This window comes from Coregonus lavaretus (assembly GCF_964263955.1).
Source record: "Coregonus lavaretus genome assembly, contig: HAP1_SCAFFOLD_716, whole genome shotgun sequence".
Classification (NCBI taxonomy): Eukaryota; Metazoa; Chordata; class Actinopteri; order Salmoniformes; family Salmonidae; genus Coregonus; species Coregonus lavaretus.
The window spans coordinates 115,550-186,881 of NW_028161759.1; the positions used below are offsets into that span (position 1 = coordinate 115,550).

The 71,332-nt window shown below is 44.7% G+C and overlaps 3 protein-coding genes across 3 annotated transcripts in view; 1 reads left to right on the top strand and 2 right to left on the bottom strand.

The window, feature by feature from the left end:
- LOC311120141 (histone-lysine N-methyltransferase SETDB1-B-like) overlaps positions 1–15,490 on the bottom strand; it is a 17,441-nt gene extending 1,951 nt beyond the window's left edge. The window contains exons 1-24 of the mRNA XM_084194757.1: positions 15,433–15,490; positions 13,738–13,941; positions 13,319–13,488; positions 13,127–13,170; positions 12,607–12,712; positions 12,294–12,467; positions 11,882–12,086; positions 11,712–11,785; positions 11,308–11,498; positions 10,904–11,033; positions 10,533–10,686; positions 10,215–10,358; positions 9,734–10,070; positions 9,342–9,603; positions 7,386–7,476; positions 7,106–7,222; positions 6,838–7,007; positions 5,719–5,976; positions 5,399–5,560; positions 4,582–4,754; positions 4,327–4,346; positions 4,029–4,156; positions 3,257–3,510; positions 1,776–1,864 (exon numbers count right to left, since the gene is read on the bottom strand). Coding sequence (XP_084050883.1) covers positions 1,776–1,864; positions 3,257–3,510; positions 4,029–4,156; positions 4,327–4,346; positions 4,582–4,754; positions 5,399–5,560; positions 5,719–5,976; positions 6,838–7,007; positions 7,106–7,222; positions 7,386–7,476; positions 9,342–9,603; positions 9,734–10,070; positions 10,215–10,358; positions 10,533–10,686; positions 10,904–11,033; positions 11,308–11,498; positions 11,712–11,785; positions 11,882–12,086; positions 12,294–12,467; positions 12,607–12,712; positions 13,127–13,170; positions 13,319–13,488; positions 13,738–13,941; positions 15,433–15,449 — 3,674 coding nt within the window. The 5' untranslated portion in view covers positions 15,450–15,490. The remainder of the gene's footprint in view (positions 1–1,775; positions 1,865–3,256; positions 3,511–4,028; positions 4,157–4,326; positions 4,347–4,581; positions 4,755–5,398; positions 5,561–5,718; positions 5,977–6,837; positions 7,008–7,105; positions 7,223–7,385; positions 7,477–9,341; positions 9,604–9,733; positions 10,071–10,214; positions 10,359–10,532; positions 10,687–10,903; positions 11,034–11,307; positions 11,499–11,711; positions 11,786–11,881; positions 12,087–12,293; positions 12,468–12,606; positions 12,713–13,126; positions 13,171–13,318; positions 13,489–13,737; positions 13,942–15,432) is intronic.
- A 7,813-nt stretch (positions 15,491–23,303) lies between these two features.
- On the bottom strand, positions 23,304–57,647 carry LOC311120142 (carbonic anhydrase 14-like; the record flags this gene model as incomplete). Its single annotated transcript, XM_084194758.1, has 12 exons — positions 23,304–23,400; positions 27,357–27,410; positions 28,449–28,533; positions 28,648–28,671; positions 30,133–30,256; positions 30,661–30,818; positions 31,072–31,138; positions 31,369–31,464; positions 32,965–33,110; positions 49,443–49,622; positions 56,295–56,315; positions 57,575–57,647. The coding sequence occupies 12 exons, from the start codon at positions 57,645–57,647 to the stop codon at positions 23,304–23,306; spliced, it is 1,125 nt and encodes a 374-aa protein (XP_084050884.1).
- A 9,729-nt stretch (positions 57,648–67,376) lies between these two features.
- LOC311120136 (uncharacterized protein) overlaps positions 67,377–71,332 on the top strand; it is a 7,230-nt gene continuing 3,274 nt past the window's right edge. Inside the window, exons 1-6 of the mRNA XM_084194754.1 lie at positions 67,377–67,520; positions 69,532–69,884; positions 70,062–70,137; positions 70,390–70,468; positions 70,759–70,939; positions 71,032–71,332. The exon at positions 71,032–71,332 is cut by the window's right edge and continues 3,274 nt beyond it. Of these exons, the coding sequence (XP_084050880.1) occupies positions 69,534–69,884; positions 70,062–70,137; positions 70,390–70,468; positions 70,759–70,939; positions 71,032–71,332 (988 nt within the window). The 5' untranslated portion in view covers positions 67,377–67,520; positions 69,532–69,533. The remainder of the gene's footprint in view (positions 67,521–69,531; positions 69,885–70,061; positions 70,138–70,389; positions 70,469–70,758; positions 70,940–71,031) is intronic.

Consider the following 71,332-nt stretch of genomic DNA (forward strand, 5'->3'; position numbering starts at 1 on the left):
ATAAGTATTTGATCACCTACCAACCAGTAAGAATTCCGGCTCTCACAGACCTGTTAGTTTTTCTTTAAGAAGCCCTCCTGTTCTCCACTCATTACCTGTATTAACTGCACCTGTTTGAACTCGTTACCTGTATAAAAGACACCTGTCCACACACTCAATCAAACAGACTCCAACCTCTCCACAATGGCCAAGACCAGAGAGCTGTGTAAGGACATCAGGGATAAAATTGTAGACCTGCACAAGGCTGGGATGGGCTACAGGACAATAGGCAAGCAGCTTGGTTAGAAGGCAACAACTGTTGGCGCAATTATTAGAAAATGGAAGAAGTTCAAGATGACGGTCAATCACCCTCGGTCTGGGGCTCCATGCAAGATCTCACCTCGTGGGGCATCAATGATCATGAGGAAGGTGAGGGATCAGCTCAGAACTACACGGCAGGACCTGGTCAATGACCTGAAGAGAGCTGGGACCACAGTCTCAAAGAAAACCATTAGTAACACACTACGTCGTCATGGATTAAAATCCTGCAGCGCACGCAAGGTCCCCCTGCTCAAGCCAGCGCATGTCCAGGCCCATCTGAAGTTTGCCAATGACCATCTGGATGATCCAGAGGAGGAATGGGAGAAGGTCATGGGGTCTGATGAGACAAAAATATAGCTTTTTGGTCTAAACTCCACTCGGCGTGTTTGGGGGAAGAAGAAGGATGAGTACAACCCCAAGAACACCATCTCAACCGTGAAGCATGAAGGTGGAAACATCATTATTTGGGGATGCTTTTCTGCAAAGGGGACAGGACGACTGCACCGTATTGAGGGGAGGATGGATGAGGCCATGTATCGCGAGATCTTGGCCAACAACCTCCTTCCCTCAGTAAGAGCATTGAAGATGGGTCGTGGCTGGGTCTTCCAGCATGACAACGACCCGAAACACACAGCCAGGGCAACTAAGGAGTGGCTCCGTAAGAAGCATCTCAAGGTCCTGGAGTGGCCTAGCCAGTCTCCAGACCTGAACCCAATAGAAAATCTTTGGAGGGAGCTGAAAGTCCGTATTGCCCAGCGACAGCCCCGAAACCTGAATGATCTAGAGAAGGTCTGTATGGAGGAGTGGGCCAAAATCCCTGCTGCAGTGTGTGCAAACCTGGTCAAGACCTACAGGAAACGTATGATCTCTGTAATTGCAAACAAAGGTTTCTGTACCAAATATTAAGTTCTGCTTTTCTGATGTATCAAATACTTATGTCATGCAATCAAAAGCAAATTAATTACTTAAAAATCATACAATGTGATTTTCTGGATTTTTGTTTTAGATTCCGTCTCTCACAGTTGAAGTGTACCTATGATAAAAATGACAGACCTCTACATGCTTTGTAAGTAGGAAAACCTGCAAAATCGGCAGTGTATCAAATACTTGTTCTCATTTTTACATTTACATTTTAGTAATTTAGCAGACGCTCTTATCCAGAGCAACTTACAGTTAGTGAGTGCATACATTATTATTATATAATTATTTGTTTCATACCCCCCGTGGGAATCGAACCCACAACCCTGGCGTTGCAAACGCCATGCTCTACCAACTGAGCTACATCCCTGCCGGCCATTCCCTCCCCTACCCTGGACGACGCTGGGCCAATTGTGCGCCACCCCATGGGTCTCCCGGTCGCGGCCGGCTATGACAGAGCCTGGATTCGAACCAGGATCTCTAGTGGCACAGCTATTAGACCACTGCACCACTCGGGAGGCCACTGTATGTAACCATGTCTAATACAGAACACTCACTTGCTGGCGAAGAAGGCCACCCAGGGGAAACGCAGGTCGTGTGTGTCTACAAACACATTCTGGACAAACAGGTTAGCACTGCAGCTATGCTGTAAGGAGGAGCGATGAGAGGGAGGGAGGGAGAGAGGAGAGAGAGCTTCATTCCCTTTGTCAAATTACATTTGACTCCACTTAATTAAACACATGCCAGGGTTTCCGTTAGGAAAATGTGTCGCCGTATGCATTGGGTGCGTAACCTGAGTAGGGCGTCCACCCACGGTGCTCAGAATCACAGAAATCACATTTAGAATATGATCATTCATATTAACAGAACATGAAAGTCCAGGATACAACGATATGCGGTCCTTCCCAAATTCTGATGTGCACTTTGAACACGTTAGAATACATTTCCACATTTTCTTTTCCTCAGCCAACAAGACTAGTAAAAAACAACACTATCCTATGTCAATCTACTATAGTAGAAAAGTTTAGGCTACCTATTCTATTGGTCAGCTTGTCGAGAAAGAAATAGCCTATTCCAAACAGACTCTGGGACAGTTGTGGGACGATAGTTGTGGAAAGTTTAGCTTCACATTATAAGCACAGCAATGCGTACAAGGCAGTAGGCTACGCGCAAATGTTCGTTCCATAATGCAATTAGTGGTAAAACACTTGTCAAAAGGGCACTGCATATGAGAGCGATTTCATGTGACAGAGATGAAAATATCAGTTAGAAATGTAGAAAGAGAGGAGATCTAACAGGCTTCTTCGAAGCAAGGTAAGACATGCCTCATATGTATTAAAACTTTCAGGTTTCAAACGATTAAGTATGTTTTTAAAATGCATACTGCCTCCAGTTCATTGCAAAGTGGTGTGTGGCGCACTGATGAAGCCTGCCTTCCGTTGCTGTTTGATACCGGTGTTCAAAACAACTGGGAACTCGGAAATCTCCGACCAGACTTCAGTGCGTTCAAAACAACTGGGAACTGGAGAAAAAAGTAGCTCCAACTGGGAAACATCGTTTTGAATGGTCATCCAACTCGGGCCTCTTTCTAGAGCTGCGACTTTCCGACCTGAAGATCACGGACGTCATGATTTAACCTCGTATTTTTCAGAGTTCACACTTGTCTTGAAAGCACCACAGGATGCTGCAGCAGCAGCTGTCTGACAGATTCTCCACTCAAAGGCTCTGTATCTGTATACTGTACACGTGTGAAAAATAAAATAAATAACGAATATACTGTACACGCGCCAATTTCATTTCACTAAATTATACAAATGTACCTATAGACCGATAAGCATGACCAGTCAAATGTATTTCCATCGACTGGTATTTCCATCAATGAATAGGCTAAAAAGCATTATTTCGCAATGGGATTATTTCTTCTCCCGGATAATTGGCCGGCGGCAATTTTATTTATCGGCTTTTCTATGTATTTAAAATCGGACAAAAGCCAGCTATTACCGGCTAATGGAAACTCTGACACACACGTAACACTCACGTTGAGGTAGCGTCCCAGGTTTCCCTCCAGCTTGGCGTCAATGATGTAGCAGGACTCCTCGCCATCGAAGAACTGCCGTGTGTTTTTAGGTCCACTGTCTCCCGCGTCCCCACCCTTACCCTGCGCCCCTCCGTGGCCCCCCGGGCCTCCCCCTGGCCCTATCCCAGCCCCTCCAGTCTTAACCATCAGGCCATGGGAGTTCTTCAGGGCAATGCCACGCGTGGACTTCACAGCCACCTGCCTCTTCACCGCACCTGAGACAGGAGGCAAGGAGAGGGAGGAGAGGAGGCAAGGAGAGGGAGGAGAGGAGGCAAGGAGAGGGAGGAGGAGAGGGGAGGAGAGGAGGCAAGGAGAGGGGAGGAGAGGAGGCAAGGAGAGGGGAGGAGAGGAGGCAAGGAGAGGGGAGGAGGCAAGGAGGCAAGGAGAGGGAGGAGGGGAGGCAAGGAGAGGGAGGAGGGGAGGCAAGGAGAGGGAGGAGAGGAGGATGAAGGGTCAATTCAGGGAAAAGCACCACAGGAACAGGTCTGGCAATACCTGATATAAAGCACAGAGATCTATGAACCCACCGCCCCAATTTCCCCCTCTCCTCACCTTGCATGCGTTTTCCCCTCCCCCCATTCTTCTTCTTCCCCCCTGCCCCCTCAACCCCTACCTCTTTCCCCACCCTGCGTGCCTTTCCCTCACCCCATTCTCCCCCCCTCCAATTTCCTCCTAAACCGATGCACGTTTCCCTTCCGCCTTCCTGTTCTCCCCCTACTTCCCCCCTCCTCACCCTGTGTGCGTTTCTCTCTCTCCTTGTTGTCGTCAGATCCAGAGCTGATGGTCTGGACGTCATCACTGTCCGACAGCGTCATCACATCCTGTCTCTTCACTCCCTCCGTCTTCACCGATTGGTTACCGCTGGGGGCGCAAAAACACACAATTACCTTACAGACTCACTCAACGTTATCTAATGTTATTCATATGGCACATTTTACCAAGTACATTTGACATTGTGCAACACAGGCCTAAAAGAGCCAAGCCAGGGTTAAATAGGTTGAAATTACATTTCACAATCTTTCATTACGTACCTTTTGTGGTCTCCGGGCTCCTAGAACAGAGAACACATGAGAAGGTGTATCAGTATCCAATCACAGCACCGGAACACAATCACTCCTTAATAAACATGAGAAGGAATCAATCATTACATGAGAGGGTGTCCAATCAGAACACCAGGAGATGAAAGCAAGAGATCGAAGCTGATCGATTTCTCCTAATATATGTAATAGGATCTACACAAAATAGCTGAGGTGGATATGGACTCCTCTCTTCCCCCTCTCTCTCACCTTCTTCTCTATCTTCAGTCCCTCCATCTTAACAGTGGCCTGGGAGGTAGAGGGTTGGTTGGTGAGCCAGGATGCTACTTTACTCTTCCCACTCTCCTCCGGCATGGGGGGCGGCTTCCTGTCCTCCTTTCCCCCCACTGACACACTCATCCCATCCTTACTGTCCTGGCTCCCTGGATGGGGGGAGGGAGACAGGATGAGGAGGGAGGAGGTGACAGAAAATATAAATATTATTTTAGATCACACTGCAACATGGAAAAATGTTAAATGCAGCTGTTTTTCTCAATATCAAATATATCTGGGTAACTATTAAGTACCTTACTGTGATTGTTTCCAATTGAAATAGTAAAAACATCTATATATTGTTTCTAGAAAATTGCAATTTCTCAAGCAAGAATCTTGCTAGGACTGTCTGGGAGTATTTGTATTTTTGTATTCATTAAGGATCCCCAGTAGCTCTTGCCGAGTGGGGAGGGGAAAACAGAAAACGAGCTGTTATTGGCAGAGACGTTTGGAACTCTTTCTTATTAACTAATTTACCGCCCAGTGATGTCACCAAGCAGGACAAAACTCCATCCCACCACAACAGGCTGACATTTCAGGCGGTCTTGTCAAATAGCTCTTACACTAAAAGGGCATTATCATTCTTTTCACAATTTCACAGTATTATTTCAACCTCTTAAGTGTGGAAATATATATAAAACACAGGAAAATCACATTTCTGACTGCACCGGGCCTTTAACATAATTTCTTACTGCCATGTCATTATTACAGTTCCAGCCTTACAACTGAGGGTTGAAGTTAAGTGCACACACACCTTCCTTGGCGCCCTTGGCCTGGCGGCGAGTGGTGTAGCTCCTCCACACAGAGCTGGAGCTGTAGTAGGGGTCCTTCACAAACGTGTCGTCTGAACTTTTGTCGTTGTTCGACTCCTCATCACTATCCCCATCCTTAGAGGAGTCACCACCAGCACCCCGCGCTGATGGAGAGAAGGAAGTCGTAAAACGGTAAATGGAGTTATTTGAGACTCTAGGTGAATCCTAAATGGCACCATAATCCCTATATAGTGCACTACTTTGGCTCTGGTCAAAAGTAAAAGCCAGACTCTTTCTAGACTATTAAACAGTGACCCCTCACCTTTGCCAGCGGGGTTGGCAGCATTGGTTCTCTGGGGGGGTTTGGGAAGGGGCTTGTTCTGCAAAGCCAGGGAGGAGGAGGGGGGGTTCTTCAGCCTGGACATGTCCACCCCGCTCCCGTCGCTGTCTGAGCAGTGGGCCTCACTCTCATACCCTTCCTTGAAGTTCTCCACACTCTCTATGTGGTCCAGGTTAGCAAAGTACTCATCACCCATCTCCAGACCCTCCTTGTCGGCAAAGTCATCTGTCAGAATCTTACCTGGGAGAGAGGAGAGGGAGAAGAGCGTAAGGGAGGAGAGAGAAGAGAGAGAGAAGAGAGTGAGGGAGGAGAGAGGGAAAAGAGAGTGAGGGAGGGAGAGAAGAGAGTGAGGGAGAAGAGGGATGAGAGGGGAGACAGAGTGCCATCACAGCAACAAGATTTGTGACCTGTTGCCACAAGAAAAGTGCAACCAGTGAAGAACAAACACCATTGTAAATACAACCTATATTTATGTTGATTTATTTTGTACTTTATACATCATTATAACACTGCACATAGCCATAATATGACCTTTGAAATGTCTATTCCTTTGAAACTTGAGTGTAATGTTTACTGTTCATTTTGATTGTTTATTTCACTTGCTTTGGCAATGTAAACATATGTTTCCCCATGCCAATAAAGTCCTTTGAATTGAGATGAGAGGAGAGAGGAGAGAGAGGAGAGAGGGAGAGAGGAGAGATAGAGAGAGGGAGAGAGGGAGAGAGGGAGAGAGGAGAGAGGAGAGAGGGAGAGAGAGGAGAGAGGGAGAGAGGAGAGAGGAGAGAGGAGAGAGGAGAGAGAGGGAGAGAGAAGAGAGGGGAGAGAGGGTAGAGAGGGGAGAGAGGAGAGAGGGAGAGAGGAGAAAACGGGAGGTAAAGGATGTAGGAAACTTGCTATGTTGTTTTTCATTCTGCATACATCTGTAGGCATGTAAACAATGACATACACTTATAAGGAGCCATGTGCTGTTATGAATGCTTATGACAAGTCTTAATATGCAGTCCACTTCCTACATGCAATGTGAATACCGGTACATACTGTTATCCATGTGTAAAGCCTGCTATAACACTGTTCTGTCCCCTCCTCCAGCTAGTGACGTACCGGCGTAGATGCAGACGAAGGATCCCTTGGCCACATCGTCCAGACAGCGGATGCCCCAGCCTTTGTTCTGGGTCTTAAAGAGCTGCAGCCTCACCTGCAGACCGTGCTGCACCAGACGGTTACTACACATCTGACTACAACACTTACACCGCTTATTACACTCATATATCCTGAGAGAGAGGAGAGGAGGAGAGAGAGAGAGAGAGATTAGTACGAGGGACGTCTGTATTTGTGACTGTGTGTGTGTTTGTGTGTGTCTGTCTCTCACCCGGTGGGCAAACACTCCTCCAGTCTCTTTTGTGTGTATCCAGCAGCGTGGTTGATCTGTGCTCCAGGAGTACAGGCTGTGGCCTGCAGGGTCAGCTGGTGACACGAACACTTGGACCTGCAGAACACATACACACAATCCCAATTTCAACACTTTAAATTGACTAAATGAGTTAATCACTGATTTAACAATTGGACAGGTGAAATCTATGTAGTGGAAGCCATGCAGAAGACAGAGCCCAGATGAGGGGTCACAGAAGGGTCAGAGTGATAGTACTGACCTGTCCCTGCAGCCGTCGGTACAGTCACAGCCCACCAGGAACTCTGGACTGGTGTTTATGAACACTCCGTCTTCAGGGATACGCTCCTTACCTGGTAACACACAGATACCCATCAGTTACTGACGTCTTCAGGAATTACACTTATTCCACATTGTTAGGTTACAGCCTTATTCTAAAATTGATTAAATTGTTTTTTTCCCCTCATCAATCTACACACAATACCCCATAGTGACAAAGCAAAAACTGTTTTTTATAAATTTTTGCTAATTTATAAAAATAAAATCATGAAATATGACATTTACATAATTATTCAGACCCTTTACTCAGTACTTTGTTGAAGCACCTTTGGCAGCAATTACAGCCTTGAGCCTTCTTGGGTATGACGCTACAAGCTTGGCACACCTGTATTTGGGGAGTTTCTCCCATTCTTCTCTGCATAACCGCTCAAGCTCTGTCAGGTTGGATGGGGAGCGTCGCTGCACAGCTATTTTCAGGTCTCTCCAGAGATGTTCGATCGGGTTCAAGTCCGGGCTCTGGCTAGGCCACTCAAGGACATTTAGAGACTTGTCCCGAAGCCACTCCTGCGTTGTCTTGGCTGTGTGCTTAGGGTCGTTGTCCTGTTGGAAGGTGAACCTTCGCCCCAGTCTGAGGTCCTGAGCGCTCCGGAGCAGGTTTTCATCAATGATCTCTCTGTACTTTGCTCCATTAATCTTTGCCTTGATCCTGACTAGTCTCCTAGTCCCTGCCACTGAAAAACATCCCCACAGCATGATGCTGCCACCACCATGCTTCACCGTAGGGATGGTGCCAGGTTTCCTCCAGACATGACCCTTGCATTCAGGCCAAAGAGTTCCATCTTGGTTTCATCAGACCAGAGAATCTTGTTTCTCATGGTCTGAGAGTCTTTAGGTGCCTTTTGGCAAACTCCAAGCGGGCTGTCATGTGCCTTTTACTGAGGAGTGGCTTCCGTCTGGCCACTCTACCATAAAGGCCTGATTGGTGGAGTGCTGCAGAAATGGTTTTCCTTCTGGAAGGTTATCCCATCTCCACAGAGGAACTCTAGAGCTCTGTCAGTGACCATCAGGTTCTTGGTCACCTCCCTGACCAAGGCCCTTCTCCCCCGATTGCTCAGTTTGGCTGGGCGGCCAGCTCTAGGAAGAGTCTTGGTGGTTCCAAGCTTCTTCCATTTAAGAATGATGGAGGCCACTATGTTCTTGGGGACTTTCAATGCTGCAGAAATGTTTTGCTACCCTTCCCCAGATCTGTGTATCGACACAATCCTGTCTCGGAGCTCTAAGGACAACTCCTTCGACCTCATGGCTTGGTTTTTGCTCTGACATGCACTGTCAACTGAGGAATCTTATGTAGACAGGCGTGCCTTTCCAAATCATGTACAATCAATTGAATTTACCACAGGTGGACTCCAATCAAGTTGTAGAAACAGCGCAAGGATTATCAATGGAAACAGGATGCACCTGTGCTCAATTTCGAGTCTCATAGCAAAGGGTCTGAATACTTACGTAAATGAGGTATCTGTTTTTTGTTTTTAATAAATTTGCAAAAATATGAAAAAAACTGTTCTCGCTTTGTCATTATGGGGTATTGTGTGTAGATTGCTGAGGAAATGGGTTTATTAAACCATTTTAGAATAAGGCTGTAACGTAAGAAAATGTGGAAAAAGTCAAGGGGTCTGAATAGTTTCCGAAGGCACTGTATTCACCATAGAATTAGAACTTCACTAATCCCATTCATCCCAATATTCTAGTTTTATGACTTCATCTCGACTGAATATCAAATGACTCCCTTTTGCTTAGTGTTGTGTAGCTAGCGCACCACCATTGGCTCGAACTATACAGGAAGACCTAGGGCTCTGATGGGTAATCATTTGATTGAGGCCTGTACAGTAACTCAAGGCCTATATACTGATTAAGTAATCCCCCCTCCCATCCTCCTCACTGTAGGCCACATCGGGCGGCGGTGTGACGTCGATCTCATTGACGCAGGACAGGGGAATGTCCTCGCGGCCGTTGGTGATGTCTCGGATGTAGTAGTAAGGCTTCTGGGGCTGGAAGCGCCGGTCGACCAGGACGTAGGGATCCAAGCAGAACATCTCCAGGAAGATAAAGTCACAGCGCGTCTGGAAGAGGTAGCGCTGGATCTCCGCCATGCTGCGCAGACACAGCCCACATGGAGACTTGTAGATCACATGGAACGACATCTGACGAGGGAGGAGGGGGGGATTTGGGGTGAGAGATAGTTAATACCAAAATCTGTCCCCCCTATAATGATCCCAACCGTGCTTCCTGAAAGATAAAATACTTCTCAAAGCTATTTTTCTCTGTCTTTACCTTGCGATTGACTCTCCGTCGCCCCGTCATGCGTCTGAACTCGTACAGTAGAGGGGTGAGCAGGGGGTTCCTGCCCCGGTGCATATCTGCTCTGGAGGGCCGGATACGGTTGAGACAGGCAGGCTGGCAGGTGTGAGGCAGGTAGAAGATGCGGTCTGTGGGGGCGCGGTACGAGGGCTCGTGGGGAATCCGGTCGTTACTGAAGGTGTATGGGGTCACTGTGGGTGCAGGGGCAGTCGGAGGGGCTTGGGGAGGAGGGGGCAGGGACTGCTGCTGGTGTTGCATAGGCTGTTGGGCCGTGAGAGTCTGGATGTTGCCAGTCTGAAGGACATACATTCTGGAGAGGAAGCGGGAGAGTGAAGATAGAGTTATGAATAGATTCCTATAAAACGTTGCATATTTGTGAGTGTGGCTGTTTAGTAAGAGATTCTGTTTATTTTTATTTTTATGATCATATATTTTCCTGTCCCCCCTCCCTCACCTGGATGAGTTTCCAGGAGAACCAGTTGAAGGCTGGGGCTGTATGGCTTTAGGGGCGTGGCTATTACTGGCCAGTCCAGAGCGAGAGCCTCCTTGAGGGGGAACGTACGGAGAAGTACTCTTCTTAGCCATCTGATACTTAGGACTGTTGAGGGGGTGGGGGGAGAGAGAAAGAAAGAGGAAGAGGAACAGGAGGGAGGGAGGAGCGATCAGGGAGAAAAAGGGGTAAATGTAGCAGCGAGGGGGGAGAGAGAATGTCGATTTTCAAGGAATGTCACAAGGTTTACACTGTGTGATTCTGTGTGTGTGTGTTACTCACTCTGTTCGTGCGGGCTGATTGGGCTGGGAGGGTGTAGGAGGGATGGAGGAGGGTGGGGAGAGGGGATGGAGGGATTTAGTGGGGGTCCCGCTGGGGGTTGTGCTGTTCCCCCCACTGTGATACTGGACCACTGGGCCCTTGGTCCTCAATGCTCCTACAGAGACACAGATAAAATGGTGAAGTAGAGATTAGAGTTATCCAATGAAGTAGAGATTAGAGTTATCCAATGAAGGACAGGCCAAGGTTCCATCAGGTACAGTATAATATGTGATCCCGCTGGGTTATTAAAGATGGATTGATTGGTGAAGTGATTGGTTTGTTTGTCCATATATTGATTGGTTAATTGATTGATTGACTAGAGGGAGTGTTACCCATGTTGGGGCGTGTCCTCTGCTGGCCAGCCATCTTCTTCTCCTGGGTGTTGGCACAGTTGGTCTTCAGGTTGAACATGGGCTCCAGCCTGGTTGAACCGCGGTAGATCCACTCACTACGCTTGTCATCCTGGAGGAGAGAAACAGTAGATAGATTACCACAGAGAATCACTTTCATTCATTCAATTGCTTTTTTATCTTATCCACCTTATTTTCATATTTTGTTGAGTGTCAAGTCTGCTGAAGTAGTATAAAAACGTGATTCAAAACAAGAAACTCAAATAAAATACTTTACAATGGTATCCCTGATAATAAAATATGGTGTGACCATCATGTTAAATCATCAGACTATAAATAACGTAACGTTTGGTGGTAATCAAATCCCAGTGATGATGTCATCATACCAGGAAGAGGATCTTGACGAGGCTGCCATCCACCTCCTCCACTCTGCTCCTCCACCACGTCCCCTCCCACTCTGTCTTGATGACCTGGCCTGCCTTCAGCAGCACCATGGGCCTGTTGGGGTACGAGGTTATATACTCCTCTATGAAGTCTTTACACGACGCATCCTCTATGTCCTCCCATGTACGCTTCACTGGGGGAGGAGAGAGAGAGTGAGGGGGGGAAGAGAAAAGATGATGGGGGAGAGATAGAGAAGATGATGGTGGGGAGAAAGAGGGGTAGGGGAGAGTGAGAAGATGTGAAGATTATAAGCTATGGTCACATCCCAAAACCAGATTGACAGGAAAGAGAGGAGATCAAGAGAAGGAAAGAGAGAGGACATGAAGACAGAAAGGAGGGTTCTTACTTGGTCTGCAGACAGGGTAGAGCTCAGGCAGGGTCACGTAGGAGGCATAACCGTCGTCAAAGAAGATCAGGAACCTGAAACACACATAGACAACTGTTGAAACACCTCCGCAACCCTTCACCAAACACACAGAGGATATTTGAAACATGCTCACACACACAGCTTCTCACCTCATGCGGTTCTTGTTGTTGGGCATCTCTGCTACGATGCCCGCGTAGAGCCAGACCTGGTTGCCGTCCTTGTACTTGGCGACCACCCTGGCTCCCACGTATAGCCTCTCCAGGGTGGGGTGGTAGTGAAACGCTATGTGGTTCCCAGACAGTAGACTCTTCCCCTTGTTCTCAAACTTCACCTTGTACTTACTGTAACCATTACCTACAAACACACACATTCTTAATGTCAAACTTCACCCTGTGCGTGTGTGTGTGGAGAGGTCTGTGTGTGTGTGGAGAGGTCTGTGTGTGTGTGTGTGTGGAGAGGTCTGTGTGTGTGTGTGGAGAGGTCTGTGTGTGTGTGTGTGGAGAGGTCTGTGTGTGTGTGTGTGGAGAGGTCTGTGTGTGTGTGTATGTATGTATGTCTCACCGACAGGGTTGATGGCGATGAGCATTCCGCTGTGCCAGGTCTTGGTGCGTTTCTTTCCCAGAAGACTCATCTCCAGTTTGATCTCATCATCCTTCAGGGAGGGGTTAGGCTGGGTGGGTGTGTTCCTGGGTGTGGCCTGGGACACAAACACCGCTGGCATGGGTACCGGGCCACCTACACACACACACAAAAAAACGCATGTGAACTTTTGTGCAGTATGTACACACACAAAGACAAGAGAGAACGCCACCTAGTGACCCGGAGGAATACATCAATCACACAGACATATAGAATGGCACATTTGTGCTATTACCTGGCTGTTGTATAGCAGGGCCGGAAGAAGGGTTTTTGTTGACTGTCTGGGCCAGCTTCAACACCTGCTGGGAGGAACGCTGGAGCGCTGCCGACGCCTCCTTAAACTGCAGGACACACGTACGCGCACACACAAACATAATTAACACATACATATGGATATTGTTCAAACTTAATTCTGGCTTTCACCTACCACCTGTGTATGTATGGGGGGGGGGGGTAGTGAGGAAGGGATAGAGAGAGAGAGAGAGAGAGAGACAGGGAAGGGAGAGAAAGCGAAAGAGAGACAGGGAGGAAGAGAGACAGAGAGGAAGAGAGACAGATAGGAAGAGAGGAAGAGAGACAGGGAGGAAGAGAGACAGATAGGAAGAGAGACAGATAGGAAGAGAGACAGGGAGGAAGAGAGAGAGGATGAGCTTCAACACCGGCTGGGAGGAACACTGGAAAGCTGTAGATAACAGGGTCAATTAATACACATTCAATTAACACGCGTGTGTGTGTGACTAATTCTCTGTTCTCACCATTGCATCCTGGACAGGTATCCCAGGTTTCTTGGGTGGAACCACTGTGAGAGGAAAGAGGTCAGAGAAGAGACAGGAAAGAAACAAGGTTAGACATTCGCTCCTGTGTTTTATACTGGAGCTGCCCTTCTGGACAGGTTTCCTTTGATAAACATATTGTTTATCTCACTGGGAGTAAATGTCAGTACGTACGTAAGCCCACAGCGATGACATCATCATCGTCATCATCATCGTCAATTTCTATTACATCAGAGGACAGAGCCCCTCCCACTCCGCCCTCATCCTCTGAAGAGCTCTCCTTGTAGACCAGCCCCATCTTACTGTAGGTGGACTTCACCAGAGCCTCACACTCCACTATGGACCTGACACACACACACACACACACAATGGAGAGAATCACACAGACGTTAACACGCACACACCAGTCCTATTTTACAGTAAGCCGGGCCTCACATTCTTCTATAGACCTGACACACACACACACACACACACACACAGGAGAAACACACAAACATCAACATCTTTCACATCTCCCTAAAGTCTTCCACTCTACTATGGACCTGAGAGAGAAACAAACAAAACATAATGATCATCCCCCCACACACACTCACTGGTTGGCGTTGTTGAAGAGTTTGTCCACCACCTCCTCTTCCTTCTCTTTGTTCTCCACCCATTCCTTGAGCTCAGCAAGCTGGGCCTTCCTCTGGCGGACTGCCTCGCTCCTCTCCACCTCCTCCTCTATCCACTTACTCAGCTCCTCCAGAGACACACCCAGCTCCTCCTCCAGACCAGAGTCCCAGCCCTCCACCTCCATCCTGGGGGTACAGAGAGGGAACGGGGGGGGGGCAGGCAGAGAGAACGACGATCACATGAAATTGAAAACACTTGCAATGCATGACCTTTGTTACAATATAAACTACCTAGGGTGATATTTCAAGAGATTGTTGAGACATGGGGAAGTATGGGGAGAGACACACAGGGAGGGAGAGTAAGAAAGCAATGGGAGTAGTGGAGAAGGGGAGGAGGCAGCGAGAGAACAGACTGAGTGAAGACGAGGCAAAGAAAGTGAGAGAGATTTTGTGGTCCTCTGTAGCTCAGCTGGTAGAGCACGGCGCTTGTAACGCCAAGGTAGTGGGTTCGATCCCCGGGACCACCCATACACAAAAATGTATGCACGCATGACTGTAAGTCGCTTTGGATAAAAGCGTCTGCTAAATGGCATATTATTATTATTATTATTTTATTTATTATAGAGTTAGTTAAGATTACATTGTTGCTGGTGTTAGCCAGCTAGCTAGCTAGCCAACTACACAGTATCCTGAAACCTGTTTTAGTTTCATGGCCGATTAAACACGTTGGGCCTAAAACTCACCTGTACAATCTCTTGAAATATCACCCTAGGTAGTTGATATTGTCACAAAGGTCATGCATTGCAAGTGTTTTCAATTTCATGTGATCGTCGCATTGTTTTGAAATGAGGGAACACTGTGCCTGACTATGAAGGGACATTGACACTCAACTGTCGGGGCAGCAGGTAGCTTAGTGGTTAAGAGCGTGGTGCAGTAACCGAAAGGTCGCTGGTTCTAATCCCCGAGCCGACTAGATGAAACATCTGTCGATGTGCCCTTGAGCAAGGCACTTAACCCTAATTGCTCCTGTAAGTCGCTCTGGATAAGAGCGTCTGCTAAATGACTAAAATGTAAAATGTAAGTGCTCATGTCATGTTAGTTGTAGTCTTGAATATTCTAAAATAACGTATTTAACTAATCATAGAAGGTCAAAATAAACATGAAACTCTCGTTAATTTGGAATGAAACCTATTGTCATCAAAAACCTTTAACACCATTTGTAAATCCTACAACATTTTTTTTTTTTTTTTTCTACAACCACCAAACGTTACATCGTCAAAAGGTTAGCACAGCGGTGCGCGGAGAAGACGCGTTTAGCAGTCAAAAATATTGTACTGTAGTAGTATTAAATGAAATTCCTGGGCGAATGCAGTTTTTAAAGTAAGCATTTGTGAACATAATCACAGTGGATGTTCATTTATCGGATAAGTTGTGTTTATTCAAACAATCTTGCCAACTCGTAAGTTACCTTGTAAGCAAGCTAACGTTACTGTGCTGGGGAGGCAGACTAGCTAGCAATTTAGCTAGCTATGCTAACAAGCTACATCCAGTTCAGTCTTTTGTAGTTGGCTCCTCGTAGTGTCCTCTAAATCTATATCCACTCACAGTATAATGCATCTGCAACTAAAAAAAATTTCATGAATCGAGACAATTTTTATTGGAAGTTAATGAACTCACCCATCATTATTGTCCATTATCCAGGCATTCAGCGAGAAAGCTGCAGACCACTCACAATACCCCCCGCATTCAACTTCTTCTCCTGTGGCTTTCCGGCAGACTAGACGCTGTGTTGCATATTGCTGCCCTTACAGGTCGGAGTGCGTATTACACCATCTAACCCTACACCTATACACTATCCCCAAAAACCCATCACCCCATCCCTCTACTTTGGCCCTAAACGATCCTACATCAGGCAGTCGGCCTGGGATGATGGAACGCCTTCTCTCAAAACTTCCTGTAGATCTTCTGCACTAAAATCTCTCGCACTAAAGTTTCTCTGCTGCTGCAACTACCATCTATCCAGTGGTGGAAAAAGTACTAAATTCTCATACTTGAGTAAAAGTAAAAATACCTTAATAGAAAATGACTCAAGTAAAAGTGAAAGTCACCCAGTAAAATATTACTTGAGTAAAAGTCTAAAAGTATTTCGTTTTAAATAAGTACAAGTAAATGTAGTTGCTAAAATATACTTAAGTATCAAAAGTAAAAGTACAAATAATTACAAATTCCTTATATTAAGCAAACCAGATGGCATAATTGTCTTTTATTTATTTATTTACGGATAGCCAGGGTCACACTCCAACACTCAGACATAATTTAAAAACAAAGCATTTGTGTTTAGTGAGTCCACCAGATCAGAGGCAGTAGGGATGACCAGGAATGTTCTTTTGATAAGTGTGCGAATTGGACAATTTTCTGTCCTGCTAAGCATTCAAAATGTAACAAGTACTTTTGGGTGTCAAGGAAAATGTATGGAGTAAAAAGTACATCATTTTCTATAGGAATGTAGTGAAGTAAAAGTAAAAATTGTCAAAAATATAAATAGTAAAGTACAGATACCCAAAAAAACTACTTAAGTAGTACTTTAAAGTATTTTTACTTAAGTACTTTACACCACTGCATCTATCTTCTGTGATTTCCGCTCCATCAGTGCAGTGCAGTTGATCACAATGGCTATTACGCAAGAAATCCAACCTTACTAAAACTCATCCTTTCTGGCTCTCTCTCCAGGCCTACTCACTGGGTGCCTCCCAGTCGACTCACTGACCCTTGGGCTATCCTCTACTCTCTTCACTGCCTCAGCATAGGAAACTTTCTGCCCCACTCAAACTCTGGCAATCTCAACCTGTCTCTCTCTCACAGGGTACTTCGGATCCCCAGCTGCATGGGCACCCCCATAGTTGACACACTGTGCTTTCTCTATCCCAACTGTACACTCCCTCTAACTATGCCCTCCTGCACATTTCTCACATCGTGGGATCTCCCTTCTATACACTGCTGCAATGTGTCCGAATCCTTGGCACCTAAAGCACCGAAGTGGGTTCAGAACATAGGCCCTCACAGAATAGCAAATATAAGCTAACCTGACCTTATCAGGTAGAAACTCTGTGTCAAAGCTCAACAAGACAGACAGGGTATTCTCAGTCTCGCCATTGCCACCGGGTCTATGTCTCACCAAACGGCGGGCGTCACAAACACTAGGAATAAAACAAAAAAATAGCTTTTTGAACGGTCATCCAACTCGGAATTCCAAGTCGGAAACTCGGGCATCTAGTCTAGAACTCCAACTTTCCAACCTGAAGATCACTGACGTCATGATTTGACCTCGTTTTTTTCCCAGAGTTCCCAGTTGTCTTGAAAGCACCATTAATGCTGCATTCGTAACCAAGTGGGAGGTGGGAATTTACCAGTTCTAAAGTTGTCAATACCAGTTGGATGCATTGACGTGTTTTGAACTCATTGAGAAACGCTGATTGGCTAATGGCCAACAAGCTGCGTAAACCATACACTAAAAGTTCAGCTATCATGCTTGTAAATAAATTATGGTGTTCAAAAACCATACTAATAGACTTGGAATTCCGAGTTGGATAACCGTAAAAAAAAAAATCCCAGTCGGAGCTCGTTTTTTTAGTTCTCAGTTGTCTTGAACGCACTGAAGTCAGAAGTCAGAGATTTCCGAATTCCCAGTTCCCAGTTGTTTTGAACGCGGCAAAACCACATTATGGTCGCGTTCCTCTGCTCAGACACTGCATGCATCACCCAATGCATCAACCAATGGTTGCATGCCACGTCATTGACTGTGCCGTCGGGCACCAGATTGCTATAACATATGATGTGGTTAAATGATCGTAAAATAGCTATCCAGGCGTTGTAAGATCTGGCATGCGTCAGCAATGCCTGGGCAGAGGTTCAACGTCTGGTACGTTCCGTGACTCTTTTTAGTGAACGGTTCTTTTTACAGTCTATGGTGTGGCCTTATCAGTATGGGTGTTACCATTTGAAATAGCAAAACCTGTGCAGCACACCGTACGGTAAAGTATTTCAACTGGCCATTCATGCCGCGTTCACGTTCTCGACTTGCTAACTGGTTGTAGTTATACACGTGCCGCGTTCAACGAATCAGCAAGTCGGAAATGTCAGAGTTTCCTAGTTCCGACTAGCATGTGAACGCAGCATCAGTACAGTACCGTTTCCATTAAACGTTGCACACTGTTCTGTCATACTGATTAAGTCAGTCTGATCGAATTTGGCATGCTCTGTGACCCCAAAATCTTCCCATTACCTCATCCCTTACTTTTAACTCCCACTAATTATTGGCAATTAAAGTGCATTGTCTTTATTCAAAATGACATTAAATCATCTACCATCCTCTGACCAGCTCCCTCTGCTCAAGCCATGAACTGACCCTCTCCATCTTCAGAGGATGCAGCTTTCAAAGACTTGGCCTCTATTGGTTGACCTGTCATGATATTATATTACTGTATATTGCTAGATAGTTTTTTGCTCATCAAGCGCTTTGAGATTCTATGGAAAGCGCTATAGAAATGTACTTTATTATTATTATTATAACCTAGACTGCATATTGTAAAAACATCACAAATGAAACAGATATTCAAGTATGCCATTTATTGTGATGTCATTTTTCTCATGGCATAGCCTATTTATTTTAATGGAAAGCAGATGTGAATATGACAGTGGCTGATTAGGATGACAAAAACTCAAGTGGGGGTCATTCCCACGTTTAGCTCACTCTGGTCCATGACATGCTGACAACTGATTTGTTCCCACATTTATAGACTTTCCCAAAAGCACATTGCCTAAACATAAACTGTACTGTAACAACTTGAAATCCTCATGGTCCCATTTGCTCCTGTTTTCCAGGTTATCATGTTGTGTGATGTTCATCTTCAGACCTGCAGACCGATGAATTCTCCAAACTTTTAAGTATCACTCCCTTCATGTGCTTTCTGCTCCTCCTGATTCCCACAAGTCCAACTACGAAACCAAACTTCCCACCTTCAGCACACTAGCCACAGTCGGGCTAGGGTTCTTCCACTATGATCACATTATTTCCTGCCCATTATGGAGTGAGGTCAGTCCTCAGTTTGTTCCTCCGTAGTCTGGTATGCGGCGACAGAGATGGCGCTGTAGGGGTTCAGGACCATCTGGGCACAGCGCACTATGGTGAACAGCAGGAAGGAACAGAGCAGGAAGAAAAAGAAGAGGGCAAAGCCCAGGTCCACATCCACCTCCATCCTGGCCACCGGCAGGAGAGGAGGGTCCATGACTTATCGTATCCAAATGACACTGATGCAGACTGACAAAGGTAAAAAATATAGGTTGAAAAAAATGTTAAAAAGTGTCCTTTGCTGCTTGGTGTTGGACAACACTGGAGTCCTTTCACACACTCTCTCTCTCTCTCTCTCTCTCTCTCTCTCTCTCTCTCTCTCTCTCTCTCTCTCTCTCTCTCTCTCTCTCTCTCTCTCTCGTCCGTCCTTGCCTTTGTGTCTATCTACTTGTTCTAACAACCTACAACCCTTGTTGTAGTTTGTTCTAATAAAGGGTCTTCATGCTGTCAATGCTTGTCTCTAGAAGACGTCTCTTTAGTCTTCTCTCTATCTACGTCATGTTAGGATCTGTTTTCCTGTTCAGTTTAAGTTAAGTTGTGTGTATATCCTCTTGCTTCAATGCCTTTCCCTCGGGACCATACTGCTCAGGGTCCAGCTCTCTCCCTCTCTCTCTCTTTCTCTCTCTCTCTCTCTCTCTCTCTCTCTCTCTCTCTCTCTCTCTCTCTCTCTCTCTCTCTCTCTCTCTCTCTCTCTCTCTCTCTCTCTCTCTCTCTCTCTCTCTCTCTCTCTCTCTCTCTCTCTCTCGCTCTCGCTCTCTCTCTCTCTCTCTCTCGCTCTCTCTCTCTCGCTCTCCTCTCTCCCCCTCTCCCTCGATCTCTCTCTTATTTGCATAGGGTCGATTTACTCTCCACTTGTGTGAGTCTCTCTCTAGTGGCATCGGAGTACAGGAGGCAATCTGCATCTTTTTGGTCAGGATCAGTTTCCACCACCCTTTCAAGTGAATTGCCACCAAGGCATCATATCCTTTTTCTATTACTCTACCTTTATTTTGTCCTGATCAGCTTTTCTTTCATTTTGATTGTTTTGTGGTCAAACTAAGTCTAAATTCTATATCTATAGCAGGCAGTTTACATGGATTACACTTTTTCCAGATCTATGACTCTCTCTCTCTCTCTCTCTCTCTCTCTCTCTCTCTCTCTCTCTCTCTCTCTCTCTCTCTCTCTCTCTCTCTCTCTCTCTCTCTCTCTCTCTCTGCTATGAGTCCTACTCAATGGACCCTACTTTATCCCCCATGCCCTCTACTCTACCCCCCTACTTTATCACCCAATGTCCCTACCACCCTACACAATCCACTCTACTGTAGGCCAGCTATTCTATGGGCTTCAGCATGCAGAGGACACGTGTACTCTCACCTGTGTCAGGTAGTGTTATATCTATAGGAAGGTGAAGGTGCATTACAGTGTGTAAACACCTCAGCAAAACACCAACACACAACACAGCTACAATGTTTCCTCTCCATACTGTATATACATACACATCCGAATGGACGAATACACACAGGCGCAGAGGTCTAATTAGTTTGTTTGTTTATCCACCGATTTACAGTCGTTTACTTTGTTTCTCCCTTCCACCCAAGTCTACGTTTCCACCACAGTGTAGGCATCATGCCACGTGCTGTACCCCCTGGTCCTGCCTCCTGCACCTCCTGCTGATTGTTGTTGCCTCCTGGGGAGATCCAGAGCCCTGCCTGGTGCCTGGACTGAATCCTGCTGGGTGTTCTAATCTCAGTTAAGACCTGATCGTCACCAAACCCCTCCTTAACTATTCATGGGACACAGGTGCCAAGTGTGACTGAGTACGTCCATCCGTTTGTCCATCCCCAGGGCGGTTGGGAGTGGCATCCAGGAAAGGGGAAGAGGTGTCAGTGACCAGAGAGAGGGAGGAGAGTGTGAGAGAGAGAGAGAGAGAGAGAGAGAGAGAGAGAGAGAGACAGAGAGAGACAGAGAGAGACAGAGAGAATTGAGGAGTAGGGGAATAATTATCTTGTCAAATTCATCATGTTCAGACCACTAATGATGTCACACAGTCTGGATGTCACACAGAAGAGCGTAAGATGTAACAAACATCCAGGTACAACCCCACCAGAGTGATACTAATGCCCAACCTGAGAAGGAAGGAGTAATCCTATCTGCCCTACACTAACACCTCCAGCATTCCATCCGTTTTCACCCCCAGGCTGTGAACGAGAGAAGAGGAGTGGGGGATGAGGGGAGAGGAAACTGATCCTTGGAGATGGCCATGGATCTCTGTGTTTCTCTGACCACTGATAAAGTAGGAAGGGATGGAAATGGATACAACCCAATCAAGGCAGAGTTGGATTTTGTTTCTTTGCCAATTAAGTAACACAGACCTGATCACCGACAACGATGAGACAGCCTATAGGGAGGAGGTCAGAGACCTGGCCGTGTGGTGCCAGGACAACAACCTCTCCCTCAACGTGACCAAGACAAAGGAGATGATTGTGGACTACAGGAAAAAAAAGAGGACTGAGCACGCCCCCATTCTCATCGACGGGGTTGTAGTGGAACAGGTTGAGAGCTTCAAGTTCCTTGGTGTCCACATCACCAACGAACTATCATGGTCCAAACACACCAAGACAGTCGTGAAGAGGGCACGACAAAGCCTATTCCCCCTCAGGAGACTGAAAAGATTTGGCATGGGTCCTCAGATCCTCAAAAAATTCTACAGCTGCACCATCGAGAGCATCCTGACTGGTTGCATCACCGCCTTGTATGGCAACTGCTTGGCCTCCGACCGCAAGGCACTACAGAGGGTAGTGCGTACGGCCCAGTACATCACTGGGGCCAAGCTTCCTGCCATCCAGGACCTCTATACCAGGCGGTGTCAGAGGAAGGCCCTCAAAATTGTCAAAGACTCCAGCCACCCTAGTCATAGACTGTTCTCTCTGCTACCGCACGGCAAGCGGTACCGGAGTGCCAAGTCTAGGTCCAAAATACTTCTCAACAGCTTCTACCCCCAAGCCACAAGACTCCTGAACAGCTAATCATGGCTACCCGGACTATTTGCACTGCCCCCCCACCCCATCCTTTTTACGCTGCTGCTACTCTGTTAATTATTTATGCATAGTCACTTTAACTGTACCCACATGTACATATTACTTCAACTACCTCAACTAGCCGGTGCCCCCGCACATTGACTCTGCACCAGTACCCCCCTGTATATATAGCCTCCCTACTGTTATTTTATTTTACTTCTGCTCTTTTTTTCTCAACACTTTTTTTGTTATTGTTTTATTTTTACTTTTTTTGTTAGAAATAAATGCACTGTTGGTTAAGGGCTGTAAGTAAGCATTTCACTGTAATGTCTGCTCCTATTGTATTCGGCGCATGTGACCAATCAATTTGATTTGATTTGATTTGATGTGAAGAAGTGAATAGATGGATGATAGATGGATTGATAGATGGTAGGTGGATGGATATCACTTAATACAGTTGCAGCAAGTTTAGAACCTTTGCTGCATAATCGGTTAAAGTATATTATAATGGTGCGTCTTTGTTTATGTGTGTGTGTGGTGGTCTTCGTGTGTGTGTGCACATAGGGAAGTAGAAACTACTGCATCTTGGGTCTATCAACTCTTACTCCACCTAGTGTTCATCCATGTGTACTACACCCCTTTTCCTACAGCAGTGTCTGAACATCACACTGACCAAAGCAACATCGTCATTCAACTACTTTATTTTGATGCTTAATGTATTTACAGCTGAATTCAGACAAGCAACACACACACACACACCACAAGAGACACAACCCAGACACCAATGATCCTCCCCTTGTACCCACACACACTCATCAGCAACACACACACACACACTCACACACACACACACACACAGCCCTTCTACTGGCAAGGAATGTGCAGGACTGCATTCAGAATCACATGGTTTGGACTATACAGTCTACAATTACATGTTTCTACTATTCCGTCCTGTGTTTTGGAGGTGTGTCTCGCATGGCAGTTGCAAGTGATGATGTCATCCTGAACTACCTATGAGGCCCCGAAGGAGAGGACAGGAAGAGCAGAACGTGGATAGAAAAGAGTATCATGCATTCAGGTAGACCATAACAGACCATGCATTCACCCAAAAGGCCATCCAGACAGACACATGGACCAGAGAAGAGGAGGCTGGTGCGAGGAGCTATAGGAGGGTTGGCTCATTATAATGGCTGGAATGGAATAAATGGAACGCAGTGAAATATGGTTTCCATATGTTTGATGTGTTTGATACTGCTCCATTTATTCCATTCCAGCCATTACAATGAGCCTGTCCTCCCATACCTCCTCCCACCAGCCTCCTCTGGACCAGAGCTATAGAGGCACTCATCCATGCCCTTCGGAGGGTGGAATGTGGTGTTGGTGGGAGGGGGGGATGGATCATTCATGGAGGTCTCTGATTGGTCTCAGACTGAGGTGGGGACAGGATCTTCTTTCTTTCCTGGTTCAGAGGTTGTGTTGAGGGCCACGTCCTGTTTCAGCTCCTTCCCTGGCTCCTTAGTCCTACAGGTCAGAGGGCACAGGCAGTCCGTCTCATCAATGGAACTACATGGCATGAAAACTCATTGATCCTGCTGTATGTCATACTCCCTCTGTTGTTAGCACTGTATTTTATAGCAGTTTACTCAATCATCCAGCAGAGGTCACTTTCTCCTATAGACTTCCTGGCACTGTACATCCATACAGTCAATAATATGGAGGTAACACTACATTTACTATGATACACTAAATAACTGCATGGATTTGTGCTTGTTGGGAAACATCTCAATGGTAGATCTGTGTGTAAAAGAACCAAACGACAACAAAGAATAAAGGTATGGAGAAGACAGACAGATAGACTGACTGACAGACAGACAGACTAACACAGACAGACGGACGGACGGACGGACTGACTGACAGACAGACTGCCAGACAGACAGACAGACAGACAGAGAGACTGACTGACAGACAGACAGACAGACAGACAGACAGACAGACAGACAGACAGACAGACAGACAGACAGACAGACAGAGATACTGACTGACAGACAGACAGACAGACTGAAAATAGAATGAAGAAAAGTAAACAGACTAAATAAAGCATCTATCAAATCATCTATTGTAATAATAATTAAAAGGCTTCAAAGTTCAGTAAATGTTTTGGAGGGAATGATGGAGTGAACGGATCAATGACTCAACAGAGGAGTGTGACGTAGAAAGTTTCTACGTCACACTCCTCTGTTGAGTCATTGATCCGTTCACTCCATCATTCCCTCGAAAACATTTACTGAACTTTGAAGCCTTTTAATTATTATCTACTAGAAACTCACTGGGCACAGAAGACAATTCAACGTCGATTCAACGTTGGTTCAACATCATTTCATTGAGGATGGCTCACCCCTCACAGTTCTGGGTGACTTTAACCTCCCTACGTCTACCTTTGACTCATTTCTCTCTGCCTCCTTCTTTCCACTCCTCTCCTCTTTTGACCTCACCCTCTCACCGTCCCCCCCTACTCACAAGGCAGGCAATACGCTTGACCTCATCTTTACTAGATGCTGTTCTTCTACTAATCTCAATGCAACTCCCCTCCATGTCTCTGACCACTACTTTGTATCCTTCTCTCTCTCGCTCTCCTCCAACACTACTCACTCTGCCCCTACTCAGATGGTAATGTGCCGTCGCAACCTTCGCTCTCTCTCTCCCGCTACTCTCTCCTCTTCCATCCTATCATCTCCTCCCTATGCTCAATTCTTCTCCCTCCAATCTCCTGATTCTGCCTCCTCAACCCTCCTCTCCTCCCTTTCTGCATCCTTTGACTCTCTATGTCCCCTATCCTCCCGGCCGGCTCGGTCCTCCCCTCCTGCTCCGTGGCTTGACGACTCATTGCGAGCTCACAGAACAGGGCTCCGAGCAGCCGAGCGGAAATGGAGGAAAACTAGACTCCCTGCGGACCTGGCATCTTTTCACTCCCTCCTCTCTACATTTTCTTCCTCTGTTTCTGCTGCTAAAGCCACTTTCTACCACTCTAAATTCCAAGCATCTGCCTCTAACCCTAGGAAGCTCTTTGCCACCTTCTCCTCCCTGCTGAATCCTCCTCCCCCTCACCCCCTCTTCCCTCTCTGTGGATGACTTCGTCAACCATTTTGAAAAGAAGGTTGACGACATCCGATCATCGTTTGTTAAGTCAAATGACACTGCTGGTCCTGCTCACACTGCCCTACCCTATGCTTTGACTTCTTTCTCCCCTCTCTCTCCAGATGAAATCTTGCGACTTGTGACGGCCGGCCGCCCAACAACCTGCCCGCTTGACCCTATCCCCTCCTCTCTTCTCCAGACCATCTCCGGTGACCTTCTCCCTTACCTCACCTCGCTCATCAACTCATCCTTGACTGCTGGCTATGTCTCTTCCGTCTTCAAGAGAGCGAGAGTTGCACCCCTTCTCAAAAAACCTGCACTCGATCCCTCCGATGTCAACAACTACAGACCAGTATCCCTTCTTTCTTTTCTCTCCAAAACTCTTGAGAGTGCCGTCTTTAGCCAACTCTCTTGATATCACTCTCAGAATGACCTTCTTGATCCAAACCAGTCAGGCTTCAAGACTGGTCATTCAACTGAGACTGCTCTTCTCTGTGTCACGGAGGCTCTCCGCACTGCTAAAGCTAACTCTCTCTCCTCTGCTCTTGTCCTTCTAGACCTGTCTGCTTCCTTTGATACTGTGAACCATCAGATCCTCCTCTCCACCCTCTCCGAGTTGGGCATCTCCGGCGCGGCTCACTCTTGGATTGCGTCCTACCTGACCGGTCGCTCCTACCAAGTGGCGTGGCGAGAATCTGTCTCCGCACCACGTGCTCTCACCACTGGTGTCCCCCAGGGCTCAGTTCTAGGCCCTCTCCTATTCTCGCTATACACCAAGTCACTTGGCTCTGTCATATCCTCACATGGCCTCTCCTATCATTGCTACGCAGACGACACACAACTAATCTTCTCCTTTCCCCCTTCTGATAACCAGGTGGCGAATCGCATCTCTGCATGTCTGGCAGACATGTCAGTGTGAATGACGGATCACCACCTCAAGCTGAACCTCGGCAAGACGGAGCTGCTCTTCCTCCCGGGGAAGGACTGCCCGTTCCATGATCTCGCCATCACGGTTGACAACTCCGTTGTGTCCTCCTTCCAGATTGCAAAGAGCCTTGGCGTGACCCTGGACAACACCCTGTCGTTCTCCGCTAACATCAAGGCGGTGACCCAATCCTGTAGGTTCATGCTCTACAACATTCGGAGAGTACGACCCTGCCTTACACATGAAGCGGCACAGGTCCTAATACAGGCACTTGTCATCTCCCGTCTGGATTACTGCAACTCGCTGTTGGCTGGGCTCCCTGCCTGTGCCATTAAACCCCTACAACTCATCCAGAATGCCGCAGCCCGTCTGGTGTTCAACCTTCCCAAGTTCTCTCACGTCACCCCGCTCCTCCGCACACTCCACTGGCTTCCAGTTGAAGCTTGCATCTGCTACAAGACCATGGTGCTTGCCTACGGAGCTGTGAGGGGAACGGCACCTCCGTACCTTCAGGCTCTCATCAGTCCCTACACCCAAACGAGGGCATTGCGTTCATCCACCTCTGGCCTGCTGGCCCCCCTACCTCTGCGGAAGCACAGTTCCCGCTCAGCCCAGTCAAAACTGTTCGCTGCTCTGGCACCCCAATGGTGGAACAAGCTCCCTCACGACGCCAGGACAGCGGAGTCACTCACCACCTTCCGGAGACACTTGAAACCCCACCTCTTTAAGGAATACCTGGAATAGTATAAAGTAATCCTTCTACCCCCCCCTTACCCCACCCCAAAGAAAGAAAAAAAAAACATATTGTAAAGTGGTTATCCCACTGGCTATAAGGTGAATGCACCAATTTGTAAGTCACTCTGGATAAGAGCGTCTGCTAAATGACGTAAATGTAAATGTAAATGACGTGGAAACAACATTGATTCAACCAGTGTGTGCCCAGTGGGAAGCTACAGCATTAAAAAGTTATTGGGAGGGAGAAAACGTGTTATAATTAGTCCAACACTGAATTTAAAGACACAACAATCTAAACAGATGACTTGTGAAATTTCCTAGAATAACAGGATTACAGGAATGGATTAGGATTCTTTAGGATAATACATAAATGATGTTGGAATTTCTAGAGTCCCAGTCCAGAAAACAACTCCTAGCCCCGACCAGTTTGGTGTTTGCAGATCTTAAGGAATTAGATAGGTAAATCAAATGCTAAAAGTAAAATGAGCTCAACTGAGACCAATTTTAACGACACATCTATGCGCTTTCTTCAGATCTGGAGGCTACACACCAAGGTTTAGGGGAGCTAGGAGTTATCTCTAGCCAGGGACAGACTGTTAGAATCGAAGGCAGATGATGGGGAGTCAAATCAGGGAGTAGGGTTAAAGGGTTGAAGGTCAAAGGTCATAATCTGATTGGTGACCTGGGCACGGGGGCGGGCCGGACGCTGGGCAGGACGTCCCAGCTAGAGGTGGAGCTGTCGTGATGAAAACACAGTGTCATGTGACCAGGAAACACAAACAATCACATCATAGACAGACACAATCACGTTAAAAGGGCAACAATCATGCCCCAAACCGACCCTTCATCCTTCTCCTCAGCACATTTTGTAGATCTGAAATAATTAGATAGTTATTGACAGTATGGTGTGGGCTGGGTGAACCTTTTGCCACATTCCTTACACCTATCCAATCATCTCAGATCTTAGTCTCATTCCCAACCACGTGTCTTTGGCATTAAGCCTGGCAAGCGAGACTGTTGGATCTAAATGTACAGTGCATAATGTAGGGACAAAGGGTTGATTAAGAATGGGGCAATTATCACACAGTCAAAGCAATCAGACGGTAGAGGATGAAGTTGCCCTGAGCACTGATCTAAGGTCAGTTGTGTGTTTTTACCTCCTGATGGTTACGGTTAGGATTGGAGTAACAAACTGATCCTAGACCTGAGCATATATGCCGGGGAATCTACCAATCACTGGTGGTTAACATAGTAACGTTTTTTTGAACAGGGTTCAAATTACACATTGACTCTTGGAGGTCCACTGATGGGGGAGCCCACATATATATATTTTTTAACAATTCAAGGGGTGCCAAAACTTTAATTATAGGAGTGGCTAGCATCTCCAGACATCCCTGTAATTGGAACCCTGTCATATAGAACACTGGCAGTAGTATTTATTTGGTTTATGAACATGTAGTATTGGTCATGTATGCAGTAGGTATCAGGTATTATGGAGGATTCCACCTGTTTACCAAGACCCTTTCATTGTGCAGGTGTTTGAAAAATCTGCCAAGAGAGATGTGAAGATTGAGACACCAAAGAACAAAAAGAAACCCAGGACATTTTGGATCAAAGCATACCACAGTTTCATACTGCACTATGATAAACACAGGTAACCAGCATAACAATAGTCTGGTTGACCATACTGTTTCAACTTCAGATAACTCTGTTGTAATAGCACTCAGGCAGGCTAGTAAGCTAAGAAACCCCATTTAACAGCTCAGTGCCTTACCGTATAGTCTTCACTATGAAGCGAATGATGACAGCCAGACCAACGCAGCCGCACAGAGCTCCTATTACTATCGCTGTGATCTCGCCTGAGACAGACATAGATAGAGAAATATTACAACTAATACATCAAACATGAAAATATATACATTCACCAGAGGCCTACATTAATAATGAATAAACTATGAATGTCCACGTCTTACCGGCAGTGTACACCTTCACTGATTCTGCAAATGGGAAAAGGAATATGTTATTTAGAGCACTGTCTTATTACCTGGACTTCTGTCATAAGGCCTACAGAATAACAGGCATAACGGTTTGACATGATAATGATATGAAGCCTGTATGACAGAGGGTTCATGTAAAATACTACTGTGCTACTTTGTTTATGCAGTCGACGTACTGTAATTCATTTGGAATTAATGTTCAATTAACATTTAGTAGGCCTACAGGGAAATGATTACATATCTATGGTGTGTTCTGTAGTCTTTGGAATGAGTGTTGTCCACAGGCGGCTGGTGGTATCTTAATTGGAGAGGATGGGCGGGATGGAATGGTATCAAACACGCGGTTTCCATGAGTTTGATACCATTCCATTCACTCCACCCCAGCCATTATTATGAGCCGTCCTCCTCTCACCAGCTTCCTGTGGTGTTGTCATAGGCCTCCCTCTCAGTTTAATCAGCCATGGGCAACACTTTGCACAACTTCTTTCTCCTTTGTCTTTGTGATCTGCTCTTTTTCTCTTTCTTTCTCTCTCTCTCTCTCTCTCTCTCTCTCTCTCTCTCTCTCTCTCTCTCTCTCTCTCTCTCTCTCTCTCTCTCTCTCTCTCTCTCTCTCTCCCTCTCCCTCTACCTCTCTCTCTCGCTCTCTCGCTCTCTCTCCCTCTACCTCTCTCTCTCTTTCTCTCCCTCCATCTCTCTCTCTCTCACTCACACTCTCTCTCTCTCTCCCTCCTCTCTCTCTCTCACTCCATCTCTCGCTCTTCCTCTCTTGTCATGTGACAACAATAGTGTCAGTGTTTAGAGAACAGATTTTGCAAAAACGAATCAGCCAACTGGTAAACAAACAGACCTCCCTCTCATTTACAACTCCTCTCTCTCTATCTCTCTCTCTATCTCTCTCTCTTTCTCCCTATCGCTCCCGCAATCCCCCCCCTGTCTCTCTCCTTTTCTCTGCCCCCCCTCCTTATCCCCCTCTTTATCTCTTTCACAGTCAGTAACCCTTGACATTTCCACAGTTCTCACCATATTCCTCTCTTTGCTACGCTAGTGCTTAGTGCTAGCCTTTCTCCACATGTCCACCCCGAGCCCCACACCGTGTCCACTAATACTGTTTGGTGAAATGTTATTAGTGGTCACGGTGCGAGGCTCGCCCGCCCCATGCTCTTCTTGCTGATGCTGCTGTTAGCTACGAGGCTAGCACTTGCCCTGCTGCTGTTAACATGTTAGCATTATGCCAGTCTCTCTGACACCTGTCTTAATGAATGGGGACATGGGTGTTCATTGTGTTCTGAGGGTCAGAGTGGTTGCGTTAGAGAACATAGAGAGAGATAGCAGGGGAGTGAAACACTGGAGCAAGGCTGTTCCTAATGCACTGTTTACAAAGGGATGTTCTGTGTGAATAAAATACGCCATGGTGAAAGGTCATCTCTCCTTCTTTCACCCTCTCTATCTATCCCCCCCTACCTAATGGGAAAGATGAGAGGATGGTCCGGTCGTTAAGTGGTTGAGGTGTACGGTAGTTGTCCTGCATGACGACACGGTCAGCATCCTCCTTACTGGCATACAGCACTGTCTCCAGCTTCATCATCTGAGGAAGAAGGGAGGACAGAGAGGAGGAAGAGAGGAAGAAAAGGAAGACAGGAGGGAAGAGAGGAGGAATGGGAGGAAGGGAAGGAAGACAGGAGGGAAGAGAGGAGGAATGGGAGGAAGGGAAGGAAGACAGGAGGGAAGAGAGGAGGAATGAGAGGAAGGGAAGGAAGACAGGAGGGAAGAGAGGAGGAATGGGAGGAAGGGAAGGAAGACAGGAGGGAAGAGAGGAGGAATGAGAGGAAGGGAAGGAAGACAGGAGGGAAGAGAGGAGGAATGGGAGGAAGAGAAGGAAGACAGGAGGGAAGAGGGGGAGAAGAGAAGAGGAGGACATAGTGATGCTTTGAATTCAAGCAAAGTGCATAAGTATCTCACCATCACACACACACACACACCTTCCCTCACCTGTGTGTGTGAGATTTTGACGGTCTCTGTGAAGAGGGTCCAGAGGACACTCTGGAAGCAGGGAGGGGTGGTGAGTGAGCCATTGTATCGGTAGTACCGCCCCAGGTCAGAGGGCAGGAGGGACTGGACATCAAAGGCTGGGATGGACACACTCTGACCTGACCACGGAGGGAGGAACGGAGGGAGGAATGGAGGGAGGAATGGAGGGATGAAGGTTAGAGGAGAGGTACAGGGTTTGATTCCTGGGGGCTCACAGCGGTGCTGTTTGGCACTTCCATAAGAAACCAGAGAATCCCCATAAACTACTGTAGTCGTGGATACCAATGTAATTTGAACGGTAAAATTGCTAGAAGGTAGCTGTAATAATAATGCTGATTGGTTAAAGTGTACTTTGATTGACAGCTGTCTCACCTGCGTGTCTGACGCGACCCAGGTAGTTGAGAATGTTCCAAAAAGCCGGGTTAGCCTCCTCACCTGTCTGACAGATCACACATCTTCCCTTTAGGTCAAGTCTACATGCTTTACTATACATTCAGAAAGCCTTTCTTACTAATCTGGTGATGTGAAGATTTTCCAACTGAAGAAATATAACGTAAATAAAAGGAATTTGTAACCAATTGTAAAGAATACAAATACAACACTTTTGAAGTATGTAATGTATCCAGTGGTTGATGTGATTGTCAGTTAGTTGTGATGTAATAGTCCTACCTCTATGAGGACTCCCAGTACTGCCAGTCCATCCTGCTGGGTCATAGCCACTGACATGTTAGGGTACAGCTCTGAGTTGTAGTGCACCACGTGTAGCTACACAGAGAGGGAACATGGTTAGCTGCTTCATTCGTTTACATAGGGGTCAGATGGAAGAAAGAGAGAGTCAGGGAGAGGGAATGAGAGCGTGATCGAGAGAGGGAGGGGGGATATACAAAGAGAAAGGGAGTGAGTAAATGAGATAGAGACTAATTGTAATAGTGTGTAACCAAAGCATGGAGCGTCTCGTCCATGTTTTCAAACTTGTATTTATTGTGGCTCCTCTTTCCTTCTCCCCTCTCCCGCTTCTCTCTCTCTTTCTCTCCGTCTCTCGCTGTCCCTCCCCCTCTCGCTCTCTCTCTCTCTCTCTCTCTCTCTCTCTCTGTCCCTCCTTCTCACTCTCTCTCTCTGTAGGCATACCTGTGCAGTAGCAGATGGACAGGATCTGAGTTAATCGTCCAAACTCTGAACTGAAAATGCACACACACACGCATGCCAACATGTCCACTTGTTTCTCACCGATGTACAGGAGTATCTAGATTACCAATGGATGGATTAGTCTACTTTTGTTCAAAGCTCGTACATCAACAAACAGAGTTTAGCAATACATCCGTCTACCCTCTCTCACTCTTTCGCTCACTCTCTCTCTCTCTTTCTATCTCTCTTTCACTCACACAAATTCTCCAACCCCCTCCACTCTCCCCATTCTCTATTATTTTCATTCTCCCCATTCACTCAAGCTTTCACTCTTTCATTTTTCTCTCTCTCTCTCTCTCTCTCTCTCTCTCTCTCTCTCTCTCTCTCTCTCTCTCTCTCTCTCTCTCTCTCTCTCTCTCTCTCTCTCTCTCTCTCTCTCTCTCTCTCTCTCTCTCTCTCTCTCTCTCTCTCTCTCTCTCTCTCCATCACTCACTCCATCACCTCTCCAGCCATTTTTGCAGATCCACTGCATGTTCTACATTCCCTTCATTCCCTTCCCACAGAGAACTGTTCCAAGTTCCAAAAGAGAGAGTGTGTGTGTGTGTGTGTGTGTGTGTGTGTTGTTGCGGTACAGTAAATACACTGCCAACATTAGTAAGTTGGTTCCCCTTCCTGTGTATACTGTGTATACTGTAGGTGTTTGAGAGGCTTTTATTTGGCATGCTTGCCAGTTGAAATCTATTTCTAATCCTGAAGTATTTACAACAATTTCAATCAGATTTAATTCCACTCCCCAATTAATTAACATAATTCAAACACTTATTCTCCAATAACTTTTATTTTCAGGTTTGTTTTCTCCTACTATGGCTAGTGTAAACCAGATTAGTTAAAAGTCTGGATTGCTGTTTAGTCTTTTTGTATAATATTTAATAGGATTATAGTATGGTTTCTCAACTGAAGTGCTTAATACTGCAACCTGCCTGGATATACAATTTGGCACGTACACATGTCCTTACCCATGCAGGCGTAGAAACACACACGTGCGTGTGCACACACACACACACACTCGTGCACTCTCACCCACCAATACCCCTCACACCCCGCCCCCCTCCAAACACACACACACACATTGTGACTCACCTCTGCAGAGGTATTCTGACTGTTGATGGTGTGTTCGCTGCCCCCAGCCCCCGGGGCTCCATTGCCCCAGTGCAGGTGCATCTGGACGGCCGTGAACTGCCAGGGCAGCCCCTCTACACCCATCCAGTCTGGGAGAGGAACCATCACTGTGAGGGAGGGAAAGCATGGTTGCTGTAGTTACCTGTATGTCTGTTGTTAGTGATGAAGTCAGTATGCTTGCTGTAGTTACCTGTATGTCTGTTGTTAGTCATGGAGTCAGCATGGTTGCTGTAGTTACATGTATGTCTGTTGTTAGTCATGGAGTCAGTATGCTTGCTGTAGTTACCTTTATGTATGTTGTTAGTAATGGAGTCAGCATGGTTGCTGTAGTTACATGTATGTCTGTTGTTAGTCATGGAGTCAGCATGGTTGCAGTAGTTACAAATATGTCTGTTGTTAGTCATGGAGTCAGTATGCTTGCTGTAGTTACCTGTATGTATGTTGTTAGTAATGGAGTCAGCATGGTTGCTGTAGTTACATGTATGTTGTTAGTGATGGTGTCAGCATGGTTGCTGTAGTTACCTGTATGTTGTTAGTGATGGAGTCAGCATGGTTGCTGTAGTTACCTGTATGTTGTTAGTGATGGCGTCAGCATGGTTTCTGTAGTTACCTGTATGTATGTTGTTAGTGATGGAGTCAGCATGGTTGCTGTAGTTACCTGTATGTCTGTTGTTAGTGATGGAGTCAGCATGGTTGCTGTAGTTACTTGTATGTATGTTGTTAGTGATGGAGTCAGCATGGTTGCTGTAGTTCCCTGTATGTTGTTAGTGATGGAGTCAGCATGATTGCTGTAGTTACCTTTATGTTGTTGTTAGTGATGGAGTCAGTATGCTTGCTGCAGTTACCTGTATGTATGTTGTTAGTGATGGAGTAAGCATGGTTGCTATAGTTACCTGTATGTTGTTAGTGATGGTGTCAGAATGTTTGCTGTAGTTACCTGTATGTCTGTTGTTAGTGATGGAGTCAGCATGGTTGCTGTAGTTACCTGTATGTCTGTTGTTAGTGATGGAGTCAGCATGGTTGTTGTAGTTACCTGTATGTTGTTAGTGATGGAGTCAGCATGGTTTCTGCAGTTACCTATATGTATGTTGTTAGTGATGGAGTCAGCATGGTTGCTGTAGTTACATGAATGTCTGCTGTTAGTGATGGAGTCAGCATGGTTGCTGTAGTTACCTGTATGTCTGTTGTTAGTGATGGAGTCAGCATGGTTGCTGTAGTTACCTGTTTGTTGTTAGTGGTGTTGTCATCATGTTTGCTGTAGTTACCTGTATGTCTGTTGTTAGTGATGGAGTCAGCATGGTTGCTGTAGTTAACTGTATGTCTGATGTTAGTGATGGAGTCAGCATGGTTGCTGTAGTTCCCTGTATGTTGTTAGTGATGGAGTCAGCATGGTTGCTGTAGTTACCTGTATGTTGTTAGTGATAGAGTCAGCATGATTACTGTAGTTACCTTTATGTTTGTTGTTAGTGAAGGAGTCAGTATGCTTGCTGCAGTTACCTGTATGTCTGTTGTTAGTGATGGAGTAAGCATGGTTGCTATAGTTACCTGTATGTTGTTAGTGATGGTGTCAGAATGTTTGCTGTACTTACCTGTATGTCTGTTGTTAGTGATGGAGTCAGCATGGTTGCTGTAGTTACCTGTATGTATGTTGTTAGTGATGGAGTCAGCATGGTTGCTGTAGTTCCCTGTATGTTGTTAGTGATGGAGTCAGCATGGTTGCTGTAGTTACCTGTCTGTTGTTAGTGATGGAGTCAGCATGGTTGCTGTAGTTACCTGTATGTTGTTAGTGATGGCGTCAGCATGGTTTCAGTAGTCACCTATATGTATGTTGTTAGTGATGGAGTCAGCATGGTTGCTGTAGTTACCTGAATGTCTGCTGTTAGTGATGGAGTCAGCATGGTTGCTGTAGTTACCTGTATGTCTGTTGTTAGTGATGGAGTCAGCATGGTTGCTGTAGTTACCTGTATGTTGTTAGTGATTGTGTCATCATGTTTGCTGTAGTTACCTGTATGTCTGTTGTTAGTGATGGAGTCAGCATGGTTGCTGTAGTTAACTGTATGTCTGATGTTAGTGATGGAGTCAGCATGGTTGCTGTAGTTCCCTGTATGTTGTTAGTGATGGAGTCAGCATGGTTGATGTAGTTACCTGTCTGTTGTTAGTGATGGAGTCAGCATGGTTGCTGTAGTTACCTGTATGTTGTTAGTGATGGAGTCAGCATGGTTGCTGTAGTTACATGTCTGTTGTTAGTGATGGAGTCAGCATGGTTGCTGTAGTTACCTGTATGTTGTTAGTGATGACGTCAGCATGGTTTCTGTAGTTACCTGTATGTATGTTGTTAGTGATGGAGTGAGCATGGTTGCTGTAGTTACCTGCATGTCTGTTTTTAGTGATGGAGTCAGCCTGGTTGCTGTAGTTACCTGTATGTATGTTGTTAGTCATGGAGTCAGCATGGTTGCTGTAGTTACCTGTATGTATGTTGTTAGTGATGGAGTCAGTATGCTTGCTGTAGTTACCTGTATGTATGTTGTTAGTGATGGAATCAGCATGGTTGCTGTAGTTACCTGTATGTCTGTTGTTAGTGATGGAGTCAGCATGGTTGCTGTAGTTCCCTGTATGTTGTTAGTGATGGAGTCAGCATGGTTGCTGTAGTTACCTGTGTGTATTTTGCTAGTGATGGAGTCAGCATGGTTGCTGTAGTTACCTGTATGTCTGTTTTTAGTGATGGAGTCAGCATGGTTGCTGTAGTTACCTGTCTGTCTGTTGTTAGTGATGGAGTCAGCATGGTTGCTGTAGTTACCTGTATGTTGTTAGTGATGTAGTCAGCATGGGTGCTGTAGTTATCTGTATGTCTGGTGTTAGTGATGGAGTCAGTATGCTTGCTGTAGTTACCTGTATGTATGTTGTTAGAAATGGAGTCAGCATGGTTGCTGTAGTTACATGTATGTCTGTTGTTAGTCATGGAGGCAGCATGGTTGCAGTAGTTACCTGTATGTCTGTTGTTAGTAAAGGAGTCAGCATGGTTGCTGTAGTTACCTGTATGTCTGTTGTTAGTCATGGAGTCAGCATGGTTGCAGTAGTTACAAATATGTCTGTTGTTAGTCATGGAGTCAGCATGATTGCTGTAGTTACCTTTATGTTTGTTGTTAGTGATGGAGTCAGTATGCTTGCTGCAGTTACCTGTATGTAAGTTGTTAGTGATGGAGTCAGCGTGGTTGCTGTAGTTACCTGTATGTTGTTAGTGATGGTGTCAGCATGGTTTCTGTAGTTACCTATATGTATGTTGTTAGTGATGGAGTCAGCATGGTTGCTGTAGTTCCCTGTATGTTGTTAGTGATGGAGTCAGCATGGTTGCTGTAGTTACCTGTGTGTATGTTGCTAGTGATGGAGTCAGCATGGTTGCTGTAGTTACCTGTATGTCTGTTGTTAGTGATGGAGTCAGCATGGTTGCTGTAGTTACCTTTATGTATGTTGTTAGTGATGGAGTCAGCATGGTTCCTGTAGTTACGTGTATGTTGTTAGTGATGGAGTCAGCATGGTTGCTGTAGTTACCTGTCTGTCTGTTGTTAGTGATGGAGACAGCATGGTTGCTGTAGTTACCTGTATGTTGTTAGTGATGGAGTCAGCATGGTTGCTGTAGTTACCTGTATGTCTGTTGTTAGTGATGGCATCAGCATGGTTGCTGTAGTTACCTGTATGTCTGTTGTTAGTGATGGAGTCAGCATGGTTGCTGTAGTTCCCTGTATGTTGTTAGTGATGGAGTCAGCATGGTTGCTGTAGTTACCTGTCTGTTTTTAGTGATGGAGTCAACCTGGTTGCTGTAGTTACAAGCATGTATGTTGTTAGTGATGGAGTCAGCATGGTTGCTGTAGTTACCTGTATGTATGTTGTTAGTGATGGAGTCAGTATGCTTGCTGTAGTTACCTGTATGTAAGTTGTTAGTGATGGAATCAACATGGTTGCTGTAGTTACATGTATGTTGTTAGTGATGGAGTCAGCATGGTTGATGTAGTTACCTGTGTGTATGTTGCTAGTGATGGAGTCAGCATGGTTGCTGTAGTTACCTGTATGTCTGTTGTTAGTGATGGAGTCAGCATGGTTGCTGTAGTTACCTTTATGTATGTTGTTAGTGATGGAGTCAGCATGGTTCCTGTAGTTACCTGTATGTTGTTAGTGATGGAGTCAGCATGGTTGCTGTAGTTACCTGTATGTCTGTTGTTAGTGATGGAGTCAGCATGGTTGCTGTAGTTACCTGTATGTTGTTAGTGATGTAGTCAGCATTGTTGCTGTAGTTACCTGTATGTCTGTTGTTAGTGATGGAGTCAGTATGCTTGCTGTAGTTACCTGTATGTATGTTGTTAGTCATGGAGTCAGCATGGTTGCAGTAGTTACAAATATGTCTGTTGTTAGTCATGGAGTCAGTATGCTTGCTGTAGTTACCTGTATGTATGTTGTTAGTAATTGAGTCAGCATGGTTGCTGTAGTTACATGTATGTTGTTAGTGATGGAGTCAGTATGCTTGCTGCAGTTACCTGTATGTCTGTTGTTAGTGATGGAGTAAGCATGGTTGCTATAGTTACCTGTATGTTGTTAGTGATGGAGTCAGCATGGTTGATGTAGTTACCTGTATGTCTGTTGTTAGTGATGGAGTCAGCATGGCTGCTGTAGTTACCTGTATGTCTGTTGTTAGTGATGGAGTCAGCATGGTTGCCGTAGTTCCCTGTATGTTGTTAGTGATGGAGTCAGCATGGTTGCTGTAGTTACCTGTATGTTGTTAGTGATGGAGTCAGCATGGTTGCTGTAGTTACCTGTATGTTGTTAGTGATGGCGTCAGCATGGTTTCAGTAGTTACCTATATGTATGTTGTTAGTGATGGAGTCAGCATGGTTGCTGTAGTTACCTGAATGTCTGCTGTTAGTGATGGAGTCAGCATGGTTGCTGTAGTTACCTGTATGTCTGTTGTTAGTGATGGAGTCAGCATGGTTGCTGTAGTTACCTGTATGTTGTTAGTGATGGTGTCATCATGTTTGCTGTAGTTACCTGTATGTCTGTTGTTAGTGATGGAGTCAGCATGGTTGCTGTAGTTAACTGTATGTCTGATGTTAGTGATGGAGTCAGCATGGTTGATGTAGTTCCCTGTATGTTGTTAGTGATGGAGTCAGCATGGTTGATGTAGTTACCTGTCTGTAGTTAGTGATGGAGTCAGCATGGTTGCTGTAGTTACCTGTATGTTGTTAGTGATGGCGTCAGCATGGTTTCTGTAGTTACCTGTATGTATGTTGTTAGTGATGGAGTGAGCATGGTTGCTGTAGTTACCTGCATGTCTGTTTTTAGTGACGGAGTCAGCCTGGCTGCTGTAGTTACCTGTATGTATGTTGTTAGTGATGGAGTCAGCATGGTTGCTGTAGTTACCTGTATGTATGTTGTTAGTGATGTAGTCAGTATGCTTGCTGTAGTTACCTGTATGTCTGTTGTTAGTGATGGAATCAGCATGGTTGCTGTGGTTACCTGTATGTTGTTAGTGATGGTGTCAGCATGGTTGCTGTAGTTACCTGTATGTATGTTGTTAGTGATGGAGTCAGCATGGTTGCTGTAGTTCCCTGTATGTTGTTAGTGATGGAGTCAGCATGGTTGCTGTAGTTACCTGTATGTCTGTTGTTAGTGATGGAGTCAGCATGGTTGCTGTAGTTCCCTGTATGTTGTTAGTGATGGAGTCAGCATGGTTGCTGTAGTTACCTGTATGTATGTTGTTAGTGATGGAGTCAGCATGGTTGCCGTAGTTCCCTGTATGTTGTTAGTGATGGAGTCAGCATGGTTGATGTAGTTACATGTCTGTTGTTAGTGATGGAGTCAGCATGGTTGCTGTAGTTACCTGTATGTTGTTAGTGATGGCGTCATCATGGTTTCAGTAGTTACCTATATGTATGTTGTTAGTGATGGAGTCAGCATGGTTCCTGTAGTTACCTGTATGTTGTTAGTGATGGCGTCATCATGGTTTCAGTAGTTACCTATATGTATGTTGTTAGTGATGGAGTCAGCATGGTTGCTGTAGTTACCAGAATGTCTGCTGTTAGTGATGGAGTCAGCATGGTTGCTGTAGTTAACTGTATGTCTGTTGTTAGTGATGGAGTCAGCATGGTTGCTGTAGTTACCTGTATGTTGTTAGTGATGGTGTCATCATGTTTGCTGTAGTTACCTGTATGTCTGTTGTTAGTGATGGAGTCAGCATGGTTGCTGTAGTTAACTGTATGTCTGATGTTAGTGATGGAGTCAGCATGGTTGCTGTAGTTCCCTGTATGTTGTTAGTGATGGAGTCAGCATGGTTGATGTAGTTACCTGTATGTTGTTAGTGATGGAGTCAGCATGGTTGCTGTAGTTACCTGTATGTTGTTAGTGATGGCGTCAGCATGGTTTCTGTAGTTACCTGTATGTATGTTGTTAGTGATGGCGTCAGCATGGTTTCTGTAGTTACCTGTATGTATGTTGTTAGTGATGGAGTCAGTATGCTTGCTGTAGTTACCTGTATGTAAGTTGTTAGTGATGGAATCAACATGGTTGCTGTAGTTACATGTATGTTGTTAGTGATGGAGTCAGCATGGTTGATGTAGTTACCTGTGTGTATGTTGCTAGTGATGGAGTCAGCATGGTTGCTGTAGTTACCTGTATGTCTGTTGTTAGTGATGGAGTCAGCATGGTTGCTGTAGTTACCTTTATGTATGTTGTTAGTGATGGAGTCAGCATGGTTCCTGTAGTTACCTGTATGTTGTTAGTGATGGAGTCAGCATGGTTGCTGTAGTTACCTGTATGTCTGTTGTTAGTGATGGAGTCAGCATGGTTGCTGTAGTTACCTGTATGTTGTTAGTGATGTAGTCAGCATTGTTGCTGTAGTTACCTGTATGTCTGTTGTTAGTGATGGAGTCAGTATGCTTGCTGTAGTTACCTGTATGTATGTTGTTAGTAATGGAGTCAGCATGGTTGCTGTAGTTACATGTATGTATGTTGTTAGTCATGGAGTCAGCATGGTTGCAGTAGTTACAAATATGTCTGTTGTTAGTCATGGAGTCAGTATGCTTGCTGTAGTTACCTGTATGTATGTTGTTAGTAATTGAGTCAGCATGGTTGCTGTAGTTACATGTATGTAGTTAGTGATGGAGTCAGTATGCTTGCTGCAGTTACCTGTATGTCTGTTGTTAGTGATGGAGTAAGCATGGTTGCTATAGTTACCTGTATGTTGTTAGTGATGGAGTCAGCATGGTTGATGTAGTTACCTGTATGTCTGTTGTTAGTGATGGAGTCAGCATGGCTGCTGTAGTTACCTGTATGTCTGTTGTTAGTGATGGAGTCAGCATGGTTGCCGTAGTTCCCTGTATGTTGTTAGTGATGGAGTCAGCATGGTTGCTGTAGTTACCTGTATGTTGTTAGTGATGGAGTCAGCATGGTTGCTGTAGTTACCTGTATGTTGTTAGTGATGGCGTCAGCATGGTTTCAGTAGTTACCTATATGTATGTTGTTAGTGATGGAGTCAGCATGGTTGCTGTAGTTACCTGAATGTCTGCTGTTAGTGATGGAGTCAGCATGGTTGCTGTAGTTACCTGTATGTCTGTTGTTAGTGATGGAGTCAGCATGGTTGCTGTAGTTACCTGTATGTTGTTAGTGATGGTGTCATCATGTTTGCTGTAGTTACCTGTATGTCTGTTGTTAGTGATGGAGTCAGCATGGTTGCTGTAGTTAACTGTATGTCTGATGTTAGTGATGGAGTCAGCATGGTTGATGTAGTTCCCTGTATGTTGTTAGTGATGGAGTCAGCATGGTTGATGTAGTTACCTGTCTGTAGTTAGTGATGGAGTCAGCATGGTTGCTGTAGTTACCTGTATGTTGTTAGTGATGGCGTCAGCATGGTTTCTGTAGTTACCTGTATGTATGTTGTTAGTGATGGAGTGAGCATGGTTGCTGTAGTTACCTGCATGTCTGTTTTTAGTGACGGAGTCAGCCTGGCTGCTGTAGTTACCTGTATGTATGTTGTTAGTGATGGAGTCAGCATGGTTGCTGTAGTTACCTGTATGTATGTTGTTAGTGATGTAGTCAGTATGCTTGCTGTAGTTACCTGTATGTCTGTTGTTAGTGATGGAATCAGCATGGTTGCTGTGGTTACCTGTATGTTGTTAGTGATGGTGTCAGCATGGTTGCTGTAGTTACCTGTATGTATGTTGTTAGTGATGGAGTCAGCATGGTTGCTGTAGTTCCCTGTATGTTGTTAGTGATGGAGTCAGCATGGTTGCTGTAATTACCTGTATGTCTGTTGTTAGTGATGGAGTCAGCATGGTTGCTGTAGTTCCCTGTATGTTGTTAGTGATGGAGTCAGCATGGTTGCTGTAGTTACCTGTATGTATGTTGTTAGTGATGGAGTCAGCATGGTTGCCGTAGTTCCCTGTATGTTGTTAGTGATGGAGTCAGCATGGTTGATGTAGTTACATGTCTGTTGTTAGTGATGGAGTCAGCATGGTTGCTGTAGTTACCTGTATGTTGTTAGTGATGGCGTCATCATGGTTTCAGTAGTTACCTATATGTATGTTGTTAGTGATGGAGTCAGCATGGTTCCTGTAGTTACCTGTATGTTGTTAGTGATGGCGTCATCATGGTTTCAGTAGTTACCTGTATGTATGTTGTTAGTGATGGCGTCAGCATGGTTTCTGTAGTTACCTGTATGTATGTTGTTAGTGATGGAGTCAGTATGCTTGCTGTAGTTACCTGTATGTAAGTTGTTAGTGATGGAATCAACATGGTTGCTGTAGTTACATGTATGTTGTTAGTGATGGAGTCAGCATGGTTGATGTAGTTACCTGTGTGTATGTTGCTAGTGATGGAGTCAGCATGGTTGCTGTAGTTACCTGTATGTCTGTTGTTAGTGATGGAGTCAGCATGGTTGCTGTAGTTACCTTTATGTATGTTGTTAGTGATGGAGTCAGCATGGTTCCTGTAGTTACCTGTATGTTGTTAGTGATGGAGTCAGCATGGTTGCTGTAGTTACCTGTATGTCTGTTGTTAGTGATGGAGTCAGCATGGTTGCTGTAGTTACCTGTATGTTGTTAGTGATGTAGTCAGCATTGTTGCTGTAGTTACCTGTATGTCTGTTGTTAGTGATGGAGTCAGTATGCTTGCTGTAGTTACCTGTATGTATGTTGTTAGTAATGGAGTCAGCATGGTTGCTGTAGTTACATGTATGTATGTTGTTAGTCATGGAGTCAGCATGGTTGCAGTAGTTACAAATATGTCTGTTGTTAGTCATGGAGTCAGTATGCTTGCTGTAGTTACCTGTATGTATGTTGTTAGTAATTGAGTCAGCATGGTTGCTGTAGTTACATGTATGTTGTTAGTGATGGAGTCAGTATGCTTGCTGCAGTTACCTGTATGTCTGTTGTTAGTGATGGAGTAAGCATGGTTGCTATAGTTACCTGTATGTTGTTAGTGATGGAGTCAGCATGGTTGATGTAGTTACCTGTATGTCTGTTGTTAGTGATGGAGTCAGCATGGCTGCTGTAGTTACCTGTATGTCTGTTGTTAGTGATGGAGTCAGCATGGTTGCCGTAGTTCCCTGTATGTTGTTAGTGATGGAGTCAGCATGGTTGCTGTAGTTACCTGTATGTTGTTAGTGATGGAGTCAGCATGGTTGCTGTAGTTACCTGTATGTTGTTAGTGATGGCGTCAGCATGGTTTCAGTAGTTACCTATATGTATGTTGTTAGTGATGGAGTCAGCATGGTTGCTGTAGTTACCTGAATGTCTGCTGTTAGTGATGGAGTCAGCATGGTTGCTGTAGTTACCTGTATGTCTGTTGTTAGTGATGGAGTCAGCATGGTTGCTGTAGTTACCTGTATGTTGTTAGTGATGGTGTCATCATGTTTGCTGTAGTTACCTGTATGTCTGTTGTTAGTGATGGAGTCAGCATGGTTGCTGTAGTTAACTGTATGTCTGATGTTAGTGATGGAGTCAGCATGGTTGATGTAGTTCCCTGTATGTTGTTAGTGATGGAGTCAGCATGGTTGATGTAGTTACCTGTCTGTAGTTAGTGATGGAGTCAGCATGGTTGCTGTAGTTACCTGTATGTTGTTAGTGATGGCGTCAGCATGGTTTCTGTAGTTACCTGTATGTATGTTGTTAGTGATGGAGTGAGCATGGTTGCTGTAGTTACCTGCATGTCTGTTTTTAGTGACGGAGTCAGCCTGGCTGCTGTAGTTACCTGTATGTATGTTGTTAGTGATGGAGTCAGCATGGTTGCTGTAGTTACCTGTATGTATGTTGTTAGTGATGTAGTCAGTATGCTTGCTGTAGTTACCTGTATGTCTGTTGTTAGTGATGGAATCAGCATGGTTGCTGTGGTTACCTGTATGTTGTTAGTGATGGTGTCAGCATGGTTGCTGTAGTTACCTGTATGTATGTTGTTAGTGATGGAGTCAGCATGGTTGCTGTAGTTCCCTGTATGTTGTTAGTGATGGAGTCAGCATGGTTGCTGTAGTTACCTGTATGTCTGTTGTTAGTGATGGAGTCAGCATGGTTGCTGTAGTTCCCTGTATGTTGTTAGTGATGGAGTCAGCATGGTTGCTGTAGTTACCTGTATGTATGTTGTTAGTGATGGAGTCAGCATGGTTGCCGTAGTTCCCTGTATGTTGTTAGTGATGGAGTCAGCATGGTTGATGTAGTTACATGTCTGTTGTTAGTGATGGAGTCAGCATGGTTGCTGTAGTTACCTGTATGTTGTTAGTGATGGCGTCATCATGGTTTCAGTAGTTACCTATATGTATGTTGTTAGTGATGGAGTCAGCATGGTTCCTGTAGTTACCTGTATGTTGTTAGTGATGGCGTCATCATGGTTTCAGTAGTTACCTATATGTATGTTGTTAGTGATGGAGTCAGCATGGTTGCTGTAGTTACCAGAATGTCTGCTGTTAGTGATGGAGTCAGCATGGTTGCTGTAGTTAACTGTATGTCTGTTGTTAGTGATGGAGTCAGCATGGTTGCTGTAGTTACCTGTATGTTGTTAGTGATGGTGTCATCATGTTTGCTGTAGTTACCTGTATGTCTGTTGTTAGTGATGGAGTCAGCATGGTTGCTGTAGTTAACTGTATGTCTGATGTTAGTGATGGAGTCAGCATGGTTGCTGTAGTTCCCTGTATGTTGTTAGTGATGGAGTCAGCATGGTTGATGTAGTTACCTGTATGTTGTTAGTGATGGAGTCAGCATGGTTGCTGTAGTTACCTGTATGTTGTTAGTGATGGCGTCAGCATGGTTTCTGTAGTTACCTGTATGTATGTTGTTAGTGATGGAGTGAGCATGGTTGCTGTAGTTACCTGCATGTCTGTTTTTAGTGATGGAGTCAGCCTGGTTGCTGTAGTTACCTGTATGTATGTTGTTAGTGATGGAGTCAGTATGCTTGCTGTAGTTACCTGTATGTCTGTTGTTAGTGATGGAATCAGCATGGTTGCTGTAGTTACCTGTATGTTGTTAGTGATGTAGTCAGCATGGTTGCTGTAGTTACCTGTATGTCTGTTGTTAGTGATGGAGTCAGTATGCTTGCTGTAGTTACCAGTATGTATGTTGTTAGAAATGTAGTCAGCATGGTTGCTGTAGTTACATGTATGTCTGTTGTTAGTCATGGAGTCAGCATGGTTGCAGTAGTTACAAATATGTCTGTTGTTAGTCATGGAGTCAGCATGATTGCTGTAGTTACCTTTATGTTTGTTGTTAGTGATGGAGTCAGTATGCTTGCTGCAGTTACATTTATGTTGTTAGTGATGGTGTCAGCATGGTTGATGTAGTTACCTGTATGTTGTTAGTGATGGAGTCAGCATGGTTGCTGTAGTTACCTGTATGTTGTTAGTGATGGCGTCAGCATGGTTTCTGTAGTTACCTGTATGTATGTTGTTAGTGATGGAGTCAGCATTGTTGCTGTAGTTACCTGTATGTCTGTTGTTAGTGATGGAGTCAGCATGGTTGCTGTAGTTACCTGTATGTTGTTAGTGATGGAGTCAGCATGATTGCTATAGTTACCTTTATGTTTGTTGTTAGTGATGGAGTCAGTATGCTTGCTGCAGTTATCTGTATGTCTGTTGTTAGTCATGGAGTAAGCATGGTTGCTATAGTTACCTGTATGTTGTTAGTGATGGTGTCAGAATGTTTGCTGTAGTTACCTGTATGTATGTTGTTAGTGATGGAGTCAGCACGGTTGCTGTAGTTACCTGTATGTATGTTGTTAGTGATGGAGTCAGCATGGTTGCCGTAGTTCCCTGTATGTTGTTAGTGATGGAGTCAGCATGGTTGCTGTAGTTACCTGTCTGTTGTTAGTGATGGAGTCAGCATGGTTGCTGTAGTTACCTGTATGTTGTTAGTGATGGCGTCATCATGGTTTCAGTAGTTACCTATATGTATGTTGTTAGTGATGGAGTCAGCATGGTTGCTGTAGTTACCTGAATGTCTGCTGTTAGTGATGGAGTCAGCATGGTTGCTGTAGTTAACTGTATGTCTGTTGTTAGTGATGGAGTCAGCATGGTTGCTGTAGTTACCTGTATGTTGTTAGTGATGGTGTCATCATGTTTGCTGTAGTTACCTGTATGTCTGTTGTTAGTGATGGAGTCAGCATGGTTGCTGTAGTTACCTGTCTGTTGTTAGTGATGGAGTCAGCATGGTTGCTGTAGTTACCTGTATGTATGTTGTTAGTGATGGCGTCAGCATGGTTTCTGTAGTTACCTGTATGTATGTTGTTAGTGATGGAGTGAGCATGGTTGCTGTAGTTACCTGCATGTCTGTTTTTAGTGATGGAGTCAGCCTGGTTGCTGTAGTTACCTGTATGTATGTTGTTAGTGATGGAGTCAGCATGGTTGCTGTAGTTACCTGTATGTCTGTTGTTAGTGATGGAGTCAGCATGGTTGCTGTAGTTACCTGTCTGTTGTTAGTGATGGAGTCAGCATGGTTGCTGTAGTTACATGTATGTTGTTAGTGATGGCGTCAGCATGGTTTCTGTAGTTACCTGTATGTATGTTGTTAGTGATGGAGTGAGCATGGTTGCTGTAGTTACCTGCATGTCTGTTTTTAGTGATGGAGTCAGCCTGGTTGCTGTAGTTACCTGTATGTATGTTGTTAGTGATGGAGTCAGCATGGTTGCTGTAGTTACCTGTATGTATGTTGTTAGTGATGGAGTCAGTATGCTTGCTGTAGTTACCTGTATGTCTGTTGTTAGTGATGGAATCAGCATGGTTGCTGTAGTTACATGTATGTCTGTTGTTAGTCATGGAGTCAGCATGGTTGCAGTAGTTACAAATATGTCTGTTGTTAGTCATGGATTCAGCATGATTGCTGTAGTTACCTTTATGTTTGTTGTTAGTGATGGAGTCAGTATGCTTGATGCAGTTACATTTATGTTGTTAGTGATGGTGTCAGCATGGTTGCTGTAGTTACCTGTATGTTGTTAGTGATGGAGTCAGCATTGTTGCTGTAGTTACCTGTATGTTGTTAGTGATGGCGTCAGCATGGTTTCTGTAGTTACCTGTATGTATGTTGTTAGTGATGGAGTCAGCATTGTTGCTGTAGTTACCTGTATGTCTGTTGTTAGTGATGGAGTCAGCATGGTTGCTGTAGTTACCTGTATGTTGTTAGTGATGGAGTCATCATGATTGCTGTAGTTACCTTTATGTTTGTTGTTAGTGATGGAGTCAGTATGCTTGCTGCAGTTACCTGTATGTCTGTTGTTAGTGATGGAGTAAGCATGGTTGCTATAGTTACCTGTATGTTGTTAGTGATGGTGTCAGAATGTTTGCTGTAGTTACCTGTATGTATGTTGTTAGTGATGGAGTCAGCACGGTTGCTGTAGTTACCTGTATGTATGTTGTTAGTGATGGAGTCAGCATGGTTGCCGTAGTTCCCTGTATGTTGTTAGTGATGGAGTCAGCATGGTTGCTGTAGTTACCTGTCTGTTGTTAGTGATGGAGTCAGCATGGTTGCTGTAGTTACCTGTATGTTGTTAGTGATGGCGTCATCATGGTTTCAGTAGTTACCTATATGTATGTTGTTAGTGATGGAGTCAGCATGGTTGCTGTAGTTACCTGAATGTCTGCTGTTAGTGATGGAGTCAGCATGGTTGCTGTAGTTAACTGTATGTCTGTTGTTAGTGATGGAGTCAGCATGGTTGCTGTAGTTACCTGTATGTTGTTAGTGATGGTGTCATCATGTTTGCTGTAGTTACCTGTATGTCTGTTGTTAGTGATGGAGTCAGCATGGTTGCTGTAGTTAACTGTATGTCTGATGTTAGTGATGGAGTCAGCATGGTTGCTGTAGTTCCCTGTATGTTGTTAATGATGGAGTCAGCATGGTTGATGTAGTTACCTGTCTGTTGTTAGTGATGGAGTCAGCATGGTTGCTGTAGTTACCTGTATGTTGTTAGTGATGGCGTCAGCATGGTTTCTGTAGTTACCTGTATGTATGTTGTTAGTGATGGAGTGAGCATGGTTGCTGTAGTTACCTGCATGTCTGTTGTTAGTGATGGAATCAGCATGGTTGCTGTAGTTACCTGTATGTTGTTAGTGATGGAGTCAGCATGGTTGATGTAGTTACCTGTCTGTTGTTAGTGATGGAGTCAGCATGGTTGCTGTAGTTACCTGTATGTTGTTAGTGATGGCGTCAGCATGGTTTCTGTAGTTACCTGTATGTATGTTGTTAGTGATGGAGTCAGTATGCTTGCTGTAGTTACCTGTATGTCTGTTGTTAGTGATGGAATCAGCATGGTTGCTGTAGTTACCTGTATGTTGTTAGTGATGGTGTCAGCATGGTTGCTGTAGTTACCTGTATGTATGTTGTTAGTGATGGAGTCAGCATGGTTGCTATAGTTACATGTATGTAGTTAATGATGGAGTCAGCATGGTTGCTGTAGTTACCTGTATGTTGTTAGTGATGTTGTCAGCATGGTTTCTGTAGTATCCTGTATCTATGTTGTTAGTAATGGAGTCAGCATGGTTGCTGTAGTTACCTGTATGTCTGTTGTTTGTGATGGAGTCAGCATGGTTTGTTAGTGATGGAGTCAGCATGGTTGCTGTAGTTACCTGTATGTTGTTAGTGATGGTGTCAGCATGGATTCTGTAGTTACCTGTATGTATGTTGTTAGTGATGGAGTCAGCATGGTTGCTGTTGTTACCTGTATGTTGTTAGTGATGGAGTCAGCATGGTTGCTGTAGTTACCTGTATGTTGTTAGTGATAGCGTCACCATGGTTTCTGTAGTTACCTGTATGTATGTTGTTAGTGATGGAGTCAGCATGGTTGCTGTAGTTACCTGTATGTTGTTAGTGATGGTGTCATTATGGTTTCTGTAGTTACCTCTATGTATGTTGTTAGTAATGGAGTCATTATGGCTGCTGTAGTTACCTGTATGTATGTTGTTAGTGATAGAGTCAGCATTGTTTCTGTAGTTACGTGTATGGCTGTTGTTACTGATGGAGTCATCATGGTTGCTGTAGTTACCTGTATGTCTGTTGTTTGTGATGGAGTCAGCATGGTTTGTTAGTGATGGAGTCAGCATGGTTGCTGTAGTTACCTGTATGTTGTTAATATTGGTGTCAGCATGTTTGATGTAGTTACCTGTATGTATGTTGTTAGTGATGGAGTCAGCTTGGTTGCTGTAGTTACTTGTGTGTCTGTTGTTAGTGATGGAGTCAGCATGGTTGCTGTAGTTACCTGTATGTATGTTGTTAGTTATGGAGTCAGCATGGTTCCTGTAGTTACCTGTATGTAGTTAATGATGGAGTCAGCATGGTTGCTGTAGTTACCTGTATGTATGTTGTTAGTGATGGAGTCAGCATGGTTGCTGTAGTTACCTGTATGTTGTTAGTGATGTTGTCAGCATGGTTTCTGTAGTATACTGTATCTATGTTGTTAGTAATGGAGTCAGCATGGTGGCTGTAGTTACCTGTATGTCTGTTGTTAGTGATGAAGTCAGCATTGTTTCTGTAGTTACCTTTATGGCTGTTGTTACTGATGGAGTCAGCATGGTTGCTGTAGTTACCTGTATGTCTGTTGTTCGTGATGGAGTCAGCATGGTTTGTTAGTGATGGTGTCAGCATGGTTGCTGTAGTTACCTGTATGTTGTTAGTGATGGTGTCAGCATGGATTCTGTAGTTACCTGTATGTATGTTGTTAGTGATGGAGTCAGCATGGTTGTTGTAGTTACCTGTATGTATGTTGTTAGTGATGGAGTCAGCATGGTTGCTGTATTACCTGTATGTTGTTAGTGACGGAGTCAGCATGGTTGCTGTAGTTACCTGTATGTCTGTTGTTACTGATGGAGTCAGCATGGTTGCTGTAGTTACCTGTATGTATGTTGTTTGTGATGGAGTCAGCATGGTTGCTGTAGTTACCTGTATGTCTGTTGTTAGTGATGAAGTCAGCATGGTTGCTGTAGTTACCTGTATGTCCATTGTTGTAGAGGCTGAAGGGTTTGTTGCCATGCTGGCCATAACCCAGGGGTGTCAGAGGGCCCAGGCTGGGGTCATACTGGGTCTGGACCGTTGCCACGTCAACCGGAGACTGGGCCTTACCACCACAGTCTGGGAAGTACTCCGCCCACTTGGATTGGCCTACTGATCCTGAGGGGGAGGGGAAGGGAAGAGAGTGACCAAAACATGACACATATTGTGACTCTCTATCAGTGATGTACCACACACATTAAGCATGGCCAGTCATTTCATATTGACCTCTTGACCTATCACATTACCACCCTGCTCATCCTGTCTTTCACACTCATCCTCTGTACTTGACCTGCTCTGACTAAGGACAATTGCCTAATGAGCATCATCACCCTGACGAACACACACCCAGACACACAACACACACACACATATACAGTACACAAACAAACACACTTACACACACACAAAGACTTATTAGCCAACGAAGAAAGGCCCAATTAAATCTTACATGATTATGTTACACTAATATAGAGTAAGAGATACAGTAGTAGAAAGGGTTAGAATACTAATTCTAGAATGTTTGGGAGTGAGTGTGTCCAGTAGTATTAGAAGGTTTGAAAGCTTGGGAGAGAGGGAGTATGTAAATGTGTAGGATCTTAATTTGATCACTCTTTTGTTGCTGAGAATTTTCCTGCACCGCAGGAAATGCAGATGAACTTCGTGATTTACATAAATTCACTGAAAACCTGCACTAACACACAGTTACAGTGCCTTCAGAAAGTATTCACACCCCTTGACTTTTTTCACATGTTGTTACTGTAAGGGATCGGGGGTTGGCTGGGTCTAGACAGAGTCTGACACTTCCCCGATCTACAGAGAGGGGGAGTCATCAGACTCGATCTGGTTCACCTGAGTTCTGAGCACACCTGTCAGTAATTAGTGTAGGATATAAGGTGTGCTCAGAAGCTCAGTCGGTGCGAGGTATTGTTCCATTGTGACTTGCTAAGCGTTTTGTTCCGAGAGAGAGAGAGAGAGAGTTTGTTGTTTTTGATTACCCGTGTATCCGACCTGTGCCTTGTTGTTTGACTCCCCGAATTGCTTAATCCTCTGCTTGTTTATCCCAGTGATTACCGTACTCTGACCCTGTGCCTGTGCCCTCGACTACGACTACGCCCGCTCCCTTGGTACCTCTGCCTGTCTCTGCCTGGCCCGGTTTTGACCACAGCCCGCCCGACTACGATTAAGCTATTCCCTTGTCTGTACTCTAATAAAGCATCGCTATTCTGCGATTGGATCTTACCACTCTGTCCGAGTATTCATTACAGTTACATTACAGCCTGAATTTAAAATGGAGTAAATTGAGATGTTTCTTGTCACTGTCCTACACAATACCCCATAATGTCAAAGTGGAATTATGTTTTTAGAAATGTTTACAAATTAATGAAAAATGAAAAGCTCAAATGTCTTGAGTCAATAAGTATTCAACCCCTTTTGTCATGGCAAGCCTAAATGAGTTCAGGATAATTGTTTTGCCACCACCAAGAAATATTATGGACTAAGGAAGAAAACCGCTCATGGATTTCAATAGTGAGGCCAATAGTAACTTTAAAACAGTTACAGAGTTTAATGGCTGTGATAGGAGAAAACTGAGGATGGGTCAACAACATTGTAGTTACTCCACAATACTAACCTAATTGACAGAGTGAAATGAAGGAAGCCTGTACAGAATGCAAATATTCCAAAACATGCATCCTGTTTGCAACAAGGCACTAAAGTCATACTGCAAAAAAAACATTTTGTCCTGAATACAAAGTATTATGTTTGGGACAAATCCAGTACAACACCTTACTGAGTACCACTCTCCATATTGTCAAGCATAGTTGTGGCTGTATCATGTTATGGGTATGCTTGTAATCGTTAAGGACTGGGGAATTTTTCAGGATGAAAAAGAAATGGAATGGAGCTAAGCAAAGGCAAAATCCTAGAGGAAAATCTGGTTTAGTCTGCTTTCCACCAGACACTGGGAGATTAATTCACCTTTCAGCAGGATAATAATCTAAAACACAAGGCCAAATCTACACTGGAGTTGCTTACCAAGAAGACAGTGAATGTTCCTGAGTGGCCGAGATACAGTTTTGACTTAAATCTACTTTATCTATGGCAAGACTGGAGAATGGTTGTCAAGCAACAATCAACAACCAATTTGACAGAGCTTGAAGAATTTTGAAAAGAATAATGGGCAAATGTTGCACAATTCAGGTGTGGAAAGCTCTTAGAGACTTACCCAGAAAGACTCACAGCTGTAATCGCTGCCAAAGGTGCTTCAACAAAGTAATGACTCAATACTTATATAAATGTGATTTCTGTATTTCATTTTCAATAAATTGGCAACAATTTATGAAAACATGTTTTCAATTTGTCATTATGGTGTATTATTATGTGTAGATGGGTGAGAAAAAAACATATTTAATCCATTTTGAATTCAGGCTGTAACACAACAAAATGTGGAATACTTTAAGGGGTATGAATACTATCTGAAGGCAATATTGCACTTTTCATGTAACATACTTTTGTCCAGCTAATAGCCTAACCACCGGTCAAGCAATATTATGGACTAAAAGTTCTAATCTTGTTGCTGCAGGATTATTTTGCTACAACAATACTGGTCAAATTAAGATCCTATGTCTGTATGGAGTATCAGAATGTTAGAATACTGGATGGTGTGTGTGTGTGTGTGTGTGTGTGTGTGTGTGTGTGTGTGTGTGTGTGTGTGTGTGTGTGTGTGTGTGTGTGTGTGTGTGTGTGCGCGCGAGAGAGAGTGTATACAGGAGTGTAAAGTCAGTGGTCAGTCATGAGGTGGTGCATTATATTCACAGTGGTGAGCACACACACACAAACATCCTTCTTCAACACTAATTGGAGGGGAGAGAGAAACAGGGGAGCAGAGAGAGGGAGACTGATAGGTGCACAGACAGACGTTCTGGGCACAGAGAGAAAGAGAGATGCAAACAGAGAGAGAGAGAGAGAGAGAGACAGGGGTAGAGGGGATTCAGACTAGAGAGACTGAGGGAAGACAGGAGAGGGGGTCAGAGAGGTGGAATAATGAAAGGACATGTAGAGAATGAGAGAGTGACAAGCAAGAGAAAGAATTTGAATTTGAGAGTAGGCAGAAAAGAGGAGAGGAGGGATGGTAGTAAAGGGCAGGGGCAGGAACACAACTTAGACTCAAACCACCACAATTACAAGAAGCCTTTCAAGACAATCAGAAACAAGTATTTAACAATGCCATAGTATAATTAAGCAATGAGGCCCGAGGGGGTGTGGTACATGGCCAATATACCACGGCTAAGTGCTATTCTTATGCACAACGCAACGCAGAGTGCCTGGATACGGCCCTTAGCCGTGGTATATTGGCCATATACCACAAACCCCCGAGGTGCCTTATTGCTATTATAAAATGGTTACAAACGTAATTAGAACAGTAAAAATAAATGTTTTGTCATACCCGGGGTATACCCCTCATATACCACGGCTTTCAGCCAATCAGCATTCAGGGCATGAACCACCCAGTTTATAACAGTTAATAATACAGAATACACAGACGGTTCATAGTCAGTGTGGCCCCACATTTCATAACCCAGGCATTCAGTCAGCAGTCAGATCTCAATATGAGGTCTCCTCTCCAACCCTCAGTGTGCCCTAGCCTGCTACGGAGGTCAGTCCTCTACTCTCCATGCCAATGTCAATCAGTGTGAGGGTATCCTTTCTACATTAGTGCTATATTTACGCACACACACACACACACACACACACACACACACACACACACACACACACACACTCTGTCTCTCACACTCCACCCTAGTGTTTATCTGCAGTGGGCTCAGGGGGATTTTACTTTCCTAGGGGGATTAGAGAGAGACATTTCTACACCATCACTATCCCCCCAGCTACCACAAAAAAAGTTATGTGAACCATATGTTTGTTAGAGCTTGGTGAGAGCATGGTTGTCCTATGGTTATTTTGCATACAATCTTCCCACAACTTTCTGAGAATGGTGCAGGATAGTTGTTTGGCTTTGGAACGTTTTCAGCACATTTAAGGAACTTTATTTTCTTGGTATTTCATTACTTTAAAGGCGCAATCAGCAGTTGCTACATCCATTTTTGGACTTATAAATTAATGATATGCACCCATTGATTCTTGAAGAATATAACTTATAAATGCCTCATGAGCTTAGTTCAAATGTCACAACCCATCAGAACCCCAAATATAAGCTTGTTTTACTCCAATGTTTGTAAACAAAGTAACCGTTCAGAGAATGTTCTAAGAATGTTATTTAAAACGTATACATTCCGTTCTCAGCATCGATAAAACTCTCTCTATCCTCTATCTAGCTAAGTGTGTTCAGTTGTGTTGGCTGCGCCCACTAATTGGCCACACCTGATCTTAATGACTACTTGTTTCCTTTGCATGGGGTCTGTTTGAATAGACTAAAATTAACAGCTTTGTATGAGTTTAAAAAATGTATCATTTGAGCTCCATCCTGGTGGCGCAGTGGATTAATTCCATGGATAGAGAACAGAAAAGGATTGGTTCGAATCTCACTGATCCCTCACTGTGTCATAATTAAAATAAATGTGTTTGCATGAATAATGCCTAAGAAAATGAAAAAAAGTTAACCGTAATAAGCTAGCAGTGTTATTTAAAGTTTTATTGAAACATTCCCAGTGAAAGTTTTAAGGAAGTTATTAAAAAACCTCCAAATAACCTATAATTTTAATTCTCAGAGCGTTAATAAAGCCTCCCAGGAAAACGTTCAACCCACTGGGCACCGACGTCAGTTCAACGTCTAGTTTTGATTTACATTTGGTTGTTGTCAACTAACGTGAATTAAACGTGAAATCAACAAAACATTTCACCATGTCATTGGATTTAGGTTAAAAGTTTAATTTAAAAAAATACGAAATGCCCTAACGTTGATGACTCAACCAGTTTTTGCCCAGTGGGAAGGAACCAGAGTAAAACTTTATCAGAACCTCCCTGCAACATAAAAACAGGCAACATTTTCACTTATGTTAAAAAATGTTCAGTTTTACTTGTCAGAAAACATATGACAATGTCAAACCAAAAACATACGTTCCCACAACTTCCAAGGAACCAAATGTGCTAGCTGGGCCTACACACACACACATACACATGCACACTCCCCTCCCCCGGCCTGTACCTCTAATCCGTCCTCTATCCCCCTCCTTGCCCACCGCCCCCAAAAAAGGAGAAAAACTTGTCCTGCAGCTCCACAGTTGGTTGTCATGGAGGTCCCCATGGTTACAATGGAGAGAATATTCCGTCATTCTGCCCTTCTCTACCTCTCATAGCGCTGCCACTGTCCCCAATGTGGATGGGAACAATGCCACACACTCACACAAACACACACACACAACGCCATACAAAGAGCCGCAGTGCCTGTGAGTGAGCCAGCCACAGAATGCCACAGATCCCCTCACACACACCAACACAACACAACTCCTCAGGACCAGTTACTTTAACAGTATATCCAGTCCTATAGAACACTGAGAAAAACAGAATGTCAGCTAGACCTGGACACATGCCCTGGTTAGAAGACATACTGTACTGGACTGTACTGCATGTGAATAGAAAAGCTCTGTGTGAACTTACTGAATGCATACAGAGTGGTAGTGTGTACACTCAGGGCCATTCAGGTCTACAGTGTCATTGTCCACATGATAGGCAGCCAGTGTTCCTCAGCCTGGACAGTACAATTAACACACAGGGTTATTGTGTGGCATAACAATGCTGCTAAAACACGTCTTTCCATCTCTTCATCCTCCTCGTGCACCTGCCACTTATCTTGTTTTCCTCCCCCTCTCTAGCTCTCTTTCCCTCTTCTGCACCCCCATTTCCCTCCCTCCCTCCATCCCCCACTCCTCATTTCTGTTTCTCCCATGCCAGGAGAGCGAGAGAGAGAGAGCGAGAGAGAGAGAGAGAGAGAGAGAGAGAGAGAGAGAGAGAGAGAGAGAGAGAGAGAGAGAGAGAGAGAGAGAGAGAGAGAGAGAGAGAGAGAGAGAGAGAGAGAGAGAGAGAGAGAGAGAGAGAGAGAGAGAGAGCGAGAGAGAGTGCGAGAGAGAGAGAGCGCGAGAGAGAGTGCGAGAGAGAGAGAGCGCGAGAGAGAGAGAGCGAGCGTGAGCGAGAGAGAGAGAGAGTGCGAGAGAGAGAGAGAGAGAGAGAGAGAGAGAGAGAGAGAGAGAGAGAGAGAGAGAGAGAGAGAGAGAGAGAGAGAGAGAGAGAGAGAGAGAGAGAGAAATAATGTACAGTAGGTGAGCTGATGTATAAGCCTCCTGAGTGGCGCAGTGGTCTAAGGCACTGCATCACAGTGCTAACTGTGCCACTAGAGATCCTGGTTCGAATCCAGGCACTCCCTGTCACAGCCGGCCGCGACCGGGAGACTCATGGGCGGCGCACAATTGGCCCAGCGTCGTCCAGGGTAGGGGAGGGAATGGCCAGCAGGGATGTAGCTCAGTTGATAGAGCATGGCGTTTGCAACACCAGGGTTGTGGGTTCGATTCCCACGGGGGGCCAGTATCAAAAAAATAAAATAATAATAATGTATTCACTAACTGTAAGTCGCTCTGGATAAGAGCGTCTGCTAAATGACTAAAATGTAAATAAGTGACAGACAGACAGACAGAGACTATACTGTTGTATTTATGTAGTGTTTAGCGGCAGGGATAATATTCCTACTGTGATCTACACTTACTTTATGAGTTATAATAACATAGTTATGAATCAACTTAAATACCTTTTGGTTATTGAGAGAGATGTTCTTACCTGTGTACGTCCAGTACGTCACTGAAAGAGGGGAAATAAAATCATGTTTCTTCATTGTCATTCTCACAACAACACATTACAGCAGTTATCAACAATTACATTCACCAAATTATTCATCATATTATCAGCAAGTGACATTTTCAATATGAACAGGTGTCTTCAATATGAACAGGTGTCTATATATCTGAACTACTATATACAGTATATCTGAACTACTATATACAGTATATCTGAACTACTTTCACTATACTGTTCCTTGTTCAACTTGTTCTACTACTGATGCTACTACTTATTACTACTACTACTACTACCACCTCCACCACCACTGTTCTACTGTTATTACTACTACTACTAGTTTCTTCAACCACCACTACTACTACTACTTCTACCACTACCACCTCCACCACCACTGTTCTACTGTTATTACTACTAGTTTCTTCAACCACCACTACCACCACTACTACCACTACTACCACTACCACCTCCACCACCACTGTTCTACTGTTATTACTACTACTACTAGTTTCTTCAACCACCACTACCACCACCACCTCCACCACCACCACCTCCAACAACACTACCACCACCACCTACATTTACGTAATTTAGCAGACACTCTTATCCAGAGCGACTTACAGTTAGTGAGTGCATAAATTATTTTTTTATTTTTCATACTGGCCCCCCGTGGGAATCGAACCCACAACCCTGGCATTGCAAACGCCATGCTCTACCAACTGAGTTACATCCCTGCCGGCCATTCCCTCCCCTACCCTGGACGACACTGGGCCAATTGTGCGCCGCCCCATGGGTCTCCCGGTCGCGGCCGGCTACGGATTCGAACCAGGATCTCTAGTGGCACAGCTAGCACTGAGATGCAGTGCCTTAGACCACTGCACCACCAAGCCCCCTTCCACCACATCTACCACCACCACTACCACTACCACCACCACCACCATCATCACCACCACCACGACCACCACCACTACCACCACTAGCACCCCCACCGCGACACTCTTAGAAAAGAAGGCGCTATCTAGAACCTAAAAGGGTTCTTCAGCTGTCCCTATATGAGAACCCTTTGAATACCCCTTGTTGGTTCCACAGAGGAACCCAAAATGGTTATATCTGGAACCAAAAAGGGGGTTTTACCTGAAACCAAAAAGGGTTCTGCTATGGGGACAGCCGAAGAACCCTTTTGGAACCCTTTTTTCTAAGAGTGTACTACTACAACAACAAACAATAACCAAAACAAACTATCTTAATGCTGATTAACGTCTTACCGGCGGCACCTGTGGTGGTTGTCCATTGCCAAAACACAAGTATTAGAGGCAGAGAGAGACCCACCAAGTCCATGTTAGCCCTCCTCTCCCATACACAACCACAGATGAGCGGACGGACAGAGAGATAGAGAGGGGAAGAGAGAGAGAGAGATAGAGAGAGAGAGAGAGAGAGAGAGAGAGAGAGAGAGAGAGAGAGAGAAAGAGAGATGGAGAGAGACCGGGGCTCCTGAAATTAGCTCAGAGTGTGTGCGTTACACACTGGGTCCCCTCTGTCATTCAAAGTAGCAGTTTAGGTCTCAGTAAAGTAGAGATGGAGAGGAAAAGAGCAAAGGAGTGATTGAGTGAGAGAGAGAGCCAAGAGAGAAATAAATGAAGAATGAAAGGGGGGACAAGTGAGTGGGCATGAGTCCAGTCTTGGTCACTGAAAAGCTCAGTGAGAGAGAGAGACAGAGAGAGAGAGACAGAGAGAGAGAGAGAGAGAGAGAGAGAGAGAGAGAGAGAGAGAGAGAGCGAGAGAGAGAGAGAGAGAGAGAGAGAGAGAGAGAGAGAGAGAGAGAGAGAGAGAGAGAGAGAGAGAGAGAGAGAGAGAGAGAGAGAGAGAGAGAGAGAGAGAGAGAGAGAGAGAGAGAGAGAGAGAGAGAGAGAGAAAAATGAAAGAGTGAAAGCTTGAGTGAATGGGGAGAATTAAAATAATAATAGAGAATGGGGAGAGTGGAGGCACAGCCAGAAGAGGACTGGCCACCCCTCATAGCCTGGTTCCTCTCTAGGTTTCTTCCTAGGTTTTCGCCTTTCTAGGGAGTTTTTCCTAGCCACCGTGCTTCTACACCTGCATTACTAGCTGTTTGGGGTTTAGGCTGGGTTTCTGTACAGCACTTCGAGATATTAGCTGATGTAAGAAGGGCTATATAAAATAAAATTGATTGATTGATTGATTGAGGGGGTTGGAGAATTTGTGTGAGTGAAAGAGAGATAGAAAGAGAGAGAGAGAGTGAGCGAAAGAGTGAGAGAGGGTAGACGGATGTATTGCTAAACTCTGTTTGTTGATGTACGAGCTTTGAACAAAAGTAGACTAATCCATCCATTGGTAATCTAGATACTCCTGTACATCGGTGAGAAACAAGTGGACATGTTGGCATGCGTGTGTGTGTGCATTTTCAGTTCAATGCAACATTTCTCTGAAAAATCTCTCTTTAGCGTTTGCATGAAGCACTGGGCAGCAGGACAGAGTATGACAGAGGGAGACAGAGGGAGACAGAGGGAGGGATGGGGAGAGACAGACCTGCTTTAGGACCCAGAGGGATGGGGAGAGACAGACCTGCTTTAGGACCCAGAGGGATGGAGAGAGACAGACCTGCTTTAGGACCCAGAGGGATGGGGAGAGACAGACCTACTTTAGGACCCATGACTCCTATCTGGTGCCAGATTGGCTTCTTCATGACCAATATACTAGTGTTTGAAAAGATAGTAATAATCCACATCCAAAGCAATGACTAAAGACATTAACTTACCTTGGGAAGGGTGACACACACACACACACACACACACACACACACACACAAAGATTCACGCTATACACATCACAACTGCTGCTACCAGACTCTTATTTACTGTTGCTAATACTGCCTAATTTAAACACTTGCCTCCCAATCCCCCCTTCCCAGATACATGTGTAAATATTGTACTATAAATTGTGCCTTCCTGTATACTTATGCTAAAATGTTGATTTTATTATACTGAACCATTTACTTTATGTTCGTATTATTATATTTTATTATTTATTTTTGGTGTTGCGTTGTCGAGAAGGAACCTGCAAGTAAGCATTTCGATGGACGGTGTATATCGTGTTTCGGTATCCTGTCCACACAACTAATAAAACTTGAAACTTGAAAGTGAGAACAGCGCCCTCTAGCGCTGAGAGTAGAGCTGGCTAGTAGAGTAGTCTGCTCTGTGCTCCGTTTGGGCCGTAGCCTGCTTCGGCAGGTGCTGCACAGCTTGGTAAAAGCTGATGACTGGACAAAATACCCCGGTAGAAGAGATGACACTGATACACTGCAACATTGTTTCACGGTGCAGACAGTTGGCAAGTGGCAAGAACAATTGTGTTTCGTTGTGTGCAGCAGCAACAGGACATTTGTACAATGTATCCATATCCTTGACGCGTTAAAACAATTCTAGACGCCAGGGGGAGCCCTATTCACACAATATTGTGGATGGAGTTCTATCAACAATACAAAGGACACTTCGGGTCCTCTCTGTTTTGCCAGGAAATGTACATATATATATTTTTTTTTAAATGTCTGCTATTTGTATATTATATTTTTGGGGAGATATTATTTCCATAAAACCACTGAATATGGCTAGAATATTGCTATATATAATGCTGACCGCTAGTCTGTTGCGGCGAGATATGTACGATGGTTTGGGGCTCATGTGAATGCCTGGACCACCAAAATATTTGGACGTTTTCTATTATGTTCATGTGTTGTCTTGGTAGGCGTAAATTTAACAACTAGGCCTAGAGCTAAAGCCTATGACTTTTCATCTCTCGTATAAACGGTAATATTTTTACTACGCCCATTAATAATAACCTACATCCTCTCCTCCGCTTTCTCTTTCAGCACGGTGTAGTTGTTCGTTCAAACGTGCAAGCGTTGAATAATGTTATGCAATTGCCATGACCTCTAACAGCTTTCTATTGGCCCGGCAACATCATAGGGGGCGTGGTGAATGCATTTCTCCCTAAACCATTGGTTACACATGTAAGGGTGGCGTGGCTTCTGGGTTTCATTCACAAATCTCTGCTTGAGCGCCTCTTGTTCATGTGCGCGAGGAACATAAAGAACCCAGCAAGTCTACAGAGCGACACGTTTCCCGATCAGCAGTGTGTATTTGCCCTCCATTAGTTTATTCCTGCCGTCGTCATCATATCATCAGAACATAGATAGATAGATGATAGATAGATAGATAGATAGATAGATAGATAGATAGATAGATAGATAGATAGATAGATAGATAGATAGATAGATAGATAGATAGATAGATAGATAGATAGATAGATAGATAGATAGATAGATAGATAGATAGATAGACAGACAGAGACGAAATAGATACATTCCTGTGTGTTCTTATGCTTGCCTGACTGTTGTTATGGAATGTGATCTCCCCCAGCCAAACAGTGTGCAGGTGCCAGGTGCAGACCACGTGAGAACACACAGCCTGGAGAGAGAGAGAAGGCTAGTTAGTGTCTGATGTCCCCCTCTAGTCCTCTGGCTTGGCTGTCTAGTAGGAGCCTGATACAGCACTGTTAAACTGGGATAGAGAGGGAACAGAGGGAAGGAGAGGAGAGAGTGTATTCAGGGTTTGCTGTTTACATAGCCCTTCTGTATAGCTTTCTTCAAAGGGGTATACTACAAAACAGAATCAAGAAATTAGCCAGCTAACTTTTACATTTAAAAAAAAGATAATCTTGAAATGGGCATGGTCGTATTGACTCAACAACAAAGAACACATATCTAAGTTTAGCTTTCTTAATTAACCAGAAAATCAACAGTAATTTCTGGCTATTTATCAAAGTTAGCTGGCTAACTAATTGATTCTGCATTGTAGTACCCTTCAGGTTTATCAGTTTACTGTGATGGCGTCTGAGCTGCCACTGCCCTCATTGACCTGGCCTCTAGTCCTACCTACAGACACCCACCACACCTTTACCACACATATCCTTTAGCCAGACCTTTTACAACTGTCAACAATGGACGTAAACTCATCGCACCCAAAATGTGACACCTACGTGCATCAACGTTCTACACTCATGGCGTCTCAGCCTTTTCTAACCAAGGAAGTTTTCTAGGTTCCAGTCTTTCTAGTTTCCTTCTTAAGCTCTGACCCTCTGGCATATGTTAGTTCCTATGAGTCACAGTCAACTTGTATTACACCCATACCTGTACTCTACTCCATTACTTACACCAGTACTACACATTCTATAGGCCTACACAACCATTTACTTACACCAACTACAGCTTTACTACACTGGAACTCTCATTTCTATCACAGTGAGAGCACCTGTCACTCAACCAGTTGTCCTGTCATCTTTGATCCTGGCTTTCTCCCTTACTGTCAGCCACCCAGTCATCCCAAAATAGAAAAAGATTAGATTATATCTAAGATTTTCATATTGACTGAGCTGATATCACTGATCACTGTTTCTGGCTTAGCACCCAGCCGAAGAACATTTAACCAAGAAACACTACCGTAACTCCTCTGTCTACTATGTTATTGAGCTTTCACACAATCAGTCATCAGCTGCTAGCAAGGCCCCGGCTCAAGGTCTATAGAGCCTATAGGAACTCACTGCCCCTGGTTGAGAATGCCGGAAAACACACAGACCCTAGAGATGGGGGAAGGGTGGAGAGGGGGATGGGGAGAGAGGGGGATGGGGAGAGAAGGATGATGAGAGAGAGAGATTTTCCTTTTTGTACTTTATTTGCACACCGTTACAACACAGTATATAGTCTTAATATGACATTTGAAATGTCTCTATTCCTTGGGAACTTTTGTGAGTGTAATGTTTACTGTTAATTTTATATTGTTTATTTAACTTTTGTTTATTATCTATTTCACTTGCTTTGGCAATGTAAACATATGTTTCCCATGCCAATAAAGCCCTTTGAATTGAATTTAAAACAGAGAGAGAGAGAGAGAGAGAGAGAGAGAGAGAGAGAGAGAGAGAGGGAGAGGGAGAGGGAGAGGGAGAGGGAGAGGGAGAGAGAGAGAGAGAGAGAGAGAGAGAGAGAGAGAGAGAGAGAGAGAGAGAGAGAGAGAGAGAGAGAGAGAGAGAGAGAAGAGAGAGAGGGAGAGGTAGTGGGTGGTCAGCACCAGTGAACCCAGTGAAGGGGAGGATCACTGAGTTCATTCTGCCTTGGAATGTATGGGGGAGGAAAGCCCTTGTATCGACTTAGGACCTCACGTTAGCCTATATATACACACCCAATAACCCACCATAATAAAGGACTAGTATATGGTGATGTGAACCACATAGTAAGAAAAGTCTAATTAAACAGGTTTGGACAAATATGATGATGGCTTGTACAGTTGAAGTCAGATGTTTACATACACCTTAGCCAAATACATTTAAACTCAGTTTTTCACAATTCCTGACATTTAATCCTAGTAAATATTCCCTGTTTTAGGTCAGTTATGATCACCACTTTATTTTAATCATGTGAAATGTCAGAATAATAGTAGAGAGAATGATTTATTTCAGCTTTTATTTCTTTCATCACATTCCCACCCAGTGGGTCAGAAGTTTACATACACTCAATTAGTATTTGGTAGCATTGCCTTTAAATTGTTTGACCAAGCTTCCCACAATAAGTTGGGTGAATTTTGGCCCATTCCTCCTGACAGAGCTGGTGTAACTGAGTCAGGTTTGTAGGCCTCCTTGCTTGCACACGCTTTTTCAGTTCTGCCCACAAAGTTTCTATAGGATTGAGGTCAGGGCTTTATGATGGCCACTCCAATACCTTGACTTTGTTGTCCTTAAGCCATTTTGGACAGGTGTCTTTTATACAGGTAACAAGTTCAAACAGGTGCAGTTAATACAGGTAATGAGTGGAGAATAGGAGGGCTTCTTAAAGAAAAACTAACAGGTCTGTGAGAGCCGGAATTCTTACTGGTTGGTAGGTGAATCACTTTCAGATTTGCTGGTGTTTTTCTGGGGTGTTTTTCTGGGGTGTACAGCATATACAGTGGGGAGAACAAGTGTCACGGATTCTGCCGAGGCTGCTCCTCCTCCTTGCTCGGGCAGGCTTCGGCGTTCGTCGTCCCCGGAGTACTAGCTACTGCCGTTCGATGTTATCGGTGTTTGTTTAGTTTTGTCTGTATTGTTTACACCTGTTCGTCATTATGTTTAATTGTTTCCCTTATATTACCCCTGTCTCTCATCAGGACATTGTGTGTGATTGTTTTTCCCTTCACGGTTGTCATTTTAGTGAGCGGGTTATTTCTGTGTTCTTTTGGATCCTTATCGGATTAAAGTACGTGTCCGAGAGTTCTGTGTCCTGCGCCTGACTTCTTTTACCGCATCTCACCGACAGTCGTGACAACAAGTATTTGATACACTGCCGATTTTGCAGGTTTTCCTACTTACAAAGCATGTTTAGGTCTGTCATTTTTATCATAGGTACACTTCAACTGTGAGAGACGGAATCTAAAACAAAAATCCAGAAAATCACATTGTATGATTTTTAAGTAATTAATTTGCATTTTATTGCATGACATAAGTATTTGATCACCTACCAACCAGTAAGAATTCCGGCTCTCACAGACCTGTTAGTTTTTCTTTAAGAAGCCCTCCTATTCTCCACTCATTACCTGTATTAACTGCACCTGTTTGAACTTGTTACCTGTATAAAAGACACCTGTCCACACACTCAATCAAACAGACTCCAACCTCTCCACAATGGCCAAGACCAGAGAGCTGTGTAAGGACATCAGGAATACAATTGTATACCTGCACAAGGCTGGAATGGGCTACAGGACAATAGGCAAGCAGCTTGGTGAGAAGGCAACAACTGTTGGCGCAATTATTAGAAAATGGAAGAAGTTCAAGATGACGGTCAATCACCCTCGGTTTGGGGCTCCATGCAAGATCTCACCTTGTGGGGCATCAATGATCATGAGGAAGGTGAGGGATCAGCCCAGAACTACACGGCAGGACCTGGTCAATGACCTGAAGAGAGCTGGGACCACAGTCTTAAAGAAAACCATTAGTAACACACTACGCCGTCATGGATTAAAATCCTGCAGCGCACGCAAGGTCCCCCTGCTCAAGCCAGCGCACGTCCAGGCCCGGCTGAAGTTTGCCAATGACCATCTGGATGATCCAGAGGAGGAATGGGAGAAGGTCATGTGGTCTGATGAGACAAAAATATAAACTCCACTCGCCGTGTTTGGAGGAAGAAGAAGGATGAGTACAACCCCAAGAACACCATCCCAACCGTGAAGCATGGAGGTGGAAACATCATTCTTTGGGGATGCTTTTCTGCAAAGGGGACAGGACGACTGCACCGTATTGAGGGGAGGATGGATGGGGCCATGTATCGCGAGATCATGGCCAACAACCTCCTTCCCTCAGTAAGAGCATTGAAGATGGGTCGTGGCTGGGTCTTCCAGCATGACAACGACCCGAAACACACAGCCAGGGCCACTAAGGAGTGGCTCCGTAAGAAGCATCTCAAGGTCCTAGAGTGGCCTAGCCAGTCTCCAGACCTGAACCCAATAGAACATCTTTGGAGGGAGCTGAAAGTCCGTATTGCCCAGCGACAGCCCTGAAACCTGAAGGATCTGGAGAAGGTCTGTATGGAGGAGTGGGCCAAAATCCCTGCTGCCGTGTGTGCAAACCTGGTCAAGACCTACAGGAAACGTATGATCTCTGTAATTGCAAACAAAGGTTTCTGTACCAAATATTAAGTTCTGCTTTTCTGATGTATCAAATACTTATGTCATGCAATAAAATGCAAATTAATTACTTAAAAATCATACAATGTGATTTTCTGGATTTTTGTTTTAGATTCCGTCTCTCACAGTTGAAGTGTACCTATGATAAAAATGACAGACCTAAACATGCTTTGTAAGTAGGAAAACCTGCAAAATCGGCAGTGTATCAAATACTTGTTGTCACGACTGTCGGTAAGATGCGGTAAAAGAAGTCAGGCGCAGGACACAGAACTCTCGGACACGTACTTTAATCCGATAAGGATCCAAAAGAACACAGAAATAACTCCACGCAGGGAGGAAATAACCCGCTCACTAAAATGACAACCGTGAAGGGAAAAACAATCACACACAAAGTCCTGATGAGAGACAGGGATAATATAAGGGAAACAATTAAACATAATGACGAACAGGTGTAAACAATACAGACAAAACTAAACAAACACCGATAACATCGAACGGCAGTAGCTAGTACTCCGGGGACGACGAACGCCGAAGCCTGCCCGAGCAAGGAGGAGGAGCATCCTCGGCAGAATCCGTGACACTTGTTCTCCCCACTCTATATGCTGTACACCCCAGAAAAACACCCCAGAAAAACACCAGCAAATCTGAAAGTGATTCCTGTTTCACATCAAAACAATTAAGATATTATTAAATAAAAAAGTAGCTTATACGTTGCTGTACGATTTAAATACTTTGTGTTAAAAACACATTTTTAGAGCAATATGATGGTAGATAATATCGATGGACAGGTTTTCGCCAACAGGGAGAGTGAATGGGAAATGACCAGGTTGTGTATGTTGCATGTTGAAGTGGAGTGTTGCTGAGTTCACAGTGAGCTGGATGTATGGGGGTGGAAGTATCCTCACACTACATATACTATATGCTATACACTGTATACACACCCAGAAAAACCCCAGAAAATCTGAAATTAGTTATTGTTTCACATTAAAGCAATTAACGTCTTTATTAAATAAAGAGTAGCATATACATTATTGTTCTGTGTGTGTGTGTGGTATGATGTGGTATGGTCTGTGTGTGTATGTGTGTGTGTGTCAAATCAATCAAATCAAATTGTATTTGTCACATGTGCCGAATACGACGGGTGTAGACTTTACCGTGAAATGCTTGCTTACGAGTCCTTCCCAACAATGCAGAGTTAAAGATATCTAATTAAAAATCAAGAGGAATAAAATACACAAATACACAAGTGTGTGTGTGTGCAAGCGAGCGTATGTGTGTTGCATGGTGAAGAGGAGGGTCGTTGGGTTCATGTTTAGCTGTATGTATTGGGGGATGGAAAGCTTTAGGTCCCTAAGCACCTTATGCTATATGCCTCTGTGACTGTATTGGCTTTCCATGCCTAGAAGACCATATCAAATCCAAAAGTGTTTACTATTTTACCATAAAACATACAGTGAGTGAAGAGAATATTCGTATCGTTGGGAACTTTGTGTTACCTGTCCACACATCTCTTTATTGAAAACACATCTGCACATTTCTGCTTTATTGAAAACCATTATTGCCTAACATTAACATTATACAGTACAAAACAACATGAACAGCCACATTCACCAAAAAACATACTGGCATGGATTCTACAGGCTGCTGCAGCCCATAATAACTGTATCAATATGATCTTTGTTCTCCTCTCTGTTCCGAGGTAGCCTATTTCATACGTTGATAATGACTGGTTTTGTGTTTCTCTAGATCAGAACGATGAGAACAGAACTCTATTCCAGACCCCATGTGAGAGGTGACCTTGCTTGGTGCCGCGTATTCACGTGCGCACTTCCCATGTCCATGAGAGAACCGATGGCCAACCAGTTTACTCAGAGTTATAGGCCTGCCTAATATAGCATTTAGGACTAGACCATCTGGTACAAAATAGTCATCCTATTGGCCTACGCCTCTATCCTAAATATTTTATACAGTATAACTCCTTTTTATTTTAGGCATTTATTATAATAACTCTATAGGCCTAAAATGTTGGGGTGGGGGTTCAAGCCTGCGCGTGTGTTTACACCGCTCAGCCGTAGTAGACTGAGGCACGAGTAGACTACCCACTCAGCCCTGACCACGAGCTCCACATGTATGGGCGGGGCTTTGAGTACCACGCGGACCCACCAATCAGCAGGCAGTAAAGAAATCACTGGCTGCATGGTTCCACCAATGGAGTTTGTATCTTCAGACGACCAACCAATAGGGCACGAACAAATGTGGGCACGTGTATCCGTGCACATGTTGACGCTCGTAAACCGTGGAGATAGAAAGAACTAGCAAAGAGGCAAACCAATGAACGTCCCGCGAACGTGAGAGGAAGTAGACTGCCGACCTGATGTTCCAACGAGTCTGAGGCAAATATCGGCAAGTAGACTACGGAGATAGACGTTATCAAAGCCGCTCTGGCAACCGTTGGCGGCTCTACTGCTGTTATTTTGTTGCAATATTCCAGGTGAGTGTCCTCTTTAAAATGTTACATTGCTACATTCCTGCGCGGGTTACAGAATTAACTGTGATAGGCTATTCCAGAGACATGATACAATGTTTCCTTAATTACGTTCGTTGTGTTTGGTGTAGGCTAGTCTACTCCTGAGTTGTTTCATCGTTGTTGGTTGATTTATTACAGTGTTATAGAGCTGTAGGCTAGCGTTCATTCTAAAAGCATGAAACAATTGCTGGACCTTTGTCAACGTCAGACTTTAACATCATATATTACATGTGTCAGTGTTCGCACACACACACACACACACACCACCTGAGACACAGTGAAATTCCCCTGCAGCCTACATACCTACACGGGGCCGGGCCAACACAGACACAGACACAGACACACACACAAACACTGAAAAAGAAAAGCTACGGAATGGCAGGAGGAGTATATCAGTTTTGTCTCATATGATGCAGTGGGTTGATCCATTGGTCCATGTTACGTCTTTGTATTACATAATATTGGCATGCATCCAGTCATTCATCTATACATTCCCACAAAGTCTATCTAAATGATAGGCGTAATTGGGACAGCACAGGTCCCAGGAAATAGTTATACCAGAGTTATAATCAATCTGTTATATTAGTTTTTAGGATTGTTACAATTATGTTACCCAAGTGTACTGTGGTCCCTTTCTTGTAAAAATCACAACTTCTGCGACAGACTATTAAACAGTGAAGTGTGTGTGTGTGTGTACATTGCAGAGGGACTATTATCACAGAGGGTTTACTTTCTAGCAGAATGTGCGTGGCGAGACTGTATCTATGTGTATGTTTTGTGTGTGTGTGTACATTTGTGTGAGTGGAGGGTGTAGCTAGAAAAGTGTGTATTTTTAGGTGGTGGGCGTTAGACTTTGTGTGTGGAGATACCAGTGTGCTCAAGTTACCCCTCTTAGTGTAGTCTGAGGTCACGAACCAACAGGGACTCCCAGATTAAAGAGAGAGAGATATTTATTGTTTATTTCACTTTTGTTTACTATCTACCTCACTTGCTTTGGCAATGTTAACATACGTTTCCCATGCCAATAAAGCCCTTCAATTGAAATTGAATTGAGAGAGAGAAGGTTAGAGAGGAAGGAAAGGAGAGAGGAGGACTGTCTACAGCAGTAAACTCACAAAGAGGAGGGGGTTAGAGGGTAGAAAAGGAGAGGAAGAGATGGGAGGCATACAGAAACTGAGAGAAGGGGGTTGGTATAGTGAGTGAATCAGAGTGAGGGGGATGGAGAGAAAGAGCGAGACAGATGGGAGGGGTGAGAGAGAGAGAACCCCAGAGGCAGAGGAGAGGGAGGCAGAGAGAGAGAGAGACCCAGCCTGCCTTATTGGATTCTACTACTGCTTATTCTACTCGCACCCTTCCCCCTCACGTTTCACACTCTCTTTCCCCATCTTCTCTCTCCTCAATGGGAGCCAGACATGCACTGCCATTGTGTGCCTACTGCATACCCCCAGTCGCGCTCTACATCATGTTAAACTAGGCCACTGGTAGACCCACCATTTTGAATTGGTGTTATTATTTTTGGGTTGTAGGATTTAAAAGAAATGTCTCCCCTATAGCAATTTCCACAGCAATGTCCCTCTTCCTCTTTCAATTCAACTTCAATTTAAGTGGCTTTATTGGCATGGGGAAAATATGTTTACATTGCCAAAGCAAGTGAAATAGATAATAAACAAAAGTGAAATAACCCCCCCAAAATGTTTTGCAGTAAACATTACACTCACAAAAGTTCCAAAAGAATAAAGGCATTGCAAATGTCATATTATATGCAAAGAGTTAAAGTACAAAAGGGAAAATAAATAAACATAAATATGGGTTGTATTTTTCTTTCTCTCAGTTGAATATACAATGTCATTTGGCTGTTGTCATAGAGGGCACATTTTGTTACTTGGCTGTTCTTCTAAATCCTCTCTCTCCTTACCCCTCTCCCCCCTGCTCTCTCTCCTCTCCCCCCTTTCCCCCTCTCTCTCCAAACCCACAGTGATGCAATCGCAGGGCAGCACTTCCTCCCAGCCCTCCGTTGATTCACTGAGCTCCAGTGACAGCTACCTGTTCAGCCACTCTGAGCAGGCGGAGGATGACACCGACGTCTTCCTGTCCGAACGCTCGCCCTCCGTCATCCTCGGCACTGGGGGCATGGTCAGGGGCGACGGGAGTGCCGGGGCAGACAGTCCCGAGTCCCAGTGGGCGTGTGACGGCTTCACCGACCGTGAGGAGGATGAGTCACGGGGGTCAGAGGTTACTGGAGGTCACCCCAGGGTCACAGCTGAGAGAGAGAGAACAAGCGAGACGGAGAGAGAGAAGACAGAAGGAGACCTGCTCTTTGCCCAGAAGGTGAATGTCAGAGAGAGATAGAGAGATTGGGATGGAAGACAGGGATACATAACTTGTCTTCCTTCAGATATTGAGACTGAACCAACTTCAGAGACAGCTTGACCACAGTACTGTACCCCATTAATAATCATCCCTCCTCTCTCTCTCTCTCTCTCTCTCTCTCTCTCTCTCTCTCAGTGTGCTGAGCTGCAGGGGTTTGTCAGGCCCTTACTGGAGCTGCTGAATGGACTGAAGGGGGGACGATTTGACCGTGGTAAGCACCATTCTCCTACACTGGTGTGTGATGCTGCAGCCTGTATTGAGCCAGCCTGTATTGATCTAGTCTGTAATAATCTAGTCTGTATTGATCTAGTCTGTATTATTGATCTAGTCTGTATTGATCTAGTCTGCAGCTACTGTGTCTGTAGTTTTCATCTGTAGGCATATTGGTGTGTGTGTGTCTGGAGTGTGTCTGACAGTGTTACACTGTGAATGCTGACTGGAGGATTATGTATTTGATTGACAGGTCTGAGTAGTTTCCAGCAGAGCGCAGCCATGGACCGCATCCAGAGGATCGTAGGGATCTTACGGAGACCCAACATCGGGTAAGACCACACACACACACCTGTTTATGTGCTTACTGGACTCAACCCTGCACTACTCAGTTTCAGCATTCTGTCACAACAGCAGAAAAAGATCACTTTCATAATAAGAAGTCCAGTTTGAATGTTTATAGAGAGAACTGTATTTAGTCTGGATCTGTGTTTAGTAACGTTAGATGAGACCAGGAATGTTAATGTCTATGCTATTCTTAGAATGGTTGTTTTCTAAACCTTCTAATCCTCCTCTCTCTATCTCTCAATCCCCTCCTTCCCCTCTCTCTCCACCTCCGTAGGGAGAAGTATATGAACACTCTTCTCCAGGTGGAGACGATGCTGAAGATGTGGTTTCCACAGGTGTCCCCCTTGGCCCCACCTACCGCCCCTACCCTCTCCCCCCCTCACCTCTCACTCCGGGACACCCCATGCAGCACCCCCCCACACAAGCACAGAGACCAGTCGCACATCCCTGTCAAGGTGAGAACACACAAACAAACACGCACGCGCGCACACACAATAATATGTTGATAACAAGTTGTGGCTGAATAATTCTCTCTGTCTCTCTCCAGAAGCGCAGACTGAGTTGGTCAGACACAGACTCTGACACCCCTCCTCCAGTACTCTTTAAGAGGCTCAACACCGGTGGAAGAGAGGAGAGGGGGAAGGAGGGGGGAGATGTCCCCTCGGCAGCTTCAGGGGTACCCCCACACCCCCAGGACCCCACCAGCGACCAGGAGAATGAGAGAAAGGAAGATGAGGAGAGCAAAGAGGGAGAGGGAGAGTCATCGAGCAACAAAGCGGGTCTCTGTTCTGAGCCCGGTCCCACCTCGGTCCTCATAGCACCCATCCTTTCCCCCTGGAGACCAAGGG